General features: G+C 32.2%; 4 protein-coding genes and 1 pseudogene across 8 annotated transcripts in view; 4 read left to right on the forward strand and 1 right to left on the reverse strand.

The window, feature by feature from the left end:
* Nucleotides 1-13,065: 13,065 nt before the first annotated feature.
* LOC114712626 (SART-1 family protein DOT2-like) lies at nucleotides 13,066-23,560 on the forward strand. 3 transcript variants are annotated; one of them, XM_028897171.1, is made up of 13 exons: nucleotides 13,070-13,270; nucleotides 14,142-14,991; nucleotides 17,358-17,499; nucleotides 17,605-17,659; nucleotides 18,976-19,089; nucleotides 19,177-19,273; nucleotides 19,365-19,431; nucleotides 19,533-19,592; nucleotides 19,810-20,419; nucleotides 21,124-21,503; nucleotides 22,344-22,564; nucleotides 22,766-22,850; nucleotides 23,171-23,560. In XM_028897171.1, the coding sequence occupies exons 2-13, from the start codon at nucleotides 14,150-14,152 to the stop codon at nucleotides 23,243-23,245; spliced, it is 2,748 nt and encodes a 915-aa protein (XP_028753004.1). In that variant the 5' UTR covers nucleotides 13,070-13,270; nucleotides 14,142-14,149; the 3' UTR covers nucleotides 23,246-23,560. The 3 variants fall into 3 exon arrangements, with proteins under 3 accessions (XP_028753006.1, XP_028753004.1, XP_028753005.1); XM_028897172.1 differs by having other exon boundaries at nucleotides 13,070-13,246; XM_028897173.1 differs by lacking the exons at nucleotides 22,344-22,564; nucleotides 22,766-22,850; nucleotides 23,171-23,560 and having other exon boundaries at nucleotides 13,066-13,270; nucleotides 21,092-21,425.
* Nucleotides 23,561-28,186: 4,626 nt separating this feature from the next.
* On the reverse strand, nucleotides 28,187-31,269 carry LOC114712624 (receptor-like protein 9DC3). Its single transcript, XM_028897170.1, has 2 exons — nucleotides 29,814-31,269; nucleotides 28,187-29,496 (listed from the first exon to the last, which is right to left on the reverse strand). Exons 1-2 carry the CDS (start codon nucleotides 31,267-31,269, stop codon nucleotides 28,187-28,189), a joined length of 2,766 nt encoding a protein of 921 aa, XP_028753003.1.
* An 11,725-nt stretch (nucleotides 31,270-42,994) lies between these two features.
* Nucleotides 42,995-55,525, forward strand: LOC114712632 (lysM domain receptor-like kinase 3). Its single transcript, XM_028897181.1, has 11 exons — nucleotides 42,995-43,627; nucleotide 43,845; nucleotides 45,380-45,529; nucleotides 46,120-46,292; nucleotides 46,617-46,706; nucleotides 48,112-48,208; nucleotides 48,389-48,540; nucleotides 48,623-48,717; nucleotides 51,419-51,554; nucleotides 51,664-51,762; nucleotides 55,215-55,525. Exons 1-11 carry the CDS (start codon nucleotides 42,995-42,997, stop codon nucleotides 55,386-55,388), a joined length of 1,800 nt encoding a protein of 599 aa, XP_028753014.1. The 3' UTR covers nucleotides 55,389-55,525.
* Nucleotides 55,526-56,922: 1,397 nt separating this feature from the next.
* Nucleotides 56,923-66,793, forward strand: LOC114712630 (lysM domain receptor-like kinase 3; annotated as a pseudogene).
* A 1,796-nt stretch (nucleotides 66,794-68,589) lies between these two features.
* LOC114712627 (lysM domain receptor-like kinase 3) overlaps nucleotides 68,590-72,089 on the forward strand; it is an 11,208-nt gene continuing 7,708 nt past the window's right edge. Inside the window, exons 1-4 of one of the 3 annotated variants that reach the window (XM_028897174.1) lie at nucleotides 68,590-69,351; nucleotides 71,032-71,065; nucleotides 71,499-71,554; nucleotides 71,621-71,773. In XM_028897174.1, coding sequence (XP_028753007.1) covers nucleotides 68,718-69,351; nucleotides 71,032-71,065; nucleotides 71,499-71,554; nucleotides 71,621-71,773 — 877 coding nt within the window. In that variant the 5' untranslated portion in view covers nucleotides 68,590-68,717. The remainder of the gene's footprint in view (nucleotides 69,352-71,031; nucleotides 71,066-71,498; nucleotides 71,555-71,620; nucleotides 71,774-72,089) is intronic. The other 2 variants (XM_028897175.1, XM_028897176.1) reach the window with 2 other exon arrangements.

A 72,089-nucleotide genomic window follows, 5' to 3' on the forward strand; every position in this document is an offset into this window, starting at 1 on the left:
TTTAAAAGAATTAATTTTGGGTTTTTAGGGTAATTTTAGGGTCCTAGCGTAGATTTAAGACAACCTTAGACCAGCCTTAGGACAGGTTTAAAATAGTTGAGTTATAAATTAATGTTTATATGTATGCGATTCTTGTAGACTCTTGCTATGAGCTCTTGTTACATGGATTTGCCATTAAATTGCTTGTGGGAAAAAAGAGAACAGGTAACTTGGGATTTTTTCAAATATGTTTGTTATCATTGAGTACGCATGGATAGATGTATGAAACATTATTTGGTCATGCACAAGTACACAATTTATTCAGATTGCCAAATGGTGAAAAAAATGATATGGATGTATTATATTTCATTTTTATTTAATTCAGCTAAGCATGTTGTATATTTGTAGATATGCACATATGAAATAAAAACATGAGAGTAAATGATTCATGAAATATTCTAAATTCTTTTAAGCATGTTTGTATGTACCGAAATTGCTGTATATGCATGACATGCATTGATGGTTGAGTTGAGGAGCTTATGATACTGATATATTGTAACCACATGATTTGCCTCCACTTTGTGCACAGCAGTTAGCCTTTTTAGGACGTCATTCTTTAATAGTTACCTAGTCATGTTTGTAGAGGAGGAATGTAGGACTGTGATACCTCCTAATTTGTTTTTTAAAGAGAGGAGTCATAGTCTGAGCTTGGTCTCTATACATTTGGCCAGGTACATTTTGAGTACTAGAGTAGTTTTGGCTAGTCTGGTATGTGAGCCAAACCATAGATAAGCCTATGGTTTTAGTTAGCAGAATAAGGTTAGATAGAGTAATAAGGGAGAAAGCATCCATTGCATATAGAGATTATATGATTTCAATGATATTGTGTGCTAATGATTATTTACGTTATTTCAATAACTGCATATATGTTAGATAATGATTGCTTGTGTGATAGCCTGTGTGTGCATGACTATTCTATAGGTTACTAAGATGTTAGTACTCACCTTACTTACTTGACTCTTTTTCAAATGAAGTATCTCATAGGGAGAAAGAAAAGGCACCGGAAGAGTGAGCCTTAAGGATTCTGTTGTGCTCTTTGATCATATATTGTGATTATATTTAATTGTCATGACTCTTGAAACTTTTCTATATGTATTAAATAAAGTATTCCAAAAATTTAACTTTATTAATTTGAATATTGTTTGTGGGAGTCGAGCAAATGTCTTTGGGACAATCTCTAAGTCCTTATCGATATTAGTTGGATGCTATGCATACGCTATCAAAAAAACATGCAATTAGTGATAGAATTTTTATTTAGTGACAGAATTAACGACGAAATTAGCAACGGATTAGTGACGAAACAAATTCTATCGTTAATTCTTCTGTCACTAATTGGGATTAGCAACGGAATTGAAATTTCGTCGCTAATTATCAACAGAATTAGTGACAAAATAATTTTTTGTCTTTAATTCCAACATAATTTTTCTATCGGTAATTAGCAATAAAAAATTTTTGTCAGAAATTTCATCACTAATATGATTTTATTAAAAAAATTAAAATGCCATGTGGAGCCTTACCAGCTGCCCCTCATCATTGGCAATAGCCGGCCACCTCCATGTGTTGCTGCCAACTTACCTTAGCTGCCACATGTCACCACCTCTCATTTCCACATGTTGCTACCACGTGGAGCCTCTACCAAATGCCACCTCATCATTGGCAACAACCGGCCACCTTCATGTGTCGTTGCCACCTCACCTCTGCCTGCCACATGTCGCTATTATATAATTCCTCTTCAAAATGACTTCTTCACGGCTTGAACCAAAGACCTCATCTGTGCGCACACACGACTTCACCAATTGAGCTGAATGAACTTGCTAATTTATTATGCAAAATTGAATACATATATATAATATTCTCTTACACAAACAATTATATATACACATATATATTATTAGAAACTAAAAATAAACTATATGATAATTTTAATCATAACTATTTTTGTGACAAAATAATTTTTAGATATTTTTTAACTATTTATTTTATAATTATTTATTTTTTACAAAATATTTTTGATATAATATTAATTTCCAATGACACTAATTTTGAATTTTAAATTGTAAATAATTTTTTCATAAATATATTTTTTAAATTTAATTTTTTTATTTAACATTCATAAGATATATAATTTAATTATATATTTATTATATTATATTTTATTATCTATATTTGTTTTATATATTTGATGAAAACCATTTTATAATTAGGAAAAAATCTTTTTGTTCAAAAAATAGCTATCATAATAAAATCTAATGGATTATTCTATATAAAAAAAATTAAATGATTTGAATAGATTATGATAAACAATATTCTCCTATTTATATATATATTTTACATAATTTATTTTCTTAAAATTTTTTCTATTTACCATTTGTTTTTGCATTGAAAACTAAAATCAATCTATATTATGAGTATTAATTATATCATGATCAAATTTTATTGTTTAATGATTGAAATTCAAAGTTTACTTTAATATTAGTTTGATTTATAATCATAAATTGAGGTGTTCATATAAATTCATTTTTTGATTTTGAAGAGGTGTTCATATAAATTCATTTTTTGATTTTGAATTTCTATCATATATTATATCTTTCAACATATTGTACATATAATAGAATTGTTTCTTTCTTATATCAATTTGTGACAAATTAGAGATGTAAGAATATAATCTAAAATGATGAAATTAAAATTAGTGACAAATTAGAGATGGAATTTTTGTTAACAAACAATTTAGCGACAGAATTAGCCATGAAAATTAGTGACAAAATAATTTTTCGTCACTAATTCTGTCACAAATTTTAATTATAAAATTTTATCCATGGAATTAGCGACGAAAATTTCCAAAGCAAAAAATTCCATCGCTAATTCTATGGCTAAATATTTACTGACGGATTTTTTAACGGATTAGTGATAAAAAAAATTTCTGCGGATAATTTTAGTGACAAAAAATTTCTGTCGCCAAATTTAGCGACAGAATTTTTGTTAGTAATCCATCAAAAATTAATGACAGAATAATTTTCCGTCACTAATTCTGACGGTAATTAACTGTTTTTTTTTTGTAGTGATACTAGTGTTTTAGATGAGCTATTACCTATTCAATATAATCCAACTATTTTCCAGATATATTATTTCTTCTAATAAAATTATTGAATTAATATTTGCTTATTGTTATGTGGACTTTTTTAGGTTAGGTATGTCCACAAGAAGATAGCTATTGCTCAAATAAGTTTAAATATCACAAGGGCCTCCATCCTCAAAGGAAGAGAAGAAGACCTCCCATAAGATTCTTCAAAAGGCATTCTTTTTATTCTAGGAAATTTGGCCAATGTTACCTTTAGAAAGAAAGGGTATTTTGCAAAAAGTTGTCTTGACAAATCCAAGAAAAATATGAAATTATTACAATGTCTAGAGACCAATTTGATTATCAAAGAAAATGAAGATGTAGAATTTGTAACATTCTCAATTTATTTATTTTGAGATTTAATGTTAATTATGGTTTAAGATATATAATTAAAGAGTAAAATGATTTAGGAAGGGTATTAAAAAATAAATTATTATTGTATAAAAAATAATAAATAATAAATTCAGCAATAAAGAAGCTAATAATAGAAAGAAATGTGTGAAGGAATGGGAAATACTTCCATAAAATAATGGTTTAAGACACGTGTGTGCGAAAAAAATATTATTAGTGTTATGACTTTTATTAAAGAAAAAAGATTATTATATTATTTTTATAATGAAATGAAATATAAATCCTAAACCTAAATTTGTCTCACATAAATTCTTTTTTTTCCTCCCTACTTCTTACCCTTTGGCACGGCTCTGCACTCCCAATGATAAGTTTTTTTCTTCTCTCTCTTTCTTTCCTTGTTCGTCCTCCCATGCCTTCGTTATTTTGATACACATCCTCTCATATTTATATTTAACTTGCTTTTCTTTTTCTATTCTTCAACTACTTTTTGTTTTGTAGGTCTTGTCGGTGATATGTTTGTCTCCTGATTTATTTTATTTATCCTCACCTATTCCCTTTCTAGAATCCTAAATGGTGGGGGTGTGTCTTAGATATATATTTTTTACTTTACGCCTTTTTTCTCCATTACTGTTGGGAGTGTGCACTTGTTTTTTATTTAGAAAAAATCCATAAAAATTTTCTCAAATTTTAAAATTTTAAATACGTCTTATTTATTACATTTTAGTAACAATTGACTATGCTTAGAAAGCAGATAACAATGTTTTTTTTTTTGTAGTAATCCTTCATTTGCGATTTTGAAATTCAAATCTATTTTTTTAAGAAAAAAATTATTTTATTTTATTTTACTGCTTTTTTACCCCAATTTCCTCCTTGGTCACCTGCTAAAGGTGTGTGATTGTGTGTGTTATATATAAGTATATTTAATTCATTTTTCATGACCCCACTTTTTTTCAACTCCTTTATAACATTGAGATTATATATTACTTTATAAATTAAGTAAATTAATTTGAGGAAAAAATGATAAAAATGAAAGATAGAAGTTTTATACTCCTCTGTTCCTTAATATATGACCTAATTAGAAGGTTGATCTTAGTTTTAAATATAATATCTATTTCTCATATTTACCAATTCTTTCTTAAATTATCCCTATTAAATAATTAAATACCACTATAATACTTATTACTCATTAATAATACACCTATATATTTTATAAAGTGAGTGAGTACTTATTACTCATTAATTTTATAGATACATCAATTCTACCGTTTGATATTTTTAATAAAATAATTTAAAACATTTTTTTGAAATGTCAATTTTTTAAAGAAATTTTAACTGAGGGTATTTTGAAAAAATATGCCATATTTATGATTTTACCTAACTTAACTAACTTTCTTAATTTAATTAAAAACAGTTAAATATATTTTATATTAAGGACCGAAAGAGTATTTAGACCAAATTCAACTCGATAATTAGTTTCATATTAATGACATGAGGAAGTACTTTCTTGCATAGTCTTAAATTGGGTGCAAATCTTCCAGATTTTTTTTGTTGGCATAATTCCAAACTCTAATATTCTATGCAAATAGCAGTTTGCATTATGCAAGTGAATGGCTTTTTATGATATGCGTAGGTGTATTAACAAACCATAGTATGTAGAACAAGAAATTTAATGAGTGAACAAAAGCAAATGCTTTGTTGCCAATAATTTAACTTGTCAATTGGCAATGTCATCTTCAATGTAGCCGCCTGATGGACCTGCATATAGAATACTTTTCTTCCCAATTAAACAGAGTAAATTTATTGCAAAATTCTCAAGACAATTTTTTTTTTTGGGGAAGCATATTGTTTACAATATTTCTTTGGCCACAAAATTATTTAAATGAACAAAAACATATGGATGCACAAAAACTCAGAATTTACCTATTTTATTCTTTTTTTTTAACAAAAATTTCATCCTATATAAGGCTAAAAATGATAATTATGTATATGTTAGGCAAAATTATATTTGTACATTTGTATGGAATCCAAGGTGAAGTGTAATATTTGAAATTTGTTACTAAGGCTTCGCACACATTTTTACATGTTATCTATTTTACTCATGGAGGATTATATTTTTTTTCAATGTAAAACTTAAACTAAGTTAGATCATGGATTTTTAGACAGCATTTTTTCTAAGCACGAACTCTTGTAAGAAACTTCAGTTAAAAAATGAATTAAAAAAAAGTATGCAGAATAAATAACTACAAAGAAGACTAACTTTTCTTTCTTTGACTAGAAATTAATTCCTGGAAGCATGCTTTTTGACTAAGCCTTGTCACTATAAATAAATCAAGAAATTTGGATTATTTTGTTAATTTAATAATTTTCTATAGATCTAAAATATTAAGAAACAAAATTAATGGACCATCCAAAGAATGAATGATGGGCACGTATAGTGCCTATAACTATACAAAGAAAACTTATACCCAAGTCTTTATCATTATTACAAACTCCTTAATATCTCATGGAAATTAATAGCAAATAGCAGGAGTTTCTTTTGGTTTAACAAAACTTAGAAAATTTCTTCCCAAAATAATTTGTTTGTCATCAAAACTTGGGAAAAACTTCATCGTAATTTGTTCAAAAGAAAATTCTGTGAATTAATAATCTACGGGGATAAGGGGTTGTAGGGTCATATATGAGGAGAACTTTCAAAACTTGGAAAAATTTGGCTGTCATATACTTAAAAAGGGCCCCTTTTAATAAAATTTTCTGAACACACATGACAATATCAAGAATAAGATGTGACGAGCAAACAAATGCAAATACTTTCTGTTCATAATTAGATCAGATTAACATCGCATCAAAAATAATTATCAATAAAGAATTGAATTTGCATAACACGAAAATCTATAGGAAGTTTCAAGGACACTGGTGATATAAGTCAGAGGATTGACTAAACCAAATTGATTGGGAATAGATCCCTCCCTTTCCTTTTTTTTTTTCACTAGAAAAGAAAAAAACAGCAAATTAGTGACAAAATTTAGTGAAGGAAATTTCGTTACTGATCAAAATTAATGATAGAATTTATTCAGCAAAGGAATTAGCGACAGAATTTTTTCTGTTTCTAATTCCACCGTTACTAGTTATTTAGTTACAGAATTCAAGATTCCGTCACTAATTAGCTATTGCAATTAGTGATAGAAAATTCTGTCACTAATCCATTGCTAATTAGAGACAGATATCTCATAAAAATTTTGTTATAAAATAGTAACAGATTTGTAATGAAAATTCCGTCAAAAATTAATGATGATCACTAATTTTCGTTGCTAGATTTTTTTTTATTTTGTAAATTTAAAATACCACATGGCAACCATCACGTCATTAGTACCCTCCACCTCATCACCGGTTCTCTCTCCCCTATGCTGCCACGTCATCGTCTCATTGCCACATTATCGCCTTCTCTCTCCCATGATGCAACATCATCCTCTTGTCCATGTCGTTTGTAACATCCTGAGTTTTATTGGGTTCTTAATAGCCTCTTTTGGTTGATTTTGAGGATAGATTAGTAATTTAATCTTGATCTTGGTGTTTGGGTTGGATTTGAGGTATGTTGGAGGAATAGGTGAACGTACCCCTCTCAGGGTATGTTCGCCGCGGCGCACCGGAGTTTCAGGGGGGAGTGTCTTCTCGGGAAGGTTGGCCGCGGCGAAGTCTTGGGGACGCCGCGGCGAAGTTGTTCTGGTAAGCGAGGCTTCCCTCTCGGGAAGGTTTCGCCGCGCGAAGTCAGGTTTTCAGGCGAGTAATCCCTCTCGGGATTAGTTCGTTCGCCGTGGCGAAGATTAGAGTTCGCCGTGGCGAAAGTCGCGAATCTATATAGTCGCGGGAGGGTTCAGCATGCGAAAATAAGAAAAATCTGAAGGAGGAGAGAGGAGCTCTGCTAGGGTTTCGAACTTTTGGCTTGGAGGGGGCATTTCTAATGATCCATTACCTCAAGTAAGTGATTTTAACCTCTAAACTTCTTTCTTTCTTGGAATTTCTTGGAATTTCTGAGGATTTTTGGTGAAACCCTAGGATTTTCTAAGTTGTGATGGAATTGAGGTTTTTGACCGATTGTTTTGAGTTTAATTGATTGCTTGGGGTTAGTTTAAGTATTTAATCGGTGTAGTTTCCTTGGATTTAAAGAATCTTGAATTTTTGGAGCTAGGGTTTATGGAATTGGATGATTTGGGATTGAGGATGACAATATAGAGATTGATTTTGGGTTTTGTGAATTGGGTTATGTTAAGGAGGGTTAAATTGGATGTTTAATCGGTTTAGAATTGTTGTTGGAACCTTAATTGCTCAAATGGGATGTTTGGGTGTAGAATTCCATAGTGGGTCCTTGAGGTTGTGAATTTTAATTGATATTTGGAAAGGAATTAAGGTTTTAATGGATTGGTATGACTTTGGAGTGTTGCCTTGATAGTTATACCCTTTGAGTTGGGTAGAGTTTTGATGGGAGGTAGGAATTTTGTGTCCCCAAGTGTTGTTTTGGCCACATTATTAGTTTGAAAGCTAATATATGATGGTTGTGTGTTTGTGTGCTTGTGTAGACCGGTTGTGAGTCTTGGTGGTGCACGGGGCCCATCGTTGGTTTGTTGTTCCTTGCTCAGGCGAGAGGTAACCACTTTTCAATCCTTAGTACTTGCTTCTGTGGTATTGTGAGTAGATTTATGTTTTTGTGCTCTAAGTAGTAATTATGTTCAAACTGTATGTTGTGTATAAAAAGGAAAACCGTCTTGTGGGGTTTCGACTAATGATGAATGAATTTTGGAATTGTGAAAGATATGCCACTGAATGAGGTTAATTGTGAAATGATTATTACTCTTTGATTATGATTTGAGCATGATGCATTAATTGGGAATTGGTGAGAGTTTTGTCTGTTACTACCACGTGATAAGGCCTCCATTAATGCATGATGGTTGGCTTAGTACGTCCCCCATAGTGAGGGATAGGCCTTCTGGCTCCCTACGTCCCCCAGAGTGAGGGATAGGCCTTTTATGGCTCTTTACGTCCCCTATAGTGAGGGATAGGCCGGCTTCGGCTCCTGAAAATCCCCCAAAGTGAGGGATTTGGTTGATGGGATTGCATCATTGCACTTACATGAATTGTTGTGGCTATCGTTTTATATTATTTGTGAACTGCCCCACTTAACACCTCACGAGCACCTATTTAGTAGTACCTAGTATTGGAAAGGTTGGTTACTGAGACTTTGTCTCACCCCGTGGTTTACAATGTTTTCAGGTGAAGGTTCCGGGCGTGGGCCATCGGGAAGAGACGCAGAGGCTTGAGCTTGGTTAGCTTTAGGCCTCTAGCATTTGTATATGTATGACTAGTATATATTGCCACAGTTAGGATTACTTTTTGATATATTTGATTACCCGGCCTTGTTGTAAACTGGAGAGAATGTATCTCCTTATTTTGGTTGGCCGGAGGCCATTGCTAGTGTTTTATGAACTCTGGATTATCTGGTTGGGAATCATTTAGATGGGCTGATGTGATGTCTGTTGTTACCCGGGCCGGAGGCTCGGAGGCCCAGTAGATGTAAATGAATGATTTCAGTTGCATGCAACGGTTTAAATGTGAATTCAAAATTTATGCAAATTTCTTCCTACTATGGTAGTTCATTTAACAGATTTCCTTTTCTACCATAGTAGTGATTTTATGATGAGTTATGATGTTTTTAAGGTTAAGGTTTTTACATCGTTGCCAAGCATAACATCGTTTTGAGACACCATGTCATCGCCACGTCACAAATTGAGCCAATTTTTGCGAATAAGTGGTGGTTTGAACTCCGAACCTCTTACACGCGTGCTAAAGTCTTTTTCAGTTTAGTTGAGAAACACTTACAAAATTTTAATGCAAAAGTAAATAAATATATATAGTAGTTATAATTAAAAATACAAATATATAATAAATATTATATATAATTTAATATATTATAATTTATTTCAATTTAATTTTTTATTTTATTAAAAATAATTAATCATTAATATTTTTATTCAAATATTAAACAAAATAATTATATCATATTTTTTTTATTTATATAATATATTATTGAAAATTATCATATATTATATTTTTATTTTAATAATAAATATTAAAAAATAATTATTATATATTTATATTGTAATTTTTTGTGACGGATTAGTGACAGAATAACAATAGAAATTAGTGACAGAATTTTTTATCATTAATTCCATCATAAAATGTTTTGTGAGGGGAGTTAGGGACGGATTAGTAACGAAAATTAGTAATAAAAAAATTCTGTCGCTAACCTTTTTACAACAAAATCTGTGATGGAATTTAGTGCGGAATAAATTTGTCACTAATTTGTTATTAATTTGGTGACAGAATAAAATTTTATTACTAACCCGCAGTTAAAAAATTCTGTCACTAAATTTCATTGCTAATTTTAATAACAGAATTTGTCACGGATTTGAGACAAATTAGGGATAGAATAAAATTCTGTTACTAATACCTTTTTTTTTTGTAGTATTTTTCTTTTCTCCTCAAAACCTTACATCTATCTTAGATCAAAATATGGGTAGTTTAGATTTAAAATTTTAGAAATTAAAATTTTTATATTTGTTATGTAGCACGTGCATGTCAAATTTTAATAACCTTTTTTTTTAATCTAAGGATGGACATAAAATTCTGAGAAAAAAAATGAGAAAAATAGGAGAATCCAAACCCAATTGGTGGTGTTTAACACACAAAACTAGATTTGCAATTTCCATGATCAAGTATTTTTCTTTTGAAAAAATACTGTTCATAACCTAATTAATATATATATATATATAACTTAGGCCAAATTGCTTATATTTATTATGTCAAATTCTTCAATCATACATAACCATGTGTTGTTTTCTATTTCATATGTATTTATAATTAAATGCTATTAAATACTCTTTCGGTCCTAAATATAAAACCTTTATACACACTAGAAAAAGAGTCTTATATTTAGGACTGGAGTATTAATATTTCAAAAATAGAATAATAATTATATATGATTGAAGAATTTGATATAATAGATATAAAAAAATTAATGTAAGTATTTTCCTATATGTGTGTATATAAAATATATATGTGTGCAGTAGCTAAATGTCTGGGTGGCAATTTGGACGGAATGTTTTATGGGAGCCTTTTCTATCTGCCGACGTTTTACAGGACCGGTCCCATCTTCCTTTTAATTTCTAATTCAATTACATTGTACCAAAAAATAATTCTATACATTTTCGCTCATTTGAACCCATTATTATTCACTATTACTAAGAGTTAAACTCCAGCTTTCCTTGGCCCAAAAAAAGAACTTCAGCTTTCAAAAGGGCCTCATGTCACTATTCACGAAAAAAATTTCATAATTGATGATATCCTAACTCAAAAAAATCATAACTAATCATAAGATAATTGTTTGACACTGGTTACAACTTATAAAATTTATTCTAAGCATTACTCTTCATGAGAAAAATGCTTTCTCACAATTCAACATTCCAATTCATACAATTTATAATCACTAAAATCCGTCTCAAAATTCTAGATTTTGAACATAGATTTTCAAAAATCATAATTTAATTCTTGAAAATCATTTGGACTTGGTTTTAGGGTCCAATTGAATCTCTGTGAGTTAGCTTTAGGGGAAATATAATATCAACATTCCAAAACATCATTTAAGTTTTACTGGGTACATGTGATTTTGGAGAAAATCTCAATAGCATATATAAAAGCAAGCACGCAACATTACTTATTTACAAGTTAAAACTGAGATTTTCATCGCATTAAATTGTTAATAAAGCTTGAAGTTTATATGTCATCTCATCCAATCCACACAAAAGCAAACAATAACATAAAACATACTATCTCATATGACATTTATGGCACAAGAGTAATCAAGCAATACTTATAAACTTAATTGAAGTAGTAAGAACAAGTGGGAGTTGGATTTAACGAAAAGAGTTAGTTTCTCATAACGTAATGAATCAATATTTAAATTTCTATTGAGAGATGTACTAATATTTAGTATTCGACAGTGTTTCAAACAGGATTAACTCTAATAGAAAAATACCTATACGCAATAAAATAAAAAATAAAATGGTAAGATGATACCTCTATAATTTTCTCTAATTAAACCTTCTTGAATTAGAATCATCTTGGTCTTGTGCAGTGATCAACCACAAACAAACATGCATATAACATTCATGAATCTCAAACTCAATCAATCATTATTTAAATTTCTTATTAAGTCTTTTTGTTTCATTTAATTACTTGAATTTCTTTGGTTCATAGTTTAATTAGGTTTATGTACCACATGTGGCCATCCCTTACACAAAATCATCATTTTAAACCCTATGAGAACATTGGATTAATTAAAATCCAGGTTCTCCTATGAGTTCCCCGTTAACGCCGAATTTTGGTCAGCATTTTAGCTTAAAACTTTGACTTTCTCTCTTGACAATGCTTAAAACAAAGGCTTTTCCCCCATAAAAAAAAAAAAATCTCATTTTAACCTCATTGGAATAATTAAAAAAAAGAGAAGTCAACTCCTTTTGTGAGTTCTCTTTAAAACATATTTGAAAGTAAACTCTTAAGGCCAAAAGTTTTTCTTTTAGGCTTTGTAAAGTCATTCCAAAGCCATATCCTGCTTCATTAATTCCTATTGGGCGAAAGCATGGTTAATGTACCAAAAAATGGAATGCTTTGTTTTCCAGCTCATTTTACATGGTTCCATGCATGATCAAGGCCACGTAGAATTCTTATGCTAACATTATCTTAGACATATTTACATTCTTAGGAAAAAATTTGACCGCCCAACATTTTAGGGTTTCATACTTTCCATTTTTACTAAACCTTGTCAATCTTTCATTTGGCTTTGCTCAGTGGTTGAATTTTTGTTGGTTGTGTTTTTGTATTATCATTGACTGCTAATTATTCTTGGCTTTTTGATCGTTGAGTTTTGGGCTGTTCTTGGTTGTTTTTTATTGTTGATTATGATTTAATGTCTTAGTTGTTTACTTGCATTGATTGTTCTTAGTTTTTTTTTTTGGTGTTTTTCATTGCTGATTATTAATTTCATAATTGCTTTGATAAGTGAGAGAATCCCATGAAAAAAGTTTGAAATTCTTAAATCCAAAATAAAAAATTTATAAAAAAAATATGTTGTTAGTTATAAATTTAATGTTATTAAAAATCAAAGTTTATTATTTTTTTGCCTGAAAAAATCAAAATTTATTAAAATGTTATCAAATCTAATTTAAAATTTAATATTTGAAGTTTCTTCGCGTGTTATTTTTCCTCCATGAATTTGTGGATGGCGGATGGTTTTCTACATATTTTTGCCATTTTTCTCTTGAAAAGTGTATTCCAGTAATTTCATATTGAAATTATATCTATCAATTAAAATTTCCACTACACTTTCGTAAATGCCCACTTCACTTGCATTCCTTTTCTACTTTCGTTTTTATGAAAAACTCTTCCACCACGCCAGACCAAGTGCGCGTCAATGATAACTGCTGCAGATTGAACGATCTTATTCAATAATTAAGGTTTATTTTTTGTCTTATGGAATTTAATTTTTCTTCGTTGGCACAAAAAAGAAAATTTCTTTCTTGACGAACAAGCATTCTGCACTTGGTCAAGCTCGCTGTCGGACGCCGTCCACTGTTGTCAGCCCTGCGTGGCTGTTCCTCTCTCAAGCATTGAAGAAGGTTCGAACCCTAGGGCCTTGTCTTCTCCCAGAATTCGGTGAGATTGCTTTGCTCAATCTGGCTTTTGAATCTTGATTTGAATTTGTTCCCCATGCGTAATCTGTCCCCTGCGTGTTTTTCTACAGTGTTAGACGCCGTCGTACGGTTTCTTACTCTGTTTTATTTTTTATTTTTTCATTTTGATTTGGCTTTGAATCTGGTCTTGTATTCGTTTGAATATCGACTCTTTTGAACCTGGGAATATTTACAGATTGAGTTTAATTTTTTTTCCTTTTGTTGCTGATTTTTGTGTGAATAGTCTGTAATTGGTTAATGCACTTCTGCTTTCTTCATTTTGATTACTAGCGACTTGTATGCTTGGGATTGTGTTGTTGTGCCATGTTGGATTTGTTGTGTATTGGAATTCTGTTTATTAATCTCTTTATATTATCATCAACTTAGAAAATTCGCAAGGTATTTGGGATGCATGATCTGGTAAATGACTCGGCTCGATTTGTGTCTGGCCATTTAGAAGCTTGAGTTTAAATCATTTGTCAGAAACAATCAATTTTGCACCTAATTGCTGCAGGAATCACTTATCATAAACGTAAATTGCTGGATGAAATTGGAAGATCATAAATGAAAGTGTGCTTTCATTGTCATTCTTTAGTGGCCTGGAGGAGTTGCTTGAATCAATTGGCTTACTAAGTCATCTTAGTTAAATTATCTGGAGCAAAAACTAAAAGGGCATGATATCAACTGTGCATATTCCAAGGATTTCCGTGTGGTCCACCTGTGCTTCTTATATGTTTTTATATAATTATTTCATTATGAGTAATGGGGTTCTCCTATTTTTCTTGAATGGTCATTTCATCTGGAGGGTTGTGATTAAATTTGTGGCATTTTGGTTTAAACTGAATTATTTGCAGTTGTTTCAATGGACATGGAATGGTCTGAATCGAGATATGAACCACAGGATGGTAGAAATGATCAGGAGGATCCATTCAGGGAGCAATATGATGATTTGGAACAAGTGGGGACAGACAAGTCTAGCAGGCATAGAAGCAAGGATAGGAAGAATAGCAGTCGAGAAGAAGAAAAGGAGCACAGAAGTAAAGACCAGGGAAAGCAAAAGAGAACTTTGAAGGATGTTTCAAAAGAAAGAGAAAACGATGCAAGAGATCCAGAAAATGATAGAATAGGCGGCCTGAAAAGGAAAAGAGAGGATAGGGATGAACGTGAAAAAGATAGGAGTAAAGATGGTAAATTGAAGGAAAAGGACTATGATAGAGAGAAGTATAGGGATAAAGACCGTGAGAGTGGTAAAGATAAGAAGGAATTGGGTAAGGGTAAGGAACTTGAGAAGGAAAAGGAGATGGAGAAGGAAACTGATAGAGGGCGGGAGAAGGAAAGGGGAAAAGAGAAAGCTAGGGATAGGGATAGAGAAAAGGAAAAGGAAAGGGACAAGGCAAAGCAAAGGGAGCGAGAGAGGCATAGAGGTCAAGAAAAGGATGGGGAAGGTTACAGAGATGGAGACAAAGATAAGGGGAAGGGTAAGATTAGAGACAGGGAAGGGGAAGCAGATCAAGATAAAGAAAGGTCAAGAGATAGGGGAACCAGAAAGACTCTTGAAGATGATGATTACAAAGTAGTCATCCATGACAAGAGAGATGAGGAGGTTGGCAAGCAAGGGAAGGCATCAAATCTTGACAAGGGTGATCACAATGGTGAAGCCTCGGCACATCCATCAGCAACAGAACTTGAAAAACACATTTTGAAGTCAGTTCAATATCTTGTTTATCTTTTTATGCCTGCATTGCTTCTTCTTCTTCTTGTTTTTTCCCTTTCCATTTTGTTCTTTTTTCTTTTTAAACCATTGTGCCCATTTTAACTGGTAGATCCTATAATTATTAAGTTGAAGTTTGCTACTTCTTCCTGTGAGAAAGGTTATGAAAATTGGGATCGTATCTTGAGTTAGGAGGGGGGCTTTGCAGGGCTTGATTAAGAGATCCTATCTCTAGATGTTTAATACAAATATGGTGATTATTTTTATGCTTCCAGAACATGCTGGGTAATAATAGAAGTTAGAGACCAAGCTCAGTGATCGCTTAATAAGTTACTTGACCTCACTTGGTAAACCAAAATAATCTCCAAAAATATCCTTAGAGATAGGGAAATGACTGAAGGCAGCCATACAGTGATGCTTGCTTTGGTCATGTCTTATGTTTCTCCCATCTCTTCTTCCTCTTGCTTTTTTTTTTTTTTTTTTGGGGAAATGTTTGGTGTTAATGCTTCAAAGAATTTGATAGCAGTGGTATAGAAAAATGAAGAGAGGTAAAGGAAAGAACTTTTTTTTTTTGGGGGGGGGGGGGACAACAGTGAGGGTGACTTTTTTTCAAAATATTATTGTAGCAAGATGCATTAAAATGTTAATAAATGTCCTTGGAAGTAAACTGAAGCTTTAAAAATTATATCAAAACACATAAATTCATACTATTGATTTTACGGTACCATGATTAATCTATTCCAATTACTGTTATCTAAACTTATTTCATAATACATCCCTATTCAAATTTTAATCCTTCAAAAAAATTTTGTTCTTTTTAATTGTGAAGAACATTTCTTCCCCATGCTTCTCTTACTCTTTTTTTAATTAACAAATAATTATGCTGTAAAGTGAGAACGTAAAATCAGTGAGCAAAAGGTAAGTTTTTAAACTTAAAAAGGAATTAATTTATGTCATTAAAGAGAAAGCCTTGGCCATGTGAAAATTAGTAAGCCTGTTTGAAACAAATGTGAAACATAATTGATTTTTATCAGTGTTTCTTTTGGCAAACTATCTCCATAGTTTATAGTATGACTCTTATCTGTGAGGCTGCTGAATGCCTATCAATTATTACTTGTATTATACCGTAAAACAAAGGAGATTGTCACTGTTTTTGGACACTAGAGAGTTTAAAAAGGAAAGGAAAGAAAAGAAAACCAGATTAGGTGAGAATATGGTAAAGAGATGTTGGGCATATCCTGAATAAATAGGTCATTCTCGATGACCCAAACTGGAAAGCTATTTTTCTGATTGAGTCAAATGTTACTAGCTCATTGACGTCTCCTTAAATATTCATGATAACATTAACAACACTAAAATGAAAAGAAGACATGAATGTTAACTTAAATAACATTTTTAGGTATTGCAGAGAAAATATGGAGTGATGGCTGTGATTTAGAGATTCCCCCCCCAAATTGGATGCTAGTACCTTATCTTAAATTATATGCTATAATACCAGGATTTTTCCGTGTGTCTGTGGTTTCTCAAGTTTACCCCCAAGCTGTTTTGCAACACCATAAGATGACTGATGGCGGCATTGAACTCTTAATTAAGTGGGTTGACTTGTCTGATCTGGACAATACATGGGAAGACTATAAGGTGATTCAGAAACAGTTTCCTTCCTTCCACCTTGAGAACAAGGCGGCCCTCAAATTTTTTTTTTTTTGGGGGTGTTGTTGGGCTTGTGACAATGGGTATTTATGGTAATTACTAAGTTATAGTTACAAAGGGAGGGCTATTTGAGAGGGAACAAGTGCGTGAGAGGGTATGGAAATTGTGAGTGAATTGTAATTACTAAGTGTGAGGGGCTTGTGACAATGGGTATTTATGGTAATTACTAAGTTATAGTTACAAAGGGAGGGCTATTTGAGAGGGAACAAGTGCGTGAGAGGGGTATGGAAATTGTGAGTGAATTGTGAAGAGAGTGGTGTGCCTCTGGAATGCACAGTGTTCGGTTTTAGTAGTTTAATTCCTCCATGAGACTATACTCTGTGGAGAAGATACAATTGAATAATACTATTGTGGAACAGTCTTTCCATCAGTCTGCAGACTTGCAAATTTTATCAACATGTTGCAACTAGGGTCACCGGATTTAAGGCTCATCTTAACAATAAACAGAATCTATGTGCTCTATTGTCACAACTTTTGATGGATTTTATTATTTACTGCATCCATTCTCTTTTGTAATAGTACTTGGTCTTTTTATTTTAGAACTTAAAAGTAATATTATCTGATTGCATAAAAAAACAGTCATGTGTCTGAAAGTATGGAAAACATTCTATTCTGACAATGCTTGATTTTGTTTCGTTTTGGATGACAGGATGAAAGAAGCAAGGTTAAGCAAACAATCTGAAGGTGCTTCTGAGATCCTATCATGGGTCAGTGGAAGCCGTAAGCTTGAAGAGAAAAAGAATGCTGAAAAGGAGAAAGCATTGCAGCTCTTAAAGATTTTTGAGGAACAGGTTATTGTTTTTTTTCCCCCCTGTTTTAATTCCAAAGCTTTAAATAGTGCTACAGGTAACTGTGATTCCATGATTGATCGAAGTCATGGTATTTATTTTTCACAGGACAACATTGCTCTAGAAGAAAGTGAAGATGAGGGTGCTACCCAACACACTACTGGTAAAACTGGGCCTTCTTCATCATTTATACATCTTACTTGATGCAGTGCTCTCGATTTTCTTTTCCATATTCTTTGCAATCTTGTAAATATTTGTTTCCCACATTTACAAATTCTGCCAATGTTTTATTGCCAATCCCAAGCCTGGATAGAGGAGGGTTGTGTTATGACAGCCAACACAAAACTTTGTCGAATCTTTATGACAGGGATCATGCAATCAATATGAATATGGAGTTAATTACCATAAATGATCTCTTGTTCTCTTACACGTTACAAGCTGTATATCATATTCATATGTGCCACTGTGCAAGTATGCTGTATTGATCAGCTTGTTCACCTCTAGTATGTTTTGTATGTCTTGCCTCTGCTCGGAGGGCGTCTGAAGATGTTTTTGAACCAAGTTTGTCTAGAATGAAAACCAGGTCATGTATTCCAGTGCTAAAGTAGGAATGTTGGATCCCACATGGACTAGACTCCTCTCAACTTCTCTGTCGTTCATTACTCTGCAAAGGTGATGAGCTATCTTTGTCTGGAGTGAGAACTGTCATGACAAAGCATGACTATATGCGTATATGTTAGAATAGTTTCCTGAAATTTTCTTGACTTTTGTTAGTTGGCATATGACCCATAGCATTATGAAGGCAGATTTTCTTTCTCTCTCTTCAATAGTATCTAGTGAACCTTATTGCATGTGCTATAACAATAAATTTACCTTTGGTCTGTATAAGGTGTCTAATGAATTGGTTGTTTCAAAACTAATTTTGCGACATTTCTTGCTTGTGTTGTTTCAATACAAGGAGAAAAAGTTTTGTTTACAAAATTAAAAAAGAAATGGGATTACTTACTAGAAGATAATGCATATGAGATGTCACAAAGATTTATCCCTTGAAGAACTTTCAAGTTTTAGGAAGGGAGAGAAGAAGAGATTATCTTTGCACTGTTTGGAGCAATGAGAAAAGTATGGGTAGAGGAAAAATAATAAATATGTAGGAGCAATGAGAAAAGTATGGGCAGAGGAAAAATAATAAATATGTATTAAAATACATTATAACTCAAAGTCTTTAATAGAAGGTAAAAGTAGTAAATGATACAAACTATGAAAATCTAAGTTTCCACTCTATTACCCCGAATTTCAGTTTAATTGCGATAAAAAATCTTGTATGATAATAATTGCCATGCACAAACGACATTTGCCACTGTCCTAGAAGTCACCCAGCATCATTGGCCTTTAACTTACATATCTGAGAAACTTGAATCTACATGTGCTTTATCATAATCTCGTATGTTAAATTACTTACACTAAATAACTTCTTTTCAGATAATTTAGCTGGGGTTAAAGCTCTTCATGCTCTTGACAAAGTAATGCAGGGTGGTACTGTAGTTCTAACTATCAAAGATCACCACATACTTGCTGATGGTGACATTAATCAAGGTACAACTTCATTGTGCTTTCTTGTTACTTAAGGTTGCAATCCCTGAATGACACGGTGTAACGGAGCTTTTTGTTCTGAAATGGCAGATATTGATATACTTGAGAATGTGGATATTGGAGAACAAAAACGGCGGGATGAGGCTTACAAGGCTGCGAAAAAGAAAACTAGCATCTATGATAATAAGTAAGATGATCATCTCTGTTGCCTGCCTTGTTGACAGAACAATAGCAACCTAAAACATGAATAAAGTTTAAACCTGTTCGCTAAATTTCAGGTTTAATGATGTCCCCACTGCAGAGAAGAAAATACTTCCACGATATGATGATCCAGCTGCTGAAGAGGTTTGATGCCATTTTTATTTCTCAAACTCATGAGCAATAGATGATTGAGTGAAGGTGTATGTGCAGATGACACTTATAACTAATCCTATTCTTCTCTTTAGGGTTTAACATTGGATGAAAGGGGAGGATTTTCTAGGGAATCTGAGAAAAAGCTTGAAGAGGTTAGCGCTATTTCTTTTTATAGTATTTTGTAAGAAAGTCGAGATGAAGCTCCAATTGTTTTAGGGTGGTAAGCCTTTTATTATTGGATCACAAATCGCGTCATCTCTTTGTTTTTGTGACTTCTGTCTTCTTTTCTTACCATTATTTTCCTTGGAACTTTGTTACTTAGCTTTGATATGAACGCTTCATTCTTGTGTTTGTTTATCCTATTGACAGCTCCAAAGAAGGTTAACAGGCGTCTCCACAGACTCCTTTGAAGATCTAAATTCATCTGGAAAGGTATCATCGGATTACCATACTCATGAAGAAACGCTTCAATTTAAGAAGCCCAAGAAGAACAAATCCCTGCGGAAGAAAGAGAAGCTAGACCTCAAGGCCCTTGAAGCTGAAGCTGTCTCTGCGGGATTAGGTGTTGGTGATCTTGGTTCTCGGAATGATGCCAAGAGGCAGGCCATCAAGGAAGCGCAAGAGAGACTGGAGGCTGAAAAGAGAAACGATGCTTGTCTGTCTGCATATGCTAAAGCAGATGAAGCTTCCAAACTGTTGCGTCTAGAACAAACACTAAATGTTAAAACTGAGGAAGACGAAACTCCAGTTTTTGCAGATGATGATGATCTTCATAAATCATTAGAAAGAGCTAGAAGACTAGCTATTAAAAAGAAAGAGGAAGAAGCAGCATCTAGCCCCCAAGCTATTGCATTGCTTGCCTCCTCAAATCCTGGTAAGGAGACAGTAGATGATCAAAATCCTACTGCTGGCGAGATAGAAAACAAGGTGGTCTTCACTGAGATGGAAGAATTCGTCTGGGGTCTTCAGATTGACGAAGGTAATTTTTCATTTATTTGTGTATCAATTGTGATACAATATATATTATGCAAAATGTGCCATCCTGATCGGATGAAAAATGGAATTGTATTTTACTTCTTATCTATCTGCTATTAGTGGCTAAAAGTTTTACAATATAAATGTATAAGCTAACGGTGGGACCTGGAATATATTTGATTAATGAGGAATAGGTGCTGGTGTACTGCTCAGTGATAAAATGAGCAAAATGAAGCAAGACTTACGCCAGTGAACGGTAAAACCAGGTCTAAGATAGTGAATAAACTAGAGATGAAAGTAGCAACAGAAATGAAATATTCTTCCTGACTTTTGAGAGATTAGGACCTCTCCTTGCCCAAAACAATGTCTTCCTTTCTTGTCTCAGCTGCACACAACCCTAGAAATGCTCTTCGCAGTCTTGTTCAATGCCAGCTCAGCCTCTTTAATTGACTTATCAGCTTCACTAGTAGTAAATGGGCCTTTGTACCTTTTCTTAGAATAAACTTGACCCGCAAGTGTATCAGGCCCATCAGCTAATAAATTGTCTTTTGAATCGTTCAAATGCTTTTGCTCTTTCATTTTTAATCCACTTTATTTTCCATCTTTTTGATCCATGTCCTCCCTTGTTTTCTTTTTGTTCATTCTTGAGCTCACATCTGAATTAATGTTATACCAGCTCTCTTTGTTAATTTTTTTTTTTTTCCCCAGAGGCACGAAAACCAGAAAGTGAAGATGTTTTCAAGCATGAAGATAAAGAAGCAAATGCTCCCGATGAAGCAAAGAATGATGAGACTGGCGGATGGACTGAAGATGAAGAAACTAGTGAAGATGAAAAACCTGATTCAGAAGACAAGGAGGAAATTGTTCCCGATGAAACTATCCATGATGTTGCAGTGGGTAAAGGATTGTCGGGTGCATTAAAGCTTCTTAAAGATCGAGGAACACTTAAAGAAACTGTTGAATGGGGTGGCAGAAACATGGACAAAAAGAAAAGCAAACTGGTTGGGATCGTAGATGATGAAGAATCAAAGGATGCACATAATGAAAAAGAGATCCGCATTGAGAGGACAGATGAGTTTGGGAGAATTGTAAGTAATCAATGATATAAACACAATTATATGTCGTATATTATAGAATTGCATTATGTTGTGGTGGATGATCATTGCATGGGCATGTTTGCAAAGAAAGAAAGTTTGCGGTGCGAAATTGGATGTTTTATTCATCAAGCTCTGATCAATACATATAGAGGGAGAGAGATTGACTTAATGCCATAAAATTCTCTCTATGATTGATAAAGATAAAGGGTATGATTCTGTAATCCTAGTGATAATTACAGATTATAATGACAACAAAGATAAAGATAGCAAATCATAAAACAGAAACTAGGGTTACAAAGTAGGGTTCAACAAGGTGTGACCGTGAGGCAAGGAGATCCTCTATCACCTTTTTTGTGTACACTTGTTGATATTTCAATCCATGTTTTCCTCTGCATATACATTTGCATTTTTAGACAAAGTAGTGTTGTATTAGTTGCTATGTACATCTATTTGATGATACTCCACTTGCGAAGAAGGCTCATGAGATAAGTATTGAGAGGGCTGTTTTGCTGGACCCACCCACGTTCTGCTTGGATCAAATTGCAAAAGACTTAGCCTAGCTTAAGCTTAATCTAGTTTTGTTGTTTTGTTGGCTATGTCTTATGCTTAGTTATTACGTCCTTGTAGTATTTCTACCTCAAGTTTAATGCTTGTCTGTTGTATTAAGAAAAAACATGATACTCCTACATGATCCATAGTACTGGATTTTTGCGGAGGCTTGAAATTGGATTGGCCTCAAATGCATACCATTGAATTCACAGTTTTAGGTGTTTAAAGGTAGTACTGGGCATCTTTTATCCATGATTCATTAATTTCTTTTATTTCTGCCAGTTGACTCCTAAAGAAGCTTTTCGGTTGGTTTCTCATAAATTCCATTGTAAAGGACCTGGCAAAAAGAAGCAAGAAAAGCGTATGAAACAGTATTATGAAGAATTGAAGATGAAGGAGATGAAGAGTTCAGATACCCCGTTGTTGTCCGTGGAGAGAATGAGGGAATCTCAAGCTCGTCTGAAGACACCCTATCTTGTTCTCAGCGGTCATGTTAAACCAGGGTATGTCTATAACTTAGAGGATTAATAGTTGTAAGGTCTTGCAATTAATAATAGTTATGCAACATGCTATAAAGTACTTGTCAATATCATTTCAAGGATTTTTTTAGTATTAAAATATTAAAGAAATATATAGCTTTCCCTATTATCTTTTTCTCTTCAACATATTGATAAACTGCCTTTTTATGTTTTTCATTTTTCCAGGCAAACTAGTGACCCAGAAAGCAGGTTTGCTACTGTTGAGAAGGATCATCCAGGGGGCTTGACACCAATGCTTGGTGATCGAAAGGTAATTTACACTTGCCATTGATCAAAATGTAGACAATGTGAGGACTGTCAGGTTTAGAATTTTTTAAGCACGTTTCGTGGATTTTTAATTTTATAGCTCTTGAGTTTAGGATGTACAATATCTTGAAAACTTAATGAAATCAAATTTTGCTTGATAATGAAGCAACAAGGCTTGCCCCTTCCTTTTTGTTCATCTCATTTTTGATAGTGCTGTATATGATATGCCATCCGTGGCATTTCCAATTTTGTTATTATATTTTTCTTCTTTTCAATTGAGTTTCGCATTTTTCTATTATTGAAAACATGTTTTCCTTCTTTCAGGTGGAACACTTTCTGGGAATCAAAAGGAAAGCTGAGCCATCAAATTCAAATGCACCCAAGAAACCAAAATCTTGAGTCTTTCATTCTCTGTCTAAGGATCTATAACCTAATATCCATGGAAGCAGTGGGAGAGCCACATGGTATGAGATGCTGAAAATCCTCTGAGAAACTATTTGAGGGCATTTGTTTTTTACAACTCTCGCTTTGAATATGCAATAGAAAGTATCAAAGTGGTTTGGTCTTGCAATAGGAAGTTGAGATTCTGAGTTTTGGCCACTAGATGCTAGAAGCAGATGTATAATAATAGGCAAAGTTTAATATATGATTTAATTGTATTTAATCTTCCTTATACTGTATATTAGTTGCATTTTTCACCGTTTTGACTTGATATTTACCCATATCAGCATTAGTCTTTCAAATTGGTATATGTATATTACTACGCAAATGAATTTTCAACCAAAAGAAAAGGCTTGTACCCTTGTTGCGGCTAAAAGCCATTATTTTGTCTTCTGAAATAAATTTTTTTAATACAAGTTTCAATGCTTATTGTAATGATAAGTACTATTATACTCATCAAATCTAAACTTTTTAAATTTAACATGGATGGGTGTAATTTTTTTATTTTTTATTTTTTGTTTTTTTAATTTTTTTTAATAAATACATGGGAAAAGGATAGAAAAATGATACTTGAATTTCATAATACCCAAATGGTCTACTGAATTTAAAAAAAATCCCAATTTGGTCTCAAAGAGACCAAATGGGGATTATCATGTTAAAAGAAAAGACCAAATTGTGCTTCATTTTATTTATTGCTTTTAAAATACCAAAGTCTCCACTAGCCGGTTGGTCGGAAACAATTTTTTTGAAAATTTTTACAACTTCAGAATAACAGTTAACTTTTGTAAGGTTATTAACAATTTCAGTGTAGCAGTTAACATCAGTTTTTCTAGGAAATTCAACAAGCTCCAGCTGCCTGAAACAATTTTTTTGAAAATTTTTACAATTTCAGTATAACGGTTAACAACTTTCGTAACGCTATTAACAATTTTAATATAGCAGTTAATAATAGGTTTTTTGGGAAATTCAACAAGCTCCGACGACAGGAAACAATTTTTTTGAAAATTTTTACAACTTCAATATAACGGTTATCAACTTTTGTAATGCTATTAACAACATCAGTATATTAGTTAACAACAGGTTTTTTTTGGAAAATTCAACAATTGGTCACCGAAGCTTCGGCAGCAGAAAACAAATTTTTTAAAAATTTTTACAATTTCAGTATAACAGTTAATAACTTTTGTAACTCTATTAACAACTTTAGTATAGCAGTTGGCATTTTGAGTTTGTTAACGGCATTACTGAAGTTGTAAAATGTTGTTTTTTGAATTTCCTAAAAAATCTGTTATTAACTGCTATATCGAAGTTGTTAATAAAGTTACAAAAGTTGTTAACCATTATACTGAAGTTGTAAATTTTTTTTTTAAAAAAAAGCAGTTGTTAAAGTTATAAAAATGCCATTTTTTTTAATTTTTAAGAAAACCTGTTGTTAAATGCTATACTGAAGTTATTAATAGAGTTACAGAACTTGTTAACGACATTACTGAAATTGTAAAAATGCTACTTTCTGAATTTTTCAGAAAACTTGTTAATTACTATACTGAGGTAGTTAATAACATTACAAAAGTTGTTAACTGTTATACTGAAGTTGTAAAAATTTTCAAAAAAAAAAAGTAGTTGCTAAAATTGTAAAAATGCCATTTTTTTAATTTTTAAGAAAACATGTTGTTAAATGTTATACCGAAATTGTTAATAGAGTTACAAAACTTGTTAACGGCATTATTCAAGTTGTAAAAGTGTTACTTTTTGAATTTCTCAAAAAACTTGTTGTTAATAGCATTACAAAAGTTGTTAACCGTTATACTAATGTTGTAAAAATATTCAAAAAAAATTGTTTACGGCCGCTAGAGCTTTAGCTACCAATTGTTGAATTTCTCAAAAAACTTGTTAACTATTATACTGAAGTTGTTAATAGTATCACAAAAGTTGTTAACTATTATACTGAAGTTGTAGAAATTTTCAAAAAAATTATTTCTAGCCGCCAAAGCTTGTTGAATTTCTCAAAAAACCTGTTATTAACTGCTATACTAAAATTATTGATAGCATTACAAAATTTGTTAACCGTTATATTGAAGTTGTAAAAATTTTCAAAAAAATTGTTTTCGGTTGTCGGAGCTTGTTGAATTTTCCAGAAAATCTATTGTTAACTGCTATACTGAAGTTGTTAATAGCGTTACAAAAGTTGTTAACTGTTATATTGAAGTTGTAAAAATTTTCAAAAAAATTATTTTCGACCGCCAGAGCTTGTTGAATTTCCCAGAAAATCTGTTGTTAACTATTATACTAGAGTTGTTAATAGTGTTACAAAAGTTGTTAACTGTTATACTGAAATTATAAAAATTTTCAAAAAAATTGTTTCTAGCCGCCGAGATTGTTGAATTTCCTAGAAAACCTGTTGTTAACTGCTATACTGAAGTTATTAATAGCGTTACAAAAGTTGTTAACTATTATACTGAAGTTGTAAAAATTTTTAAAAAAATTGTTTCAGGCACCCAGAGCTTGTTGAATTTCCTAGAAAAGCTGTTGTTAACTTATATACTGAAGTTGTTAATAACCTTACAAAAGTTGTTAACCGTTATACTGAAATTGTAAAAATTTTCAAAAAAAATTATTTCCGGCCGGCGGATCTTATTGAATTTCTCAGAAAACCTGTTGTTAATTGCCATACTGATGTTGTTAATAGCGTTACAAAAGTTATTAATCGTTATACTAAAGTTGTAAAAATTTTCAAAAAAGTTGTTTTAGGCTGCCGGAGCTTGTTGAATTTCCCAGAAAACCTGTTGTTAACTGCTATACTGATGTTGTTAATAACCTTACAAAAGTTGTTAACCGTTATACTAAAGTTGTAAAAATTTTCAAAAAAAATGTTTCCGACCATCAGAGCTCTAGTGACCAATTGTCGGCCGGTCCAGAGCTCTGGCGACCGACCAACCGGCTAGCGGGGGCTTTGGTATTTTAAAAACAATAAATAAAATGAAGGGCAATTTGGTCTTTTCTTTTAACATGATAATCTGAATTTTGTCTCTTTAGACCAAATTACGATTTCTCAAATTCAGCAGACCATTTGGGTATTATGAAATTCAAGTTTCATTTTTTTATCTTTTTCCCGAAATACATAATCCAAAATAAATGTAATATCTTAATTGTAAGTTTTGTAAAAAATGCTTTTATTTTTATTACAAAATTATCGGTTAAAAAGTTTAAATTTAGATCATTAAAACTTTATTTAAATAAGTACCATGGTGTTCATAATTACAATAACTTAATAAGTACTGAAACTGGTTCTCATGTACTGAGGGCTACTAACATACATGCTATTACATTTATAATATGCTAAATGCATTTCTTTTTAATCTGCACTGTAAGCAATAGAATAAATGCCATGTGTATATTCATGTGTGTGTGTGCATATTTATATACACACTTTGTTTGGTGTTGAGTTGCATAAGTCATGTTAGTAAACGAAGTTTATCGCGAAGAATTTATAGCTCACGTGACACCCCACCCCTCTCTAGGAGGTTGTGAATTATGTAACCCGTGTTGTTCAATTATGGGTTGTGTATCATGGGTGTATAGATTCCTTTCTCTTTGGAAAAAAAAATGCGAACAAAGCCTATCACAGATAAGGATGTATCTTGGTGATGTAAGTGCTTGTGACTTGGAAGGAAGTTTATATTAGTTAATATTATGAGTGATGATAAGGCAATGGGATTTTGAATTTGAAAAATTGAAGAAGTGAAATTAGGGATTGAACTTCTGTGTTGTAGTAATTCAAAAAAAAAAAAAACTTAAAAAGCTTTATATGCGTATATGTGGCAGCCTCTCCTAATTACTTGAATCTACCATGGCACTCTAGAATTGCATGATGCGTTTGATTCAGCTCTGCATCCTATTTTTTGGGATTATGTAGATTCTATTCCAATTCTGATTTCCATTCATGTTCTTATTCCTTCCCCCCCCCACCCCAAAAAAAATTCCATTATACATCCTTAATATAAGATTTCATTTGACTTTTATTTTAGTCCTAAATATAAGACTCCAATCTACTTTCTCTCTCATATTTATACATTTTTTCCCTAAAAAAGTCTTTCTAATAATGATAGTTCTAGCTAATACACTTGATTACAAGAATATTTTAAGAAAAACAACACATATTCATTACAAATAACTAACTTAAACTTATTTCCTTAATCTCCTCAAATTAGTCAACTAGCTCTTATAATTAGGACTGGAGATAGTACTAAATAAGTCCTAAATGATTGCATCGTATGATCCTATTCTCTCTACATAGAGGGAGGTTAAGCTCAAGGACCAAAAGGTATTGATATCTAATTTGAAGGGTTATAAAAATTATTTTTTTAAGAAAAAGGACTAAAATGACTAAACATCAAAAGTATATCAACCATATTAACCTATCTTTTTAATTTTATACAATTAAACATGTGTGTATAAATATAAGCATGTTAATGCTAAGTTCAAACACATGACCTCATTTAAGCGTGACGGGTGACGCTTCTACTAAGACAACTCGTTATTAAATTATTACACACAAAAAAAAAAACACTCTTGTGAATAAATTTTAAATTTAATTTCATAAAGAATGGGTGAATTTTTTTTCTTTTCATGTGTTAGAATTTTCAAAAGAAAAGAAGGGAAAAGGACATGATGAAAATGAATCACAATTGATACAATATACATGATGATGGCAAATCACTAAAAATTTAATTACTCAAACAGAATAAGAGCACATCAAATTAGAAAAAAGAAAATATTACACTCATATTATTGCTGAAATACTCGAGGAATATGATACAATATGCCAAACAAAAGGGCAAAAAAGGGAAAAAAATTTGACAAATGCACAGAAATTATAATATCATACAAAACCAAATTCTTCAGCTAATTCGTTCTTCCTCGATTTGCACAAACTCTGTTTCTGGCCTTTTTTCTTTGTTTCTTAATTTGACCTCCAAAAGTTCTGACCAGCCACTGAGGTTTTCCAATTAAGAATACAAGATATCCCATGAAAATTCCAAATATCATCCCACATCCATATCCAATGGCTACTGGTTTCCAACCAAACTCAAAGAATGTTGATGAAGATGGCTGTGGTAGTTTTCCTTCATCCTTGCTGCAACTTTTTGTCAATGGAACTCCACACAATCTTGAATTTCCTTCATATGAATCTTCTAAGAATGTGTCAAATTGCTTACCTCTTGGTATGATTCCCTCAAGCTGGTTCCATGAAAGGTTCAAAATAGCCAAAAAGTTGAGATTCGTCAATGTTGGAGGAATCTCACCTACAAGCTTGTTCCATGATAAATCTAACCATTCAACATTTGTCAAATTCCCCATTGATTGAGGAATAGAACCTGTGATTCCATTGTGGGAGAAATTCAGTCCTTTCAGTGAATATAACTCTCCAATCACTTTTGGAATCTCTCCATCAAATTTATTACTTGACAAGTCAAGAGTAGTTAATATTTTCAAGATCTTTTCAAGCTCCATGGCATTACCTTTCATATTGATCTTCACTGAATACTGATATAAGAGATCATTTCTACTTTCCATGTACAGAGATGTTGTTTCAACACTGTCTACCTTCACCATTCCTTTAAATTCTTTGATGTATGTTGCTGGCAAAGACCCACTGAAATGGTTGCTGGAAATGTCAAAAATCCTTAACTTCCAAAAGGGATGCTTGGCGTTGGAACTAGTAATAGTTCCATGCAGCTTATTATCTCTCAAAACAAGTACCTGTAACTCTGGTAGAGCTTCAAGCCAATTGGGAAACGTGTCCTCAATCTGGTTCTCTCCCACATCCAAAATTTGAAGTTGATCACAATAAGCCAAGGATCTAGGGAATGGTCCCTCAAGTTTGTTGTTATTGAGATTCAAAGATTGCAGCACACTGTCCTTTGAAAAATTGTTAGGAATAGTTCCGGTAAGGCCATTGTTCCGCAAGTCTAGATCAGAAATGGATAGGACGGCCACAAGGCACTGTGGAATAGGGCCTGGCAAATTGTTGTGAGACAAGTTGAGTATCATAAGTGAGCTTGCATTGCAAATCAATGATGAAATTTGCCCACTTATTTTGTTGTTGGAAACTGAAAAGGAGATAATACCCAATGGTGGAATTGGTAGATTTCCTTGTAACTTGTTGAAACCAAGATCAAGAATTTGGATATTTCTCATTGAAAGATGCTCAACTGAAGTCAAAAGATTGTGAGAGAGATCCAAATAAACCAAAGAACCACTCCCCACATCATTGAACCATTTGGGAATTGTCCCTTGAATCTTGTTGTTTGAAAGAGATAAAATCATCAAATATGGAAGCTCAAATAAGATAAATTTAAAGTTTGAAGATATGTCAATGGTAGATCAACATTTTCGTTAAAGCCACTCATCAATGAAAGAAATTTATTGTTTGAAAGATCAAGGGTCCCTAGATTTTGGAGCTTTGAAAATTGGGCAAAATCAACCAGTCCACTCAAATTATTTGAGGATAGACTCAAGAAAGAAAGACTTGTGAGTCCAAAAATTGACTCTGGAAAATTTCCTTCTAACCTGTTGTTGGAAAGATCAAACTCCATCAATGAGTAACTTGAAAATTGGCTAATGGACCCAGTAAGATGGTTGTCATTAAGATGCAAACTTTTCAAAGATGGTGAAGAATAACACCCAGAAGGAATTGTTCCACTGAACAAGTTATGAGACAATTCTAACTCAACCAACTTAGACAGTTTGCAAATTTCATTTGGAATTGGACCAACTAATTTGTTAAAGCTACAATCAAAAGAAGAGAGTTGAGATAGATTAGACAAAGATGGAAGCTGTCCTCTTATGTTGTTTCTAGAAATTGATAAACTCTCCAGGTTGCTAAGCTCTCCAAACACACTTGTGATTCCACCATTAAAATTATTTTCTGAAAAATCTATGACAATGAGATGTTTCAGACTTGAAAGTGATGATGGGATTTGTCCACTAAAATCATTATTACTAAGGATTAAGGAAGAGAGAAGCTTTAGGTTTGAAAGGAATTGAATCTCACCACTCAATTTGTTTGAGCCAAGGTTCAAATGAGTTAGATGAGTGAGATTCCTGAAACCCAGAGGAATTGGTCCTTCAAGTCCACAACTTTCCAGATTCAAATTATTAAGATGCCTCAAATCACCTATGGAATCAAATATTCCTCCTGAGAAAGATGTGAGGCTAAGATCCAGAGATGAGAGAGGCGAGCTCCAATTGGACCTTGGAAGTTGACCTTTAAGATTTTTATTCAGTGACAAATCCAGCCATTGAAGATTTTGTAAACGAAAAATGTCACTTGTGATGTTTCCCTGCAACTTAGTATCTTTAAGTCTAAGGGAAACCAAAGGGGATGATGAATTCACAAACAAATAGAAGGAGCTTGGCATAACAGAAGACATGTTCACATAATCTAAGACAAGTTCTCTTAAATCAGTCATGTTTAAAATGAGTTGTTCCCATGTGGATTGTTCAAGTCTCAAATTCCCCCAAGTAACAGACAAATCAAGAGAGACTAATTTAGACAATTGTGTGATTCTGGGAGGAATTTCACCATTGGAAAAAGAAGAGCTCAAATTTAGATGAGTGAGATTAGGAAGGTCACCGAATTGAGATGGTACCAAAGACCCTTCAAAATCATTGTAAGCCAAGTTGAGTGTCTGAAGATGAACAAGTTGAAAGAGTGTGCTATTTGAAGTGAGTTGACCTTGAAGAAAACCTGAACTAAGATCAAGGCCAATCACTTGACCAGACACAGGGTCACATGTGACCCCATCCCACAAGCAGCAATTTGAACTATTCCCCCACGATCTTGTTTTTGACAAAAATGAGGCTGTGAATTGATCCTTGAATTGGAGAAGTGCAGAGTGATCAAGATGATTACACAATGGATCAGAGGAAGAAGAAAGGGAAGGGAGAAGAAAAACGAAACAGAGTAGAATTGAAAAGGCCATAACAAAAGTTGAAACTTGGAAGGCAACGAGTGAAAGATGTGTTTGGTAGCTAGCTAACAAATTATGCTTTTATTTATAGAGCGAGTCACATAAGGGTCCCTCTCTTGAAGGCACCGCGGGAAACACGCAACTAAAGGACTTTTGCTGGCAACTGCCCAAGAGGAACAGTAAGGCCATAGGCAACATCATTTAATGTTATGAACAGTTGTTGGAATACGGTAGTATAATATCCTAATTATAAAACCTCGTTTATAATTAGGATCAGAGGTAGTATTAATATTTCAAGTGTCTTGTTTCTTGGGAATAAAGAGTTAATATAAATTCAGACATATTTTGGTTTTGATTCCTTAAATTTTAAACTCATGATTTTTAGTGAAAATTAGTTTGTCTTAAAACGTTATACTTTGGAGGTGTAACAATATTAAAATTTGCTGAATCATCATAAACGGTGTTAAAATGATGGTGTGGACTCACTTGATAGCACATTACTAGATTTTTTGCGGATAATAAAAAGAAAGTTCCTCAAAATGCAATGCAAATTACGATTATATAAAGAGAGATGGGTTTTCAAAATGCAGTGTAATGAACAATTCCTCAAACGAACAGTGGGGATAAAAAAATGGGGCTAAACAACTTTGTTTTGATGACTTGTTCTCTTCTTTTTTTTTTATCTTTTATTAGTCACACAAAATCTATAGTTAGGTGTTATTTAGTGAGTTATATAACTACTCTAATGCTGTTTATAATACTTTAGTAGGTTTTTATATCATTATGTCTCTAGAGACTAATATTTTAAGATAGACTAAATCCTAGAAACTAAAACCATGTATTTGAAATTTAAATGACTAAAATCAAAATAAATTCAAATTTAAAGGACCAAAAATTATATTAACCTTTAAATAAAAATCATCTAAATTTTGTATCATATGTAAATAACTTTTCCAAGTCCCAACCTTTAAAAGTTTACAAGAAACCTACATAACCTGTATAGGTAACTCATTTACTTTCTAGTTACGTTTTGTTTATTATTTAATCTGGAAATAATTTTAAATTTAAGGAGTTTATCTACATATAATTTAAAGTTTAAGAGGATTATATAATATAAAAATAAATTTTAATTAAGGGGCATAAATGTATAATTCAGAATTATGTGTGTGGCAGCAGCAAGCAACGACAACATAATAGTAGTAGGAGTAGGAATAGCAGTAACAATAATATTAGCAATGTTAATTTGTATGAATATTTTAAAGAATTGCTTGAACATATTGAACTAATTAATTTATGTGATTATATTTAGTGGTATGAAAAATGGGCAAGAAGTAGCATCAAAATGAAGGATCGGCCACCTAAATAATGAATGGGATGATCATTATACTAGCTTCAATCCTTAATATAACAGTTAGTTTAATGTCACATTTATTTTTTTTAAAATAGTCATTGTAATAGTTGCATATATTAACTTTTAATTTGGTCATAGATATATCTCTCATATTTATTTATTTATTTTTAAATTAGTCCTTGTAATAGTTGTACATATTAAGTATTCTATCAAATAATAGTTCTAGTTAATGCACATGATTAGTAAGAGTATTTGAAGAAAAACAACATACTCCTCCGATCCTTAATATAAGACCCATTTAACTAATTTGATTAAATTAAAAAAGTTAGGTAAGTTAGTTAATTATAAGAAAAGTGAAACATTTTTCCTAAAACACCATAATCATCTTTCTTAATACCTCCTCTCCCTCTTCTACTTGATTATGGTTGAGGGAGTATCCATAGGGGTAATTTAGAGAAAATTGATAAATATGAGAAATGGGTCTTATATTTAGGACCAAAATCAATGGGTCTTATATTTAGGACCAAAACCAACTTTAGAATTAGGTCATATATTAAGGACTGAAGGAGTATATTTTTGTTACAAATAACTAGCTTAACAAATTTTTTTAATCTACTCAAATTAGTCAACTAGCTCTTATATTAAGGATTGAATGTGATATTATACAGGGAATCAAAATGAGCTACTATTAATATAGACATACATTTCATTTACACATTCATGATTAATAACTCGATCCCTGACCCTTTTTTATTCTTGTGGCAATAAAAGTCAGGACAACAAAAGCGCATATAAATTTACCAGACCACAATTTCCTTGGGGAGGGAAACTCCTCTACTATCTCCATTGAGAATATGATATAAATTCAAAATTTTGAATTTTATAAAAAGGATAGAAAGAAGTACCACCTCAGTCCTTATTATAAGTCACTTATAAGTTACAACACATTTTTACATGTCAAGAAATGCATTAAATTGACAAAATTTTTCAATTTGATCGTTATTAAAGTTTTTTTTATCTCTCTTTCTCTCTACATTTACAAATTATTTTCACATCTTTTTTTTATTTCTCTTTTCAATAAGAATTAAATAAGGTAAAATTGGAAAGCAAGCATTAAATACACTACAAATAATTTAAATTTATAACTAAATTTTTTCTCTACAGGTGACTTACATTTGGAATCACAGTGATATATATATTTTGCTAATTCCTTTATGCTCAAACTTATAATTTATGTGGAAAAATAAATAAATATATATATATGGATTTTTCGTGTGGATACAGATACATAGTATTATTTTGGTCTTAAATGTAAGTGACTCATGAGATAAAATTTCAATTGTAAATATAAGTTACTTGTAATATATTTAATACTTATTTTTAATTTTATTTTTATTTAATTCTTATTAAAAATAGAAAAATAAAGAAGACATGAGAATAATTTGTAAATATGAAAAAACTTTAATAACCATAAAATTAAAAATTTGTCAGTTTAGGGCATTTTGTTGATGAAAGACAGTTTATTATAGGTAAATGGGAGGGTGTAGGGCACGTCAACAGCCAGTTGGGTGAATATTAATTGTTCGGAGGGGTATGAATTTTTAGGGGGCAAAAGTGTCCTCGGCATTTATGAACAGCTTGACCTGTCTTCAGGGGCTTCCCATGCACTGTGCTGGTTCTATCGTTGACTTTGACCAATTCAAAAGCATGACTAAAATGACTCTGTCTTGCCAACAAGCGAAATCAACGGTAGAGCCCCGCCAACTTTCATGAAATGATCATCAATATACCCATTCATACATATGCATACATGCATACACACACATCATCTCAAACATGTGTAGTTAACTCGATGGCCAAAAAAAAAATGAAAAAAAAAAACTCCCCCGCTCTTGTTTATTTCTTTTTATAAAGTATTTACAGTATCTTTTTATACATATTAAAAAAATCTTAAATTGCATTAATTTTTAATTAAAATATAATAATTTTTTAACTTTATCTTTATTTAATATATATCTTTTAAAAAACTATATATACTATAATAAATAAAGAATAAGTATATTTATGTTAAAAATTTAATGAAGTGATTTATAAATAGAACCATAAAAAATATTAAAAAAATAATAATAAAATACCTTCTGAATTTCAAAATGACAAATAAGGCATCCGAATAAACAAAATGACAAAGAAGGCATCAGGTACTAATATGAAATTTTGATTTTGAATTTTACAAAATACAATGGGATTTACAATGTTCATAGTGAGAGTTATTACTTCGTCAATGGGTTTTGCAACCTATTTTGAAGGGTTGGGTAAGTTTTCTGTGAAAAAAATATAATTCCACGCTGAATTTTACAAACACATAGTGGTATTTACAACTTTCATAGTGAGATTTACTACTTGGTCAATGGGTTTGCAACCTGTTTTGAGGGGTGGGTAACTTTTCTGTAAAAAACAATACAATTCCATGCTGAATTTTACAAAATACAGAGTGAGATTTACAACTTTCGTAGTGAGAGTTACTACTTTGCCAATGGGTTTTGCAACATGTTTTGAGGCCAAAAATCAAAATTCTAGATTAATACCTGATGAGTTCTTTATTATTTTGTTTATTCAGATGCCTTATTTGTCATTTTGAAATTCAGAAGGTATTTTATTGTCATTTTCCCAAAAAAAATCTCTTTTTATGTTATAAATAAGACTAAGGAATGTGTAGTTGACTTAGTAAATTTGTTCCAAATTTAAATTTTTTGTAACTTTAACCATATTAAATTAGGTTGTAAAGGAAAGAGAAAAATACAAAGAATTACATTTAAGTATTAATTGCAATGACAAAATTAACAAATAAGTATTAAATACTCCCAAGTCACTTATATTTGGACAAAATTATTCTCCTATAAACAACTTATATTATAGACCAAGGGGAGTACAATTTATTAATAGTGTATTAATTTATTCTTTTAATTTTTTTTGTACAATGTATGTAAAAACAATATCATGTTGAATCATTCGTCCGTCCGTTCATTTTGCCCTAGAAATGGAAAACTTAAAAACATTTAGAATATATCAAATACAACCTGTGATGCTTAATATGAGAGCTAGTTGAATGGTTGGATTTGGTTTTAAATATAATACTCTAATATACTTTATTTTTTAAATTTATAATTTTTTCTCAAAATACTTATATTGATTGTAAGAAGTTCTCATTTAAAAAATAGTTCTAATGCATGTGAGAAAGTAGTTTAAAAACTCGTTTAGAATGTTTTATAAGCAGTATCTTAATTATGATTTACCAAATTAGAAAAATATGTAGAAAGAATTTTGTCTTGATTTACGTAAAATATATTTATAAGTACTTATGAATGTGATTCCAAACAGACTCTAAGATAATATTAGGCTGGTTCAAGTTAAAGTGGGCCTTCAGCTCAAAAATTGGATCAAAGGTAACATCTAAAGTACTCTTTCGGTTCTAAATATAAGACCCATTTTATAATGTAAATTACACTACAAAATTCGGTTATTCACAAGAAACACAAAAAAAATTTACAACCCAAAATGTAAATGTTTGAGTGTAAATGAACAAGTAAAATTCAGCTATTTACAATCTAAATTCAGTTATTCATAAGAAACATAAACATTACAAAACTAATAAGAGAATTTACAACTTCAAATGCAAGTATTCATGTTTCTTATAAATAGTTGAATTTGGGTTGTAAATATCTTAATTGTTATTATAAATTGCTAAATTTAACTTGTTCATTCACACTCAAACATTTACATTTTGGGTTGTCAGTTCCCTTTTGTTTTTTGTGAATTGTCAAATTTGGATTGTAAATCCACAAACTTTTGTTGTAAATCTTTAAATTTTACTTGCTCATTTACACTTAAACACTTGCATTTAGGGTTGTAAATTTCATTATGTTATTTGTAAATTGCCAAATTTTTGTTGTAACTTGTTGAATTTCACTTGTAAATTCTTGAATTTTATTTGTTCACTTACACTTGAACACTTGCGTTTGTTTTGTTATATATATATATATATATTTTTATTTGCATCAGACCTTCCCTTAGTCACCTTATTTTAAAATAAATCTTCCAGCCACCGGAGCTACAATAGAGGCTACCAAAGCCCCAACCTCCAGCGGCGGTGATCAGTGGCCGGACCTCCTCAGAACTCCGGCGACCAGTAATATTTATTTTTTAAAAAAATAAAAATGAAGGGTATTATTGTAATCTTATTCTTAATTTTAATTTCAGTTTGGTCCTTTAGTCCTGCAGTGACATTTCATAATGTTTTGGGGTTGTTTGAAATAAATTCTCAACAGCGGTCCTTGATCAAAATTTTTCCTTAAATTAATTGACTAATAACATAGGACAATGACCAAGTGGGACTCGTAGAATATTTTCTAACGTGGGAGAAAATTTGCCAACATGGTAGAAAAAGTGGGCACAATATTACTGCCACCTCTGTGTTATTAATTTAGAAAGATTAAGAAAATTATTATATTATTTAATTATATTACATGTTACATAATTTTTTTTAAATATAAATCATTAGATTATATATTAATCTATAAATAAGGCCAATTAATTTGAATAAAAATGATAAATATAAATATTATAAAATAATTTGATAACTTTCTTAATATTTTTAAATTAACTAGATTTTATTAAACAAGCGGATGTAGAACTACTTTTTGGGTTTTAGTTAGACCTAAAGTTTTATTCACGTCTTAAGTCCTGCATATATTTCTTTCTTTTCCATATTCTTATGTTTTTAAGTATTTGATATCTCACATATTTTGTTATCTTTCCTCATACGATTTTAGTTTATATCCACACTTCGCCATTTCAAATTTTTAAAAATTGTCTACCACTAAGATTTTTACATAAGTGATAATTGTATTGATGGGGCGGACATATTTCGATTTTCGATTCCAGTTCTCCCAGAATCCCTATCTCGTTTTGTTCTCAAAATCCCATCCTTATCATTAAATACAAAATAAATGGTTGGGATTTAATATTTTAAAAAAATGAATACCCATCTTTTCACTCATATTTATGTACCATGATAATAATAGTTTTTAAAATATTAAATCTAAATTATATAATATTTTCAGTCCTTAATATAAGATCTAATTGACTAATTTGAAGAGATTAAAGAAATTAGTTAAGTTAGTTATTTGTTATAAATAGATTTTATCTTTCTTAGACTACCTATGTTAATCATGTATTTAGTTAGAATTACTATGATAAAATATTTAATATGTGTGACTATTAAGAAGACTATTTTAAAAATAAATAAATATAAAAGATATAGTAAATTAGGATTTTATATTTAAAACCAAATTAAAAGTAAAACAAAATAAGTACCGGGGTTAATATTTTTTCATATGTGGAGGCGAGATTTTGAGAAGCAAAGTAGACAGTGGATTCTCCATCCCTGTCCCACCAAGTTTGGTGTCCTATTCCATTGAAACGTTATTCGATTGTCTATAGAGAGACGAAGATTATTGAAAAAATAAAAAATAAAAAAGCCTAACAAAATTAAAAAAAAATTATAAAAAATATAACATGTTTTTCCTAAAGATTATAATCATTTGTTTTAATATTCCCCTCCCTCTTCTGCTTGATTATGGTTGAAGGAGTATTTATAAGAGTAATTTAGAAAAAATTGATAATATGAGAAATAGATATTATATTTAAGACAAAAATTAACTTAACAATTAGGTCATATATTAAGGACCGAAAAAGTATATAATTTTTTTATGGTCTTTTTTTACGATTTTTTCGTATTCCCAACAGAGACATTTTGCCATCCCCGGCTCTTCAGTTGAATTTCCACCGTCCTTCTTTCCCAGAAAGATTCTTGCCCGCGATAACCCACTAGGAAACAGGTCCTGTCATGAGCTTCTTTTGCGGGCTATCCTAAGTCAAGTAGGGCTGTTCACGGGACGGATTGGAACCGGGACAGGCCCGTCCTGATAAATAGTAATGGGACAGAAAATCTGTCCCATGTCCAGGCCCGTCTTGGTGTTGTCTTGGTCCCGATCAGGACGGGACCAATCTGGGACGTCTCAATATTTTTTTTTAATTTTTAAATTTTTTTTAATAAAATCTATTTTTTTGATTATAGTTTTTGGGCTTAGGCCTTATAAAAATGTCTTTTTATTTTCTTTTTTATTTGTTTGGACACTTTTCAACAAAAGCCCAAAATATTACATATAATAGTCATTAAAAACTTTAAACAAAAGCTTTTAACATAATAAAAACTTGTTAAAGATTTTAATCATCAATAATCTCAAATCATCAACAAATATAAAAACTCTAAATAAATATATCTATAGTTCCATATAATAGTCTCAAATCTTTAAAAAATATAAAAAAATAATATTATATAAATAGGATAAAATTTTTTTAAAAAAGGAACCGGCACGGGACGATCTCGTCCCGTGTCCCGTCCCGAAAAATTTTGGGACGGATCTGTCTCGTCCCAATAAGGCCGGGACTGGAACGGGCTGACTGGGACGGGCCGGCCTTGAACACCCCTAAATTCAAGTCTGACTCTGGTTGGAAACTTGTGTCCCAATATTGACTACAATTTCCATTTCTGGGGGCCTAAATTTCCTTTCGCAATTATGGTCATGGACGTTAAATTAATTGACTAATAACATAGAACACTGGCGAAGTGGGACTGTAGAATATCTTCCAACCTGGGAGACAATTTGTCAACATGGTAGAAAAAGTGGGCGCAATATTACTGCTACCTCTCTAGTATTAATTTAGAAAAACTAAAAAAAATTACTACATTACTTAATTATAATATATGTTACATAATCTTTTTAAAATATGAATTATTATATTATATATTAATTTATAAATGAGACAAATTAATTCAAATAAAAATGACAAATATAAATATTTTAAAATAATTTAATTATTATTTTAATATTTTTAAATTAACTAACTAGATTTTATATTAAACAACGACAAAAAACTACTATTTTGGGTTTTAGTCAAACCTCAAGTTATATTCATGTCTTAAGTCCTACATATATTTCTTTCTTTTCCATGTTCTTATGTTTTTTAGTATTTGGTATCCTAACATTTTTTTTTATTGTGTTCGGTAAAATCTTTCTTTATACTACTTTAGTTTATATCCACACTTTGCCATTTCAAATTTTTAGCCCACTATATTTTCGTGATTAAAAAAAAATTATGTGAGTTAGAATTGGAAGCTTGTTAGGTCCATGCATGCTTTTTAATTAAAGAGAATTAAAAGTATTTAAAAATTGTCTACCACTAAGATTTTTAAATAAGTGATAATTGTATTGATGGGGTGGACATGTTTAGATTCCAATTCTCTCAGAATCCTTGTCTGGTTTTGTTCTCAGAATCCCATCCTTATCATTAAATACAAAATATATGATTGGGATTTAATATTTTAAACAAATGAATACCCATCTTTTCGCTCATATTTATGTCCCATGATAATAATAGTTTTTAAAATATTAAATCTAAATTATATACTATTTTCGGTTCTTAATATTTTAAAGAAATTAGTTAAGTTATTTATTTGTTATAAATAGGTATTATCTTTCTTAGAATATCCATGTTAATCATATATTTAGCTAGAATTACTATTTGATGAAACATTTAATATGTGCAACTACTACAAAGATTATTTTGAAAAAAAAATATAAAAGACATAATAAATTAGAGTTTTATATTTAAAACCAAACTAAAAATCAAACAAGTTAAGTGACAAAAGTAGTATTTTTTCATAAGCGGAGGTGAGATTTTGAGAAGCAAAGTAGAGAGGGGATTCTCCTTGCCTGTCCCACTATGTTTGGTGTCCTTTTCCATTGAAACGTCATTTGATTGTCTAAGGGGAGACGAAGATCATTGGAAAAATCACAACAACAAAAAACCACCAAAATAAAAAAAAAACCATAAATAAAAACTCATGATAATATTAGTATAAATCCTGACTATAACAGTATGGGTTTTGACGTTAATTTTTGCAAACAAATCCTCATATATATATTTTTATTTTGACGGGTTTTTTAATGATATTTTCATATTCCAACAGAGATACTCTTCCGATTGTAAATATAAAACTTTTATATTCTTGTTATCCCTGGCTCTACGGTTGAATTTCCAACGTCCATCTTTCCCAGAAAGATTCTTGCCCGCGACAACGCACTAGGAAACGGGTCCAGTCATGAACTTCTTCTGCGGGCCATCCTAATTCAAGTCTGACTCTGATTGGAAAATTGAGTCCCATTATGGACTTTAATTTCCATTTCTGGAGGCCTAAATTACCTTTTGTAATTATGGTCATGGACGTTAAATTAATTGACTAATAACAGACTCGTAGAATATTTTCCAACGTGGGAGACAATTTTGTCAACAGGTAGAAAAAGTGGGCACAATATTACTGCTACCTCTCTAGTATTAATTTTAAAAAACTAAAAAAATTACTCCATTATTTAATTATAGCATATGTTACATAATTTTTTAAAAATATAAATTATTATATTATATATTAATTTATAAATACAAAAGATTAATTTAAATAAAAATAATAAATGCAAATATTTTAAAATAATTTAATTAATATTTTAATATTTTCAAATTAACTAACTAGATTTTATATTAAACAACGACAAAAAAACTACTATTTTGGGTTTTAGTCAAACCTCAAGTTATATTCACGTCTTAAGTCATACATATATTTCTCCTTTTTCATATTCCTATGTTTTTTAGTATTTTTTTTAGTCCTAAATATAAGACTTATTTTGTAGTGTAAATTATATTACAAAATGGATCTTATATTTGAGATAAGAGGAATATTTGGTATCCTAACGCATTTTTTTATTGTGTTCGGTAAAATCTTTCCTTATACGACTTCAGTTTATATCCACACTTTGCCATTTCAGATTTTTAGCCCACCATATTTGAGTTAGAATTCGAAGATTGTTAGGTCCATGCATGCTTTTTAATTAAAGAGAATTTATTAAAGTATTTAAAAATTGTCTACCACTAAGATTTTTACATAAGTGTATTGATGGGGTGGACATATTTCGATTCCAATTCCCTCAGAATCCGTGTCTTGTTTTGTTCTCGAAATCCCATCCTTATCATTAAATACTCCTCCGGTCCTTATTATAAGACCCAATTTGACTTTTTATTTGGTCCTAATTATAAGACCCAATCCATTTTGTCTCTTATATTTATACATTTTTTTCCAAGATAATCCTTCTAATAATGATAGTTTTAGCCAATATACTTAATTAGCAAGGATATTTTAGGAATGACAATACTTATTTATTATAAATAACTAACTTAACTCACTTCCTTAATCTCCTCAAATAAGTCAATTGGGTCTTATAATTAGGACCGGAGGAGTACAAAATAGATGATTGTGTTTTTAAAATATTAAATCTAAATTACATCCTACTTCGAGTCCTTAGCACAATATCTAAATTCAATTGAATTTCCAACGTCCATTTTTCCCAGAAAGATTCTTGCCTGCGACAACCTGCTAGGAAAATGGGTCCAGTCATGAACTTCTTTTGCGGGCTATACTGATTCAAGTCTAAACTCTGATCGGAAAATTGCGTCCCAGTATTGACTCCAATCTCCATTTCAGTGATCACTCCACGGAAAAAGGCGGGAAAGTATTACTAGTCACTTGACTTCCCTTATCTTCAATGATCAACATTCGCTCGTTCGCACATCGATACAGTTGTCGCACTATCATTCCCAAGTTTCAAAGCTTCTTTCTCTCTGTTTTCTCTGCTCTTTCATTTACCACGCTCATACTTCCATTTGGGATTTTTTTTCCTTTCTACTTTTTTTTTTTGGGAAAATGGTAATTAGGTCCCACTCAAGAGAATTAAATACAAAAAGGTCCTTTGAAATCATGAAATTATTTTAAAGTCTCAAAATTTTTTTTGCATTAAATTTTATTTGTTTACTTACCAAATTACCCTTCTTTTTTTTTTTTTAAGTTTGCATTGACAACTGAAAGAGCAGTAGTTGACAACTCAGGATACAAGGATTGACAACTATCGCGGTTGGTTTGACAACTTATGATGTGATATGCTGAGAAAATGTGTTGTCAAACCAGTCGCAATAATTGTCAATCCTTGCACTTTGAATTGTCAACCACTGCTCTTTCAATTGTCAATACAAAGTTTAAAAAAAAAAGAAGGGTAATTTGGTAATTAAATAAATAAAATTTATTGCAAAAAGGTCTATTGGGACTTCAGAATAATTTCATGATTTCAAGGGACCTTTTTGCATTTAATTTTCTTGAGTGGGATCTAATTGTAATTCTTCCTTCTTCTTCTTTTTTTTTTTCAGCAGCCCCATATACAAATGGAACCCAGATTGGGGTTTCCACTTCTCTTCTTATTGTTATTATCTATCTGTTTCAATGTGGAATCAAAGTGTCAGAAAGGATGCAACCTGGCTCTTGCCTCCTACTATGTTTGGGTTGGTTTTTTCAATCTCACGACGGTTTCGCAGATTATGCAATCCCCAATTCTTCAAAATCCTGAAGATATCGTCAGCTATAACAAAGGCCAACTGTCTACCCCAGACTATGTCCAAACTACCACTCGAGTGAACGTACCGTTCCCTTGCGATTGCATCGGTGGTGAATATCTAGGTTACGTATTCAAGTACCCGATTCAAACAGGGGACACATATATGAAGGTTGCGAATCAGAGCTATTCCAATCTAACCATTGCTTCGTGGTTGCAGAGCCACAATGGCTATCCGCCGAACAATTTTCCTAATTCTGGAACATTGAATGTGACGGTGAACTGTTCGTGGGGGGATAGCCACGTTTCGAGAGATTATGGGTTGTTCATCACGTACCTGCTTAGAGCTGAGGATTCTTTGGATTCAATTGCGAACCAGACGAATCTTGATCGATCGTTGCTGCAGAAGTATAATCCTGGTGTTAATTTTAGCAGAGGGAGTGGTGTGGTGTATATCCCCGGGAAAGTTACACCAATTTATTTGATATCACGTGATCTTAATTCGAACTTATGATTGAATAAGATCTTAATTTTAGAGTTCACCTAACTTTATTTGTTAGCATATATCAATAAATGATAGTCAAACACTTCTTGGCTAGTATAATAAATTCCTTCTCATGTTTGGATCCTCTTTTTGGACTTAACATCTTCGGTAAAAAAAATGCATTATATGCTTATTAAAGGGTATTCAGTTCTGGTAATTTGTCTTTGACTCCGACTTCGAATCCTATAGAATTTACGAATGGGTCTGAATCATTGCTTTTCTCTTGTAAAACTGATTTACCGTATTTCTTACGGCAGCATGGCCTCCGATCCAATCTTTGTCTCTGTGAGAATGTCTCCCACACTATGGATTTTGAACGAAATTAACTCTAATAATTGACATTAGTGATTCTGATTTCACAGTCAACTAACGTGGATCATGTGACATAGATAACCAAAATCCATTAATGATCTCTGATAATATATCGTCTAAAAATGCTCACAGTGAAAGAAAAGCATTGAGGTTTATGGTTACTAATAGTAAAATCTTGAGTTTTTTCTTGGGAAAATGACAAAAAAAAAGCCCCCAATATGTGAAATTACGAATTGAAACCCTCAATTGGGAAAATCCCAAATGAAAACTCGGTCACATATTGCAAATATGAAATCTTGGTGAAATGTTTGAAATGCCCCTCAGACAAATGACAAATTGATTGTAGGAAATGACAAGTTCAATTTAATGAATAACAATTTCAATAGACCAAGTCACAACTTGCCTGAGGATATGCTAAATGACAAGTTGACTAAAGAAAATAACAAGTTCGCTTTAGCGAATAACAATTTTAATAAAACAAATCACAATTTGACTGAGGGGCATTTCAGACATTTCATCAAGATTTTATATTTATAATGTGAGACCGGGTCCCTCATGGCAATTTGGCTTATTCAAATAACCTCCTTGTAATTTTGGTAATTTAGGGGGTCTTTATTTCTCATTTTCCCTTTTTTCTCTTTTATGCCAGCATGTTTTTGGTTTTCTTTTTTAAATTTGTTACTAGTAGGGATATTATAAATCTTTCTGCATTTTACTTACCCTTTTTTTTGGCTCTTATTTTTCAGACAGAAATGGTTCCTATGTGCCCCTGCCCCCGAGGTAACTGCCCTATTTTCGGATGATTAGCACATGAAACCGCATGTGTTTTTTCTTCTTGTAAGATTTTTGAAGAAATTGCTAGAAGTTGCCCTCTATTTTCAAAATCTACACGTGTTTACTGAAAGAAAGAGACCCACTGTATTTTCATCCAAATTTTTGTTTCAATGAAGTACCTTTCATTAACTTAAATGCATTTTTTTGGGGTTAAAAAATAGTGAAAACAAAGTCTTTTCTTTCTTGTTTTTATTTGTGCCTATTTGGATAAAATCCATATTTATAAGATTTAGTTAATGGAGGGTATTTTTAGTAAAAAATTTTAAAATTGGGTTAAAATGTATATTTGGAAATTGTTCTGTGTAATTTTAGTAAAATTCAGGGGAAGCTCTTGTATGTCACTCCAAATTTGTAATCCTAATGTGTGTTCTCTTTTGTTTTTTTTTTTTTTTCCTTTTTTCAGCCCAAAAGGTTTGTCCTTCTTTCTCCTCGAAGGTTTGCTAATTTAAAGCATGGCTTGGTAAGAATATGCTCAAGTTGGAAGGTCAATGCTACTTTGAACTGATAGTGTTTTTTCTTAATAAGCAGGGCTAAAAGGCATAGGCATTGCAGGAGTATCTGCTCGAGCAATTGCTGGAATTCTGTTATTGACAGTTTGTCCGTATGTTGTGTATTACCAAAAGAAGAAGGAGAAAGAGGAAAAATTGCTTTCAGTATACGCTGCTCAACCTGGAAAGGGTACATAGATATCTACCTCTTCTCCTTTTGTTTCCATTGTATTTCCTATCAAACTATTGGGTAAAATGTAACAAGTTCCAAAGGGCTAATCGGTTTAATAACTCTCATGCTCAATTAGTTCATATTACTAGTATGAAATGGTATCCAATTGGCTGAAAGATCATTGGTTGAGGGAGAAACCTGGTTGGCAATCGATTCAATCAGCTCAAGTTCATCCTCTTAGCTGCTGCTGTAAGAGGAAGTGAATGGTGGCCAAGATCAAATGCTTTGAAACCGTTTTCTGTCTAAGCTGGACGGGCTGTCCAAAACCATTGGTAAATACTTGAAGCAGAAGTAAACGGTGAAAGACTGAATCAGTGACCTAAAAATTTCTGAGAGTTTCTAGGTGGATGTAGATCATTCCAAAAGATCTGATTGCTGTGTCACCATCTGGAATTTCTCAATCCATCTTTAGATTTGTCTGAAATAGAATAATTTAGTTCACTCAACTTATTTTCTGTCAGCTTAGTTCACTGAAACAAATGGATGAAATGCATAAAAAATGACAATGTAATTGATTGAATGTAGTAATGCTGAGTATAAAATTTCAGATTCCAATGGTCCTCCTGCTCCTGCTGATACTAGCATCAAAGGTATTACTGTGGACAAATCAGTTGAGTTCTCATATGAAGAACTAGCTCAAGGCACAAATAACTTTGTTATGGAAAATAAAATTGGTCAAGGTGGTTTTGGGGCTATCTACTATGCAGAGCTGAGAGGCCAGGTTTGTAATTTTCATGTATTACTAAATTTAATTTAATTGCATGCATTTAAAAGAAAAGTTGCGTTTCATTAATATTAATGAGAATATTTTTATCATTGCTGCGTATAAATTTTTGTTTGGCTGAATCTTTCTTTTAACCAAGAATATGTGGGAAATATTTAAATAAGACGGTTATAGTCTTGCTCTGTTGATGATTTATAGCAGCATTCAACAAGCTATGAGAGTATTACATATGGTGGATTTGGAATAAGTCTATTATAAAAATGTACGTTGCAAGAGCCAAGAGCTTCAGTAATATATAACTCAAGGGATTTTCCTTTGCAGAAAGCTGCAGTAAAAAAGATGGAGCCACAAAAATCAAGGGAGTTTCTTGCTGAATTGGAAGTGTTAACTTGTGTTCATCACCTAAACTTGGTATGATAACTTTTGAACAAAAGCATATGTAGGGCTAGTTTTCTTGACCGTATAAGTATATAGTTTGTTTCTTTAAAAGCTAAACTAAGTATTAATTTTGATAGTTTTTTTTTACTGCCCTTGAATGGTATGTGCAGATGGCTTTTTCAGTGAAGGGATTCAACACTAGTCTAGGCATCGACATGTAGAGATCGATTTCATTATTTTGAACTTACAGTAGTAAACTATATGTCAAAACAGAATTTGAAGGTTCTCATTTGGGCATTAGTCATGATTAATTTTCTTTTTTCACAATAAAGTCAATGATGTAATTCCCATGCTTGTTAGTTTCATTTTAAAGCATGACAACATCAAATTCTATTCTCCAAGGTTAATCAATTTCCCCCTTGCATCACTCTTCTCTGTTGGTTTCCTGATATAAGTTTTTATTTATTTACTTAGAAGTTTATTGTCAATGATCATTCTCACCACATTCTCAAGGAGATTATTGTGAATACTCTTCAGCTCTAATGTAAGTAGTGTTATTTATTTGTAAATCATTCAGGACAAATACTAACAAGGTCTTGTCATTCAACTCACTCAAAAGCTTCTCAACACATCTAACATTGTCGGCTATTAATCTGTTGGAAATCCAATATGTCTTGCTCTTTCTCTTCAGCTCTTGGCTCTTCTTTCTTTTGTCTCTCTCCATCTGCTTATCGTTGTCTCAACTCATGCATCAATTTGTATCAAAGGGAGTCATCTTTGCACGATTTGTTCGCTTCACAAAATATAAAGCGCAACACAGAAGGAAAGTTGGTGAATCGGGTTGTCCCTAAGCTCTCTATTTTCCTATTTTTGTTATTTTCTTGCAAAACTTTTTGTATGGATCAACCTCTAATTAATAAATTATCTGCCTTATGAACGAATTTTAAATTGTTTGGATGGAGGTTTACTACATTATAAACCTGTAAATGACTAAAAAATATGTGTTTGATTAACAAAAAAAACATAGAGGCATAGTACATTATTCACAATACGGCACAGCCTATTGTTCATGTCAACTTTTCCATAGTTCCCTAAAAGAAAATCTTATAAATGAAAACATGAAAAGAATTAACAACTTATAAATCATATGATTAGTATATAAAATAAATGCGGGGCTGTTCTTGATTGGTGTTGTGATTTCGATTAAGCTCTACGAGAATATTTGTTGTAATATGCTTATGCACAACATTTAATCTTATCTGCTACTATGTCATGGAGAAATTAGTTGTGTTTTGTCTTGTCATTTTGTAGTGCCAGTGCTTTTACATCTGCACAGTCATTTTTTCAAGCATCTTATTTCATAAATGACTTATAATTGTTGTATGGATCATATAATACTTTGTCATAAGTTCATTCCACCTGTTAAAAAACTCTGTAGGTGCGCTTGATTGGATATTGTGTTAAGAAGGATTCCCTTTTCCTTGTGTATGAATATATTGACAATGGAAACTTAAGCCAACACCTGCGAGATTCAGGTGAGAAAAGAATTCCACCAACGTCTATTTCTGTGATCGTACATCAACCTAATTATCATATTAATTTAGCTACACACGTTTTTTCTGTGCATTGCATTAGCACAAAGTCTCTTTGACTATATTTTTATAGCTTGCAATAAATTTTATATTTTATATTGATGATCAAGTCACTTTTGACAGCTAGAGAACCCTTGCCATGGTCTGTGCGAGTGCAAATTGCTCTGGATTCAGCCAGAGGTCTTGAATACATTCACGAGCATACTGTGCCAGTATATATTCATCGTGACATAAAGTCGGAAAATATATTGATAGACCAAAACTTTCGGGCTAAGGTTGAATTCTTATTCAATATTTTTAGAGCTCATGTATATTTTTTTGGATGAATTATAATTCCTTGAATATTCATCTTTACAGGTTGCAGATTTTGGGTTGACCAAGCTCACTGAAGTGGGAAGTTCATCACTTCCCACTGAAAATTTTGCAGGCACATTTGGTTATATGCCACCTGAGTACGTCAACTTCCACTTTTCTTTTTAGGTAGCAGCCTAGTTAGGCACAGAAGGTTTGCAGATTTTGTGGAAATATGGAGCTGAGAACCTGAGGACATCTAGTAGATTTAATATAAAGGGAAAAAGACAGAAAAATACAACTTTAACTCCATAATTCCCAAAACGTCCGTCCAATTCCACAAATCCCATTTTGGTACCATGAGACCAAATTGGGATTATTATGTGAAAGGAAAAGACCACATTGCCCTTCATTTTAAATATTATTTTTAAAATATCACAGCCCCTACTGGCCGGTCGGTCACTGGACCTCCGGCGGCGGCAGTCAACGGAGCTCCGGCGACCAGCCGATAATTGGTCACCGGAGCTCCGTCGGTCGGATTTTTTTTTTGAAAATTTTTACAACTTCAATATAACGGTTAACAACTTTTGTAATGCTATTAACAACTTCAGTATAGCAATTAACAACAGCTTTTCTGGGAAATTCAACAAACTCCGGCGACCGGAAACAATTATTTTGAAAATTTTTACAACTTCAATATAACCGTTAACAACTTTTGTAATGCCATTCACAACTTCAATATAGCAATTAACAACAGGTTTTCTGGGAAATTCAATAAACTCCGGCGACCGGAAACAATTTTTTTGAAAATTTTTACAACTTCAATATAACGGTTAACAACTTTTGTACTGCTATTAACGACTTCAATATAGCAATTAACAACAACAAATTCAGGTGACCGAAAACAATTTTTTTAAAAATTTTTACAACTTCAATATAACGGTTAACAACTTTTGTAGGCCTATTAACAACTTCAGTATAGCGGTTAATAACAGGTTTTTGAGTTTGTTAAAGGCATTACTGAAGTTATAAAAATGTCACTTTTTGAATTTAAAAACTTGTTGTTAACTGCTATATCAAAGTTGTTAACCGTTATATTGGAGTTGTAAAAATTTTCAGAAAAACGTAATTGTTAACGTTATACTGAAGTTGAAAATTTTTACAACTCCAATATAACGGTTAACAACTTTTATAATGCTATTAACAACTTCAATATAGCAATTAACAACAAGTTTTCTGGGAAATTCAACAAACTCCGGCGACTGGAAATAATTTTTTTGAAAATTTTTACAATTTCAGTATAGCGATTAACAACTTTTGTAACCCTATTAACAACTTCAGTATAGTGGTTAACAACAGCTTTTTTTGAAAAATTATATAACTCAAAAACCTGTTGTTAACCGCTATACTGAAGTTGTTAATAGGATTACAAAAGTTGTTAACCGTTATACTGAAGTTGTAAAAATTTTCAAAAAAATTGTTTTCGGTCGCCAGAGTTTGTTGAATTTCCCAGAAAAACTGTTGTTAATTACTATACTGAAGTTGTTAATAGCAGTACAAAAGTTGTTAACCGTTATATTGAAGTTGTAAAAATTTTCAAAAAAATTGTTTCCGGTCGCCGGAATTTATTGAATTTCCCAGAAAACCTGTTGTTAATTGCTATATTGAAGTTGTGAATGGCATTACAAAAGTTGTTAACGGTTATATTGAAGTTGTAAAAATTTTCAAAATAATTGTTTCCGGTCGCCGGAGTTTGTTGAATTTCCCAGAAAAGCTGTTGTTAATTGCTATACTGAAGTTGTTAATAGCATTACAAAAGTTGTTAACCGTTATATTGAAGTTGTAAAAATTTTCAAAAAAAAAAAAATCCGACCGACAGAGCTCCGGTGACCAATTGTCGGCTGGTCGCCGGAGCTCCGGTGACCGGCCGGCCAGTAGGAGCTGTGATATTTTAAAAATAATATTTAAAATGAGGGGCAATGTGGTCTTTTCCTTTCACATAATAATTCCAATTTGGTCTCATGGTACCAAAATGGGATTTGTGGAATTGGGCAGACGTTTTTGGGCTTTTGAAGTTAAAGGTATATTTTTCTGTTTTTTTCCCTAATATAAATTAGTAGCTATCTCTCTTTTTTCTTTCAGAATAGATTGATTTTTGTCACATGTATAACATCACAAGCATGACCAAAACAAGCACTCACATATGGGGCCTTAAAGAGTGAAAATATCCTCATGGATATTATGCGGATGTTTTTAGCCGCTACAAATTGCTTGTCTCTGCCTTCTTTATAATGACATGAAAAATAATAGGATAGTTAATATTTTAATTATTTATTGTAGATTGTCAACAAAGAAATGTTGACAGCTTGTTGTTACGAGAAGCTTTTCAATATCTGTGAAGTGCTGAGTTCCAAGCCCTATGGTAGTAACAGGTTTTAACACTCTAAAGTTACCAAACTACCCTTACTTTAGCACTGCTGGGATTCGAACTCAACACCATAATAAGAGGGTTTTTGGATATCCTAACAGTGCTTCATAAAAGTATTTTTCTGTAAATCAAAACAAACTCCTCCATATACCATAAAATCACTGTCAAAACTATGATTTGATTTCCATCCAAACACCTCCTAGGATATTTAATAGCCTAGATGTCATTTGGAACCTAATTGTCATCAAACTGATCTTTTGAGACCTAGATGTCATTCTCCCTTTGAATAACACGATTGGATATGAATAATAAGAAAGTTTGTGTTGGTGTGAACTTGCTTTCTTTGAAATGAGTTCACCCTTCCCCCTTTTCTGATCACCAAAACGATTTCACTTTTTTGTGCTTAAGTTTGATTACTCTTCTGCCATCTGCAGGTATGCTTATGGTAGTCTTTCGCCGAAAATTGACGTCTTTGCTTTTGGAGTTGTCCTATATGAACTTATATCTGCTAAAGAAGCTTTGTCCAGGGCTGGTGGAGCTGGTTCTGAAACAAAATCCCTTGTCTCTTTGGTAATTCTTGACTTCCCGACTAAAAATGTTTTATTTACTATTCTTTTTTTAATTACAAACCATGTGATTTTACTAGAATTTAAGAGTTATTTTGCCTTGGTTGGTACAGTTTGAAGAAGTTCTTGAGAAGCCTAATCCAAAAGAACATCTTCAAAAGCTTGTTGATCCTAGGCTCGGTGATCAATACACAATCGATTCAGTTTACAAGGTGAGCATATAAATTGAACTGTTTAAACCTTTGTGTTGTCAAGTACTAGGCTCTAAAACTATCTCTACTAACTAATCAGAGAACTTGATAGTAACTATACAAAGAACTCAGAAACCAAGGTAAGTGTGTCAATGAAACGAAAATGCACTACAATTAGTGCGTTGTTAATCCAATTAAGTCGTGAAGAGCCCATTCATGTATTCTAATCCAACAACTATCATCACACCGCATGAAACCATTTAATAACTATGAAAATGATGGCCACATACAAAGGTCCACTGCCTCACTGATGTTTTAGTGACATGGCCCAACTTTGGGTAGTGCTTATGTAACACCTAAATAGTGCTCCAAAATATGATGTGACTTTGAAAGCACAATACCCCGAAATCTGCAAATTTCTATCCAGGACTCCAAAATAACCTAGTTGCCATGAAGCTCCCTACAACTAATTTGGAATTAAATTTTATAGTGATTCCTTAAATGCTTGTGTCTAAAATCTAAAACTAAAAACGAAAATGATAATTGCTGGACAAGTAACAGCCTTAGCTTAACAAATGACAATAGCTAAGGCATCGAGAGCTAATTTTGTAGAGGGCAATTATGTCACTTCTCAAAAACACTTAGGGGGTGTTTGGATGAGACAAAACCATGGTTTGGAGAATAACTTCTGGAGAATAGATTCTGAAGAGAATAGATTTTGAAAGAATAGATTTTCTGAAAAAGTGATTCTGATAAAGTGAGAGTGTTTGGATAATTATTGTCAGAAGTGCTTTTTGATATGTAGAAATTACTAAAAAGGACATAAGTTTAAATGATAATTACATGTAAGATATATTTCATAATATATGTTAATTTGAAGTAATAAATTTGTTAATAATATATATTTTGGCAACATAATAAATAAGACATAAATAATATAATTAATAAAAAATTAAAGTGTATATATATTAATAAAATAATTAAATATGTTTTTAGGAAAATGATTTACTTTGCCAAAAAAAATATTATTATTTCTTAAAAATTTTAAAGATGAAATCCCATATTTTTTTGGGAAAATTCCAGAAAAGGTCCCTCGAATATATGAAATCCCAGATTGGGTCCTGGAATTTTCAAAATGACAGAAAGGGTCAGTGACCCAATCTGTCATTTGTGAAATTAAGATCAATTGACAATTTTGCCCCTGACTAAGTGAGTAGTTATTCTCTATACAAATCTAGGTAACGCTTACGCTGTTCTAGTGATTACAAGATTATTTGTAGTTAATAATTACAAGATTAGTTGTAGTTAATAATAAGGTACCTAACTATGAAAAAGTGAGTAGTTATTCTCTATACGAATCTAGGTAATACTTACATTGTTCTAGTGATTACAAAATTAGTTGTAGTTAATAACAAGACACCTGAATATGAAAAAGCGAGTAGTTATTTGCTACATGAATCTAGGTAATGCTTAAACCCTTATAGTGATTCCTTAAATAATTGTAGTGAATGAATACAAATGAGGGCAAAATTGTCAATTCCTCTTGATTTGCCAAATGACAGATTGGGTCACTGACCCTTTCTGTCATTTTAGAAATTCTAGGACCTAATCTGGGATTTCATATATTCGAGGGACCTTTTCTGGAATTTTCCCTATTTTTTTTTCACAAAATTAAATAACCACACAAAAAAATTTCATATTAATTGTCTTGATAATAGAGGTTGCAACGAAATATATTTGTCCAAGTAATTTTTTTTTTAACAACACATTACATTATCTGAAAAGAAAAAGAAAATAAAAGAGACATGATTATTCTTGTATATAGTGAATAATTTGATCTCTTATGGAGTCATAAAGCCGAGCCATGTGAAATGAAGATTCTATTGATGAAGGTATTAAGACCTTGTCTATATATTAACTCTCTAATTAGGTTTTACATTAATGACCGGAACAATAATCTTACATTTAAGACCAATATTAACTCTCCAATTAGGTCTTACATTAAAAACCGAAATAATAAATTTATTAATTTTTTTTGCCAACATAATAAACAATGTATAAAAACATATATTAATTACTATATCCAGTTGTAAATGTAAGGATTAGTTGACTAATTTGAGTAAATTAAAAAAATAAGTTAAATTAGTTATTTGTAATAAACAGGTGTTTTCTTTCCTACAATATCCCTATTAATCAAGTTTATTGGTTATAACTTAAAAAACGATAGACAAATATGAGAAATAAAGTAAATTGAGGTTTTATTTTAGGACCAAATTAAAATCAAATGAGGTCTTATATTAAAAACAAGATGTAGTAATTGTTAATATGTGTATACATAATTATAAAATATAAGATTATGTTTTTAGAAAATTAAATAATTATTTTCAACCAAAAAAAAATTACCATACGTAGGGGGTGGGGGAGAGAACCACTCAAAAAGCAAAATTTTTTTGCTTATTACAAAACCTTGGTTTTGATAGACAAACCATGGTTTTATCATAAAACCATGGTTTTGAAAAATTGATAGGTGTTTGGGTAATTTTTTCCCAAACCATAATTTGGATCCCCAAACTATGGTCTGGGCAATCATCCAAACACTTTTTAATTTTAGAATAGTTTTTGAAGAGCTCATTCATGTATTCTTATCCATTAGCTATCATCACACCGCATAAAACCATTTAATAACTATGAAAATGACAACCACACACAAAGGTCCACTACCTCACTACTGTGTGTGTGACGTGGCCCCGCTCTGCGTAGTGCTTAATGTAACACCCGTGCCCCAAAATATGATGGACTTTGAAAAGCAAAGTAGATTGATTTTGGGAGAAAGACACAATACCCAAAATCCGCAAATCTCAATAAGGACCCCAAAATAAATTAGTCACCATGAAGCTCTCAACAACTAGTTTGGAATTAAATTTTATAGTATTCCTTAAATGCTTGTGTTTAAAATCTAAAACTAAAAACAAAAATGATAATTGTTTAACAAGTAACAACCTTAACTTATCAAATGGCAATAGCTAAGGCATTGACAATTAATTTTACAGAGCGTAATTAGGTTACTTCACAAAAACACTTAATTTTAGAGTAATTCTTGAAGAAGTTATAGGAATTAAACCATTTAAACCATTTGGATTAATCTTTTTGAAATTCTCATATTTCAATGTTCATTAGAGGGAGAATGAGAAAAAAGATCCCAACAATTGTAAAATCTCAAATAGGGTATTTTCACAAAAAAAAAAGTGTTATATTTTATAATTCAATTGTTGTCAAAACCTATTAAAGTATTATCACAAATCCTGATTTAGAATTTTACAATTTTTAGATTCCTTTTTTGTCATTCTCCCTTCTTTATATGTCTTTCCCCCTTGTGTTCTTTTGTTAAAGTGGGAAGGATATGACAGTCTTTATAGAATCCAAACATATAGCTGAATTTGACTGCTTACAAAAACTATTCATGGTGCTTGTAGGTTGCACAGCTAGCCAAAGTGTGCACAGATGGAGACCCAGACCGACGTCCAAGCATGAGATCTATTGTGGTGACTCTAATGACACTTTCTTCTTCTCCTTCTGTGGAATGGGACACTGCCTGCTTGTATGAAAATCCAACATACACAGAAATGTTGTTCGGAAGGCTGATGTAGAAAATATATGTCAATAATATTTAAATTAAGTGACTCACATGTTATTTTGGATTCCCCTTGTTTTTAAATCCAAAATAATAAATAATAATAATGCTAATTTTTTCATCAAATGAAAGGTTTCATATCCGTATATTTTAGTATAAGTGTTGTTATTTACAATATAATATAAGATTTTTTTTTAAATAAGTCATCAGATGTAAACTTATATGTAGTCTTTAAAATTTCACACACTTTTTTGTTACATCAAGATATTTTCTCGGGTATATACATAATTTCATGCATACCCTTATTTCAATTTCATATGCCCTTACTTTTATACAAATAATTTTGCCTTTTTCATTAAGCAATCCCCACAAAAAAAAACTTCCTTTTTTCAGGCCAAAAAAAAAACAAAAAACTTCCTTTTCATTAGTTTGAGAATCCAATATCGACAACTTCTTGTTAGACATTTTAGTAATTTCTACCTTTCTTTTTTGAAACCTCAATAATTTTTCTTTTAATTAAAGCAAAGCTTAACTTATTTTCATCTGTCAATATCGCTTACCTAATGCTGATCTCTCCACCCATATTAACAATCTTATCAGGGCTTGGCACGAGGATTAGGAAACATGATAAGCAACTTGATGTGTGAAGTAAATTGTGGTTATTGCATATGTCCTCTTGATTTTTTCAGTGTTAATGAGTTCGAGTCCCTGTAAGGAACATGATAGATGCATAAGTTATGACAAAATAGTACATAATATATAATCCAAATTATAAAAATGTAATACTCTTCCGTTCCTTAATATAATACCTATTTAACTAATTTGATTAAATTAAGAAAGTTAGGTAAGTTAGTTAATGATAAGAAATATGATATGTTTTTCCTAAAACATTATAATCATCTTTCTTAATATTCCCCATCCCTCTTCTACTTAATTATGGTTGAGGAGTATCCATAGGAGTAATTTAGAGAAAAATGATAAATATGAAAAATATGTCTTATATTTAGGACTAAAATTAATCAATAATTAGGTCTTATATAAAGGATCAGAGGAGTATAATACACCTTGAAATTATTAAAAAAATCAATATGCATTGATTTTATTAGAACTTTAGAAAGAGTTTTAACTGTTTAAGCAAAAATGTTTGGAAAAATTATTGTGGGGTTTCAAAAAAAAAAAACTTATAAACTTATTATATTTTTTATTTTAGAACCTGTTATTACAAGCGGTTCAGTTTTCATATGATTTTTTTGTGAATATGTTCCTTCCATAGGATTTTATTACAACTCTGCCACAATGTTTTTTTCTCCAGGAAAACCTATCCATACCCAATAATGTTTAAATTTAACTTAGTTATACAATCATATCAAAAAAGTAAAGAGAAAAGAAATTAGGAGAGAAATATAATGATTGATACTGAACTTAATTTTAGTATTTAAAAAAAATAAAAACAAAAACAAAAAACAATGCTCATATTATTAATTTGATCTCAGGAAAAAATTTGCCTACCAAGTTATTTTTCCCCAAACGATGGCCCTTTCAACTTCCAAAATTCAAGCGCGCACCAGAGGCAGGGTCCCGTCATGGACTTCTTTTGCGGGGCTGACTTCTATTGACTTGGTGTGTGTACGAACTTCTCCTGTTTTCCTACGCACGGTCCGGACGATTAATTGACTTGTCTTCTATCATATAACATTCAAAGATTCACACAAAAGAAATCTCCGTCATCTTGTCGTTTAATGCCGCTGCCAATCATTTCTAACTTTCCCTGATTTTTAGGAAGAAGATTCTTCCCCAATCCATCTTCAGAGCTTCGTTCATTCTTTCGTTCTGCTTATTTATTCATCAGTGCACTCATTTCCATTTGGGATTCTTTTTCCCTTTCAGCTCTTTCAGCACGACCATATACAAATGGTACCCAGATTCGGATTTCCATTTCTCTTCTTGCTGTTATTCTCTCTTTGTCTCAATGCAGAATCCAAGTGTAAGAAAGGATGTGGCTTGGCTCTTGCCTCCTACTACATTTGGGTTGGTTTTACCGATATCACGGTCCTTCCGCCCATCATGCAATCCCCAGTTCTTCGAACAACAAAAGATATCATCAGCTATAACACAGACCAATTATTAAGCGACGACTATGTCGAAACCACCGCTCGAGTGAACATTCCTTTCCCTTGCGATTGCATAGATGGTGAATATCTGGGGTACGTATTCAAGTACCCGATTCAGAAAGTAGACACCTATACGTCGGTTGCGAATCGGAGCTATGCCAATTTGACCACCGTTTCGATGTTGGAGAGTGCGAATAGCTATTCACCGGACAATATTCCTGACTATGGAACGCTCAATGTGACGGTGAACTGTTCGTGTGGGGATCGCCGTGTTTCGAAAGAGTACGGGTTGTTCATCACGTACCCACTTAGAGCTGAGGATTCTCTGGAATCAATTGCGAACCAGACGAAGCTTGATCAAAATTTGTTGCGCAGGTATAATCCTGGTGTCGATTTCAACAAAGGAAGTGGTGTGGTGTATATCCCGGGAAAAGGTACATTAATTTATGTAATGTCTCGATAATCTCATCTCTCAGCACATATTATAAGAGTCAAAATCATAACTTTCTTGAAAAACATCCAAAAACCCTGTATGCATGCTAAAATTGATCATGAATACGAGAACAAACACCCACATACCTGCCAAAATCATTTATGAACTCAAAACCATTGTTATACTCAATTCTCTAAACGAACTGCACAGTAACTTGTAAGAACTTTAGGACAATCTATACGAAGTTATATAATAAAGCTGTTATGTTGCTAGTCTTTTTAATCGTAATTAGAGGAATATTTTTAAAGGAGTATTTTGAAGGACATTTTCCATTCAAAATTAGCTCTACTTTGGGCATCAGTGATGACTGAATTGTCAACTAATGTGAATCGCGAAACAAAGATAAGAAAAGGAGAATAACCGTAATTGATTTTTTATAATCTAAAAATGCTCAAAAGCTAAGGGATGCTATAAATATTCCTACACCTGCCTCAAATATTGTTTTTTTCACTTTCACTTTTCAGGCCAAAATGGTGTCTTTGTGCCGCTGCCCCCTAGGTAACTTCCCTACTCTCCCGATGATGATTTGTACATGAAGTGGCATGGGTTTTTCCTGTCCTTTCAAATATTATCTCTAATCAGAATTTTGACTAAATTAAATTAAGCTTCCTTCTATTTTCAAAATGTACATGTACTTATTTTGCAACAAAGTTACAACACGTTTTTAGTCCAATTTTAAAATTTTTTGCCAGAGTACCCTTCGATGCATAAGTGCAAATTTGTTTTTTTTTTTCCTTTTGGTGTAAAATTTGTGAAACATTTTGTTTAAACTTTTGCATTCTTGGACATAATGCATATTTATATGTTTAATTTAATATAGGGTTGTAGTTTAAAAAAAAAAAAAATCCAAGCTTGGATTAAATTGTATATTTTGGAAACGGATCTGCGTAATTTTAGCCAAACTTGAGAGTTCTTGTAATTTATTCTAAACGTATTAATCCTAATGTGTGTTCTCATTTTCTTTGCAGCACAAAAGGTTTGACCATCTCTCTCCTTAGAAAGTTGCTTCTTTGATGAATGCTTGGTTAGGATATGGTGAAATATAGGGTCAGTGCCACTTTGAACTGATATAATTTCTCAAGAAGCAGGTCTAAGTGGTGGGGCTATTGCTGGACTATCTGCTGGAGCCGTAGCTGGGTTTCTCTTATTGGCTGTTTATATGTATGTTGCATATTACCGTAAGAAGGAGGAGGGGGCAAAACTGCTTTCTGGAGAATTAGTAGTCTTCTCTGATCAAACAAGGAACGGTAAATAGACACCTACATTTGCCCTTCCTCCTTTTCATTACGCTTCCAATAAAACATGCGTAAAAGGTAACACGTTCCAAAGGCTTAAATGATTTGACAACTCTCATCTAATTTAGCATTTTGAAGTAAAACTGAAATAACCTTATAACATGCTCAATTGTTGGTCTCATTTCGTTTGTCTCTCTCGCCAACTATCTGAAAAGAAAAAGTTTACAGTCTGATGCTTTCTTTGGTTAATTTTCTTAAAACATCCCATTAATACCTCTCTTCAACATTCTGAAGTAAAACTGAAATGGCCTTATACGTTGTTCAATTTGTGGTCTTATTTCCCTTGTCTCTCTTGCTAACCATCTGAATGGGAGAAGTTTTCAGTTTGATGCTTTCTATGTAGTTAATTTCATTAAACATCACAGATTCTTGCTGCCGGATAATTCATATTCCTTGTAAAAACATGGTGTCCACTTAGCTGAAAAATCATTGACTGAGGGAGAAAACCGATTGACAGTTCCATTTAATCAGCTCAAGTTTTTTGACTTGTAAGCTAATTTAGATTGTTTCAATATCCATGTCTGTCCAATTATTCTTATTTTAATATGACTTGAAGTTCACCTAGGAATCAAAACTTTATTTATTTATTAACTCAATACCATATAGCCTATCATAGCCTTGCATAAATAGCCACAGTATGTGGCTCAGTTGGTAAATTGAGCTTCATGTGGACAGACAGACATTATTCGCAGTTCAAGGGTTCCTGCATGAAGAAACTGTTGTCATCGGACAAGCTGGGGATTAGATGTGTTTGAAACAGAGCATATATTTCCTGGGGATTAGCTGTGTTTGAAACAGAGCATATATTTCCTATGTAGTTTATTCAATAATGAGGGTACAAGTTATATAGGCTCGGATACCCCAGAAAATGAGGGGGTATCCAAGATTACATCAAGCAGGAATTAAACCAGCAGAGAAACTATTCCTAAATAGATGAATGACAAATAATAAATATGTAAAGAAAATAAACATATGGGGGAAGCACATATAGTTGACAGCTAGGTCATCTTGATTAAGTGATTAAGGTTTGGGTCTGGGCCTTAGGTTTCCAACGAGTTGTGGCACCTGACTATCTTGTCCAGAATAAAAGCCCAAAACACAGCACACTGGAGCTTTTTCCCACAGTGATAGAACATATAGCCATATCAAATTTAGATTTTTGTGGATTAGAGCCTAGAGCATGTAACTTTTGATAAAATCTTTTCGAGCAAGATGTGCTCCCCTGGGTATTAAACCCATAAGTTTTGCTTTAATGTATTTTTTGTAATCAAAGTGCGAAACTGAACCTCATAGATGGTCCACTAGGATAGTAAAAACACGTTTGTTCTGATTATAAACGCTTTCTGCATTTGATATGATGAAAAAATGCATTAAAGGCGTAGAATATGACAATATATATTCTGGAGTAAAATTTTAGATTCCAATGGTCCTCCTGCTGTTGTTAACACTGGCATCAAAGGTATTACTGTGGAGAAGTCAGTGGAGTTTTCATATGAAGAATTAGCTCGAGGGACAAGCAACTTCAGCATGGCAAATAAAATTGGTCAAGGTGGTTTTGGGGCTGTCTACTATGCGGAGCTGAGAGGCGAGGTTTGTAATCTCATATACTATGAAATTAAATTTAATTAAATGCACTTTACAAGAAAATTGTGTTTCATTCACATTCGTTTGAGGACAATTTTATCAATGATGCATATATATATTTTGTTTGACTGAATCTTTTTTTAGCAATATTGTGTGAAAAATACTCAAACAAGAAGGTTTTAGTCTTGCTCTATTGATGAGTTATAGCATTCGGCCAAGTGCAAGAAGAGCATTACATGTGGTGGATTTGAAACACAACTACTATAAGGATGTTGAACTTTGAAAAAGTGAGTATTAGTAAAGTATAGTTCATCATCAACAACAACAATAACAAAGCCTTATCCCACTAGGTGGGATTGGCTATATGGATTGTACAATGCTATTGAGCTCTATCCAAAGCCAAATCTTTGGATATATTGTTAATTAAAAGATCTCGCTCAATAACTTTATTAATTGTTCTCTTTGGCCTTCCTGCACTCCTTTTTAGAGCATTTGTTTGATCAATTCTTCTTAGCATATCTAAAGGCCTTCTTTGCTCGTGACCAAGCCAACTCAAACGGTTTTCTACCATTTTCTCATCAATAGCAGCCACTCCAACTTTTCCGTGCATATGTTTATTACGAATCTTATTTTTTCTTGTATGGTCACATATCTATCTCAATATTCTCATATCGGCTGCTGCCACTTTATCTTCATGTTGTTCCTTTAAAGCCCAATACTCACTACCATATATCATTGCTGGTCTTATAGCAGTGTGATAAAACTTGTTGGTATTTAAAGTTTCTTTGAATATGCATGCCAGAGAAGATAGATAAACCAGAGACTTGTGTTCTATAGACTTTCTTTGTATCAACTATAATCTTTTGGTCATGGACAAGAGAAGTAATAGTTGAACTCATGTTGAAGAGGAATGGAGAGAAGAAGAGTCACTTTCAAAGTTATAGTACAAAGAGCTAAAATGACTGCATGGAGACCTTAACATGTGATGGGCTCAACACTAAAGTGGGCTGAGTATATAAGAGTAGGGAGCCCAAATCTGAACATGACACTCAGCAGCCGTAATTGGGCCCTGGGGATGGCCTACAGCCCTCTAATTCCAAGGAGGGTGGTCAGAGTGAGTTTTTTTCAGGAGGCAACTAGGGAGGGGCTGATTTGGGAGAGCCTCTGACCTCCCTAACACCAAGGAACTCCTTCTTTCCTTGCTTATTGTTACTGTTTTCCTCTTTCCTGTGCTGTAACTAGGATTTGTTAGTCATTTTTGCCATCCTTTCCTCTTCCATACCTTATTGAAGGGGACTGTACAGACTTATCCTTGGTTATGGGAAATAATTGAACAGAAGTACTGAGAAATTTCTTATTGTATTGTGTAAAGATCAAGGGTTGCACAGGATTTTTTTATAGAGGCCGTCGCAGACCTTCCTAGGAAACTTAATAAAGATTAATAAAAGAGAATAAAATCTTGTCTTTGACTATTTAAATTAGGAAAGAATCAAGCAATAAAGAATGATATTATTTTCATCCATGCCTTTTCCTTTTCCTATTACTGTGGCTTAAAAATGATATTATTTCAATTAATCTTTTATATTTTAACCCAAAATTTCGGATCTAAACTGTTGTTGTTATTTTGCCTCTTTTCACCTCATGAAGGGTTACTGTTCAGATAATATTGTAATATTCTTAGGATGCATAAGAATTTGTTTGTTCTCTTTTATTGTCATTTTACTTTTCTTATTCTCTGATTAAATCAACCTCTTAAAAGGGATTTTCCTTTGCAGAGAGCTGCAGTTAAAAAGATGAATTCACAAGATGCAGTAGAGTTTCTTGCTGAATTGAAAGTGTTAACACGTGTTCATCACCTGAACCTGGTATAGTAACTTTTGAATAAAAAGTTTATGTATTTTTTGACCATATAAGTAAATATAATGCTTCTTTAGAAGTTAAATCATGTATGACTTTGATGGTTTTTTGGGCTGCCGAGTGATATGGTAGATGTTAGTGTTCATATAGTGAAGGGGTTCAACATTAATCTTGGCATTCGCTTGGAGGCTTCGCAATTTCATTGTTTTGACCTCGGAACTTTACCATTAGACTTGGAAGGTTATCTCTTTTCAGGATTAGTCATGATTTATTTTAAAGCTTGATAGCATCAAATTCTATTCTCCAAGATTAAACTACTTTTCCCCTGCATCACTCATTTGTGGAATTACTGATGTCATTTTTATTTTTTTAACTTAGAAGTTTATTGTAAATAATCATTCTCACTTTCTCAGGGAGCTTACTGTAAAAGCATTCTTTACTTGTAAAAGCATTCTGGGCAGGATACGAACAATTTCTTCTCACTCAGCTCATTCAAACGCTTCTCAACTCATCCAACTTCTGTCTTGCTCTTTTTCACGACTCTTCTTTCTTCAGTCTTTCCCCACACGTCTGCTTATCTTGTTCTACTTTGCAATAATTTGTATCAAAGGGAATCATCTCTGCTCCATGCATTTGCTTCACAAAAATATAAAGCGCAACAGAGTATGAAAGCTAGCGAATTGAGTTAGTGAGTGGAGTCTTTACTAGCCTCCATATATCGTGTCATGTGCTTGCAATTTGTGAGAGAACTAACGCATACTCCACTGTTCACAATTTAAGACACCCTTAACAGAACGACAGCACAGCCTACTGTTCATGCCAACTTTCCCTTAATCCCCCAATAGAAAATTACTAAAAACATTAAGAATTAACTGCTTATAAATTATACAATTGGTATATAAAATTAGTGAGAAGCTGTTCTAGATTGATGTGATTTCAATTAAGTTCTATGAGAACATTGGTTGTAATATGCTTATGCACAACAGTTAATCTAATGTGCTTCTATGCTGTTGCGTAGGAATTTGTCATGCTCTGCGTTGTCATTAGCTGTGTCAGTGTTTTATGACTGCACGTTTAGGATTTCAAGCATCCATCTTATGGGTGGTTTACAATTGTTGTTTACTTCATTTTAAAATTGACATGTAAAGAACTGTGCAGGTACGCTTGATCGGATATTGTGTTAAGAAGAATTGTCTTTTCCTTGTGTATGAATATATTGACAATGGGAACTTAAGCGAGCACTTACGTGATCCAGGTGAGAAAAGCATTTCACCATTATCTATTTCAGTTATGCACATTGATTTGATTATTATATTAATTTATCTAGACACATTTCCTAAAAATTACAAGTCTAAGAATAAATCATATTATTTATAGCTTGTAAATAGTACGGCTTGCAATATATTTTAAGTTTTATATTAATGATCAAGTCATTTTTTGATAGGGAGAGAACCCTTGCCATGGTCACTACGAGTGCGAATTGCTCTGGATTCAGCCAGAGGTCTTGAATACATTCATGAGCATACAGTGCCTGTATATATTCATCGTGACATAAAGCCAGCTAATATATTGATAGACCGAAACTTCCGTGCAAAGGTTGAATTTTTGTCCAATATCTGTAGAACCCATCTCTATTTTTCAGTTTTTGGAATGACTTGTAAGTTCTTGATTATTCATCTTTTCAGGTTGCAGATTTCGGGTTAACCAAGCTCATTGAAGTGGGAAGTTCATCACATCTCTCTGGAGGGCTTGCAGGCACATTCGGTTATATACCACTCCAGTATGGCAACTTCTTTTTTCCCCTTTCAGGCTGCATCTAACTCATAGAAGTTAAGAATTGCAGTGAAGTGTGGAGTACCTGAGGCCATCCTGTAGATTTAATACAAATTTATTATGAGCAACCCTCTTTTCCCTTTTCAAATTGATTAATTTTGCCACATAACAAACATTTGCTCCACATATCTATCATAGCAAACACTGTGGACCACTTATTTGTATCTTCTGTTAAGGCAAGTGTCTTAGGTGTTAGAAATTGCTTCTTCTTCTTCTTCTCTCTCTCTCTCTCTCTCTCTCTGAGCCAACGTTGGAAATTGCTTCTATCTATTCTCTCTTTCACTGCTTTACTTATTTCATTAATATAATTGGATGTGAATATGGAGAAAGTTTTCCTTGTTATGGAACTCCTTGCTTTACTTGAAATGTTTATAGGGAGAAGTTTTCTGATTAATAGGTGCACTTTCTTAGCATACATTCAAGTAAGAAAGGAAAAATAAGTTCTCTTTTGTTTCCATAGGAATGATGGTACTGTTAAAACCGATGTCTATGCTTTCGGAGTTGTTCTCTACAACTTATATCTGCTCAAGCAGCTGTGCTTAGTGTCGATGAAGCTGGTTCTGAAGCAAGAACCCTTGTCTCTTTGGTGATTCTTGACTTCTCCATTATAAATTTATTTAGTCTTGATTTTCTAAATACAAATCTAGCATTTTAATCGAATTATTAAGGGTTATATTTGCCTTGGTTGCTACAGTTTGAAGAAGCTCTTGAGCAGCCTAATCCTGAAGAACATATTCTAAAGCTTGTTGATCCTAGGCTTGAAGATCAATATACATTCGATTCAGTTTACAAGGTGAGTATATAATGAACTGCTTAAACATTTGAGTTTGGAAAATATCTGTGGGTTACTTGCCAGCATTTTTAGACCAATAACTTGATAGCAAATACTTCTTCTGGTCCTAACTATACAAGCTGGTTGAGGGATTTATTTTAATTTTAAATGTAAAATTCTATTTCATTTTGCCTCCAAAATTTATGATCCCCTTAATTTTTCCTATTGATTGCACATATTAAACAAAGTTTAATACATACTCTTTACAAATAATTAGATTAACTAAATTCTTCAATTTTAATAAAGTACTCTTCCGATTCTTAATATAAGACCATTTAACTAATTTCAGTAGATTAAGAAAGTTAGGTAAATTAGTTAATTATAAGAAAAATGCTACATTTTTTCTAAAACACCATAATCATCTTTCTTAATACCCCTCTCTCTCTCCTATTTGATTATGATTGAGGGAGTATCCATAGGAATAATTTAGAAAAAATTGATAAATATGAGAAATTAGTCTTATATTTAGGATCAAAACTAACTTAAGAATTAGGCCCTATATTAAGGACTGGAGGAGTAGTTATTTAGTTCCTACACTTAAGATTGGAAGGAACATGTAAAAACTCAGAAAACCAAGATAATTTTGTCAAAAAAGTGAAGGAATACAGGGTACTTTGTGAGTTTTTAAGCCCATACAGTGGTGAACATCATCTACTGCTATACGAAGTGAAATTGACGCTATTTAAAACTTACTGCAAATCACAATGCAGAAATTCTCTACAAAGCAATTGCATATGATAAAGCCCCACACAAGCTGGCCTTACCTATGTGCGCGGTGGTCGTCTATTGCACAGCACTGTTGACTGTTTTGCACATTGTTCCTGCAACAGATAAATAGTTCTCCAAATGACATGATATGATAACAACTATTAGGTCAAAATTCATAGATACTGCATTCTAGTCATGTGTATTATAGCTATTCTTGATCAAAATCTTCTTGCTATGCGCAATCAACATGGACATATATAGAGGAAAAAAAATATAAATTTGAAAGATAGCGGGTTAGGATTGAGGTTTCATATTTAGAACTAAAGTAAACCTTTTATTTAGCTTTTATATTTATGATAGGAGGAAGTGGTATTTTTTGACGTAGTGAGTATTTGGATTGGCTTATTTTAAGTGATTTTTGGATGTTATAATCTGTGTAGAATTCAAATCTATTGATGAATCTAACCACTTGAAATGCCTATCATGGGACTTGCAGATGGTCCAACTAGCCAAGGCATGCACAGAGAAAAAACCAGACCGACGTCCAAGAATGAGATCTGTTGTGGTGGCTCTAATGACACTCACTAATTCTGTGGAATGGGATGTTGCCTCCTTGTATGAAAATCCGACACTCAAATATGATGCAGTGGAAACATAGAGCACAAGTGAATATACCTCCAATCTTTAATATAAGACTTGTTTAATTAATTTGATTAGATTACGGAAATTAGGTAAGTTAGTTAATTATAAGAAATATGTCATATTGTTTTTAAAATACCATAATCATTTTTATTAATATTCTCTCTTCTTCTTTTATTTGATTATGGTCGAGAGAGTATCAATAGAGATAATTTAGAAAAAATTAATAAATATGAGAAATATGTTTTAAATACAATTAGGTCATATATTAAGAATCGGAGGAATAATATTTAAATTAAGTAACATTCATGTTATTTTGGATCTCCTTTGATCTTAAATCTATAATAATATTAATGTTAATAATTTCATACAAATGAAATTTTTTACAAATATTGTTATTTAACTAATATACTAGCTAGAAACTTAGTAAAGAAAAAGGAAGGCAAAAATGCACTTTAGTTTTCAATTTGATCTCTTAATTTTTTTCAAGTGTCTTTTTACTCTTTAGTCATTTGATATTAACACTATTAGTCTTATTTAACAGAAAAAAAATGTCAATATTATAATGTTAAGTGTTGATAAAGCATTCTAAATATTAACATATTAAGTTCAATTTATTAAGATAAAAATGACTGAATTAAAATATTATCATATCAATTGGAAACTTTTTGTTAGCATCTAAAATTGCAGTGTTGAAAACTTTTGTTATCGAATTTAATAGTTTAAGGATAAAAGACTTAAAAGGTCGTATAAAAGTAAAAGATCACATCAAAACATTGCGTAGATAGTGACTGACTTTCATTAAGAAAACTTTAATCAGTGTAAACTTAAGTGTTGTCTTTTTTTTTTTTTTGGTTATATTACGAGACATTGACCCCATATATAAATAGTGTTAGAGAAAATTGATGAAAATTATTCATGGCAAAATTTATTGTCTAAAGAATCCTAGTCTTTGAGTTGGTGCAATTTATCTTGTGCAATATGTTTTCATATGTATCAAAATATTTTCCATTTTGCAACTGGACATAATCATTAACAAGGAGACTCTTGAGCACTTTTTTTTGACATCTTTATTATTAATAAAATTGTTAGTCGTTTTTCAAAAATGTATATTTTAAATTATTTGAACTACTTTTTTTCTTTTCGCTGTACATGTTTAATGAGGTCGATGCATAATTCACTTCAAAATTGTGTCTTGAGTTTGATAATTTTAGAGAAGTTGAAGGGAAAAAGTTTTTTTTAAAAAAAGATAAGGAAAAAAAAAAAGCTCTAGTGTTTGAAAGATTTTTGGGAGAATTGTAATTAGGTCTCACCTCGAATTAAATACAAAAGAGTCATTTAAAATTATGAAATTATTCTGAAGTCCCAAGAGATCTTATTGCAATAAATTTTATTTGTTTATTATATTTTTTGATTAAAAAATATAATACATGAATTGTCAATACCTGCCGCGATAGTTATCAATTCCGACACTTTAAGTTGTTAAAGCAAACTAAAAAAAAAGACAATTTTGTCAATGTATTAAACAAATAAAATTTATTATAATAAAGTTTCTTAAGACTTAAGAATAATTTTATCATTTTAAAAGATTTTTTTGTATTTAATTTCCGTACGTAGGATCTAATTACAATTTCCTAAGATTTTTCACCACTCCGTCAAGAACGCAACCTAAGCTGCTTTCAGCGGGCTAACTGGTAAAATCCAAACTTTGACTTTGGTTGCCAGTCTTCAATTTTGCTGCCGTCTCTCCCCAAGCAGTCCGGAGGAAAATACGCGGGAAACTTTTCCTCATCAATTGACTTGTCTTCAATGATTAACATTCACATCAAATACAAATCCTCCATCATTTCGTTCGTTAATTTTAATCCCACTGGGAAACATTCTGTACATTGCCATTATATAATCCAAAATTTTAAGCTTCTTTCTCCCTGCTTATTCATTCAGCACACTCATATTTCCATTTCTCTGCTTTTTCAGCAATCCCATATAGAAAATGATAACCAGATTTGGGTTTCCACTCCTTTTGTTGTTGTTATTTTCCCTTTGTTTCAACGCAGAATCGAAGTGCAAGAAACGATGCAACTTGGCTTTAGCCTCCTACTATATTTCAGACCAATTAGACAATCTTACCCAACTTTCGAAGATTATGCAATCCCGGGTTCTTGAAAGGGCTGAGGATATCGTCAGCTATAACACAGGCATACTAACTAGCCAAGACTACATCCCAAGGAACATTCGAGTGAACGTTCCGTTCCCTTGCGATTGCATCGATGGGGCAGATCCAGGTTACGTATTTAAGTACCCAATGCAGAAAGAAGACACCTATACGAAGATTGCGAATCAGACCTACTCCAATTTGACCACAGCTTCGGAGTTGCAGAGCCGCAATGGCTATTCGCCGAACAATATTCCTGATTCTGTTACGCTCGATGTGGCGGTGAACTGTTACTGTGGGGATAGCCACGTTTCGAAACAGTATGGTTTGTTTATCACTTACCCACTCAGAGCTGAGGATTCGCTGGAATCAATTGCGAACCAGACGAAGATTGATCAGGAGTTGCTGCGGAAGTATAATCCTGGTGCTGATTTCAACAAGGGAAGTGGTCTGGTGTTTATACCAGGAAAAGGTACACTAATTTATGTTATAATGATAAATTAATTTACTTGTTCTTTCAAGTCTTATAATTTAATTATAAACTATGATTGAATTTGATCGTCATTTTAGAGTAACTTTTCTGTCAAGTGTCAGCATATCTAAATATATATGACCATAAACCTCAGTATAATAAATTCTTCTCACGGTTTGGTCTTCTTTTACGATTTTGTATCTTTTGTAAAAAGGCCATCTTATTGGCATTGGAGCTGGTAATTTTACATTGGATCCCGTGGATTATACAAGTGAGGCTGGGTTTTGGCTTTCTGCTTTGTAAAATTGAGCTCCGATGTCTACGATGCATATATTATCTCTCTTATAATGTCCCACATCTCTGGCTTCGGTTTTGTCTGCTACACGGCTGCGCCACCCATCTGGATCATTTAGATTTTTTCATTTCTATTTTATTGCATTTGTATTATGATTTTTCTGTTTTCTTTTTCCCCCCCTTTTTGGAGTTGACAATTAAAAGATTATTTATACTCCATTTCGCATATTTTAAAGTTTTTTTAAAAAATGAAGTATAAAGAAATTGTTTAATGAATCTGGACTGTCCAGTCCCCATTAGTTCTTATTCTATGTAAAGGAGGTGGGGGTTGTTCTATTTTGATAGTGTGATAGTATCCTGTGCTTCGTACGGATTATTAGCGAAATTCAATGGCCCTTCGATGACATTTAATAGAACTCCCGAGCGTTTCTACAGAGGCCCTTGTTATAAGCCAGGACAATCCATCTTGATATTTGACTGACATAAACCTTAAACTGTTTTCTTCTAATGACTGATGAAGTAACTATATAAAGATGTCATATGAGGGAGAGTATTATGAAGTGATTTTGATCCTTGCAGAGAATGCAGCTCCTTATTCTAGTGGCTGTTGAGTTATGCAATAGTTTATTGTTGGGTAATCTGGTAAATTATGAGCTGGTATTTTTTGGCTGTTTCTGTTTTTTTTTTCCCCGGGTGAAATGTTGTTGTTCTTTTTACTCTTTCATAAATATATATATTATTGATTCATAGAAATTTGCATTAACTTGCAAGCTTCTTTAAATACTGATTGTCTCTAATCTGCCAAAGTTTGATTCCTTAATTTGAATTTTTGTAAAATGTACATATTGAGCACATTTGGATCCTAATTTCATTGCCCTTTTATGCCATGTCGAAGGAATACTTTCGAGTAATAACGTAACCGAAAAAAAGGATGATTGCAAACCAAACTGACCATATGGTATCATATTTTAGCAGGAGACTGAATGTTATACCCGCCACAGCATTCTAAACAATCTAGAGCAACTTACAAGGACTTTAGGACAATCGATACTGAGTCATAGGATGAAGCCATTATTTTGCTAATTCTTTATCCACATTAGATAACATTCTTAAGCGTAGTAATCATTTTTCTTTCAAAATTAATTCTACTTTTGGTTTTAGTGTTTGTGATTTCACTGTTGACTAATGTGAATCATGGAAGAAAGATAAGAAAGGGATAACAACCATTTCTGATCATTTGCAATCTAAAAAAGTCACAAGGTAAGACAAGCATTCAGATCCATGTTTAGCTAACAAGTATCATGTTTTCAAATTTTTTGACTCGTTTATGAGATACTAAAATATTTCTAGACATGCCTCACATATTTTATACTTTTAACTTTTCAGGCCAAAATGACGTTAATGTGCCAATGGCCCCAAGGTAACTTGCCTACTTTGTGTACGATTTGTACATGAAGATGCATAGGTTTTTTCTTTTCTCTAGTAATATTTTTGAGTAAATTAAATTTCTCCTCTATTTTCAAAACATACATGCACTTCTCTCGAAACAAAGTTGCGCCACATTCTAGTCCAATTTTTGAAATTTTTTACTCTAGCACCCCTCTATAACCTATTTGCATTTTTTTGGTAGTCAATATTCATGAAAACAATCTGCCTTTTTTTTTAAAAAAAAAAATTTGGTCCTACTCGGATGAAATAAATATCATAGAGGGTGTTTTATTATAAAAAAAATTAAACGGCACTAAATTGTATTTTCTGGAATTGGATTTGAACTTTTAGCAAAACTAAGGAGTTCATGTAATTTACTCTAAATTTCTTAATCCTGATGTGTGTGTTCTCTTTTCCCTTTGCAGCACGAAAGGTTGGCCTTCTCTCTTTTCAGAAAGTTGCTTACTTGATGAATGCGTTGGTAAGAATATGCTGAAATTATAAGGTCGGTGCTACTTTGGTCTGATATTGTTTTCGAAATAAGCAGGTCTAAAAGGTGGGGCTATTGCTGGATTATCTGCTGGAGCAGTAGTTGGCGTTCTCTTATTGGCTGCTTGTATTTGTGTCGTATGTTACCAAAAGAAGGGGGAGGAGGAGGAGCAAAAGTTGGTAACAATTTACTCTTCTCAACCGGGTAGAGGTACATTAGATTTCTACTTCTGCTTTTCTCCTTCCCATTGTGCTTGCTGCTAAAATGTGAGTAAAATGTAGTGTGTCTCAAAGGCTTAAAAGATTTAACAACTCTCCTCTAACTTCTTTGACATTCTGAAGTAAAGCTCAAATAATCTTATAACTGGTCTCATTGCCTTTGTCTCGCTAACTACCTCAAAAGAGAAAAGTTCGCAGTGTGATGCTGTCCGTAGTCAATTTTCTTAAAACATCTCAAATTCTTGCCGCTGTATAGGTCATATTGCTTGTAAAATAATGTCGTCCCTTCAGCTTAAAATCATTGACTG

This window comes from Neltuma alba, unplaced genomic scaffold (genome assembly GCF_004799145.2).
Source record: "Neltuma alba isolate B1F8T4 unplaced genomic scaffold, ASM479914v2 tig00011382_pilon, whole genome shotgun sequence".
NCBI lineage: Eukaryota > Viridiplantae > Streptophyta > Magnoliopsida > Fabales > Fabaceae > Neltuma > Neltuma alba.

Bases quoted from the DNA above. Each gene is read 5' to 3' on its own strand.
- LOC114712624 (XM_028897170.1), bottom strand. From the start codon at position 31,269: ATGGCCTTTTCAATTCTACTCTGTTTCGTTTTTCTTCTCCCTTCCCTT. The intron at 29,497-29,813 runs GTCTTTCTTTCT...TTTTGACTTCAG, and splicing joins GTCAATTTTTGGACTCACAA to TTGAGCATCTTTCAATGAGA.
- LOC114712626 (XM_028897171.1), top strand. From the start codon at position 14,150: ATGGACATGGAATGGTCTGAATCGAGATATGAACCACAGGATGGTAGA. The intron at 17,500-17,604 runs GTTATTGTTTTT...TATTTTTCACAG, and splicing joins TAAAGATTTTTGAGGAACAG to GACAACATTGCTCTAGAAGA. The intron at 20,420-21,123 runs GTAATTTTTCAT...TTTTTTCCCCAG, and splicing joins GGGTCTTCAGATTGACGAAG to AGGCACGAAAACCAGAAAGT.
- LOC114712632 (XM_028897181.1), top strand. From the start codon at position 42,995: ATGGAACCCAGATTGGGGTTTCCACTTCTCTTCTTATTGTTATTATCT. The intron at 46,707-48,111 runs GTATGATAACTT...AAAACTCTGTAG, and splicing joins GTGTTCATCACCTAAACTTG to GTGCGCTTGATTGGATATTG. The intron at 51,555-51,663 runs GTAATTCTTGAC...TGGTTGGTACAG, and splicing joins CAAAATCCCTTGTCTCTTTG to TTTGAAGAAGTTCTTGAGAA.